Here is a 69,866-nt window from a genome sequence, read left to right as displayed (position 1 = left end):
AAATATATCACCACTCTTAGTCTCTTCTCCAGCCAAGATCTGAAAATTGACAATTCTCTAAAATCAGATTCATGAGATTTTCACTCAGTCCTGACCTTCCAGAGCTCCCTATTTTAGACAATAGCACTATCCAAACAAATGTGTAAGTTAGAATTCTAGAAGTCATCATTGACTCCTCTTCTTCTTCATGCCCCCCACCGAATCTCTCTCTGTCTCTCTCTCTCTCTCTCTCTCTGTCTCTCTCTGTCTCTGTCTCTGTCTCTCTCTCTCTCTCTCTCTCTCTCTCTCTCTCACACACACACACACACACATACACATCTCTAGGCTGACTTTCACAGGAGGATTCTAACAAGCCTTCAAAGGTGGCTTTAAATATTCCAGATCATTAAAACAAACTCAAATTTCTGCATGAAGTCAAGAAATTACTTTCAGAACCTGAAAGAAAAAGTAAAAACTCACAGAATCTCAATAAAGAGTATCCATACAAACCCTAATTATGACATTAGTCTGCTTAATCCATATTACTCTTTAAAAGAGTAATATACCATGGGCAAAAGCAAATTAGTTCAGGAATGCAAGTCTGCTTCCTCTGAATCTACTGGCCCAGAATGTTATCATATAAGAAAGTTAGAAGAGACTGACAAGTTTAACTTGCTAAAACCCTGTATTGAAGTTACTCATTAGCTTAATCTATTCTCAAAAAAATTTTCTAAATATTTTTTCCTGTGTTTTTTTTTTCAGGAATATTTATATGCTACTTGGCTCTGGACACCATGTTTTTCCCTTTTTTAAATACACTAATGGTTTTTTGAAGCCTTAATCTATTGAAATGTCTGTCCACAGAGCCTCTTGCCAATATATATACAGAAAACTCCCTTAGTGCCAACATTTAATGGAAGTGGCCAGTTGTATAATAGTCAAAAACAACCTTTCCCACATATGAATTTATTTGAAAGCCAGTAATGCACTTACTGGAAAAAATTTCCTAAAAAACTTCCTTTAGGTCTGAATTTCCGCCCAACTCAATGTCACTGCTATGATAATCTATTGCTGTGTGACAAAACTTCCCCCAAATAAAAAAGCAATTTATTATTATCTTTCATGATCCCATGAGTTGAATGGGCTCAGCTGGTTCATTCTCCCATTGGGTTTCTCTTGTGATTGCAGTTGGTTGATAGCTGATCTATACTGATCTAAAATCTTGCTGGGTTGCAGATCCAAGATGGGTCACTCAAGTAGCTGGCAAATGATGCAGTCTATTGGCAAGAATATGTGAGGGATTGTCGACCAGGACACTTTGCAGCAACTCAGATGGCCAATGCTGTCAGAGTTGTAAGCCCAGGGACATTAACAGGCATAGCAGCCAACCTCTGGCTGGAGCAGCCCACTTCTACAGAAAACTCATGGAAGGATCCTATGACATAGAAGTCTGGTTCTCAGTCCTGTGTAGAGGCCTCTGGAACACCACTTCTAACATTCTTGAAAGCTCTTCAAGCACTTGGCTTTCAGTTGGACAAACTTGGGTTTCCATTGAGTAAATTTGGCAACTTTCTAAACCACTTCTTTAAAATGGAGACAGCATCACCCAAAATTTGCAAAATTGTGGTGATATTTAAAAATGTTAGTAATGAGGTGTCTGGGTGGCTCAATTGCTTAAGCATCCAACTCTCAGTTTCGCCTCAGCTCATGATCTCATGGTTCATGGGCTTGAGCCCCACATGGGGCTCTGAGCTGACAATGCAGAGCCTGGTTGGGATTCTCTCTCCCTCTCTCTCTCTCTCTCTCTCTCTCTCTCTTTCTGCCCCTGCCCTCTCTCTCTTTCTCTCAAAATAAATAAATAAACTTTTTAAAAAAGGTTAATACAGTGGGAAGTACTTTGTACACGGACTTGTATATGGTAGGGAGTTGGTTAATGAAAATTTGGGAAAAAAGGAAATGATTTTCATATTTTGAGCATTAGCCTAAAATGCCATATTATGCCCTTTCTGATTTTACCATGGGTTCCACTTTCATATAAAAGTCAAATGAGACTACTCAATCTACATTCTCTCATTTTGTTTCTTGTCTGAACATATTTTCATTCTATGTATGGATAAAAAGAAAGTGTGTGTGTGTGTGTGTGTGTGTGTGTGTGTGTGTGTAAGCACTGGGAATGTGGGTTGGGAGAATATACATACCAAATGTTAAAACTGATCATCTTTGGGTGATAAGATTCGTCACACCTTTATAATTTCCCAATTCCAAATGTTTATAATAACCATTGCTCTTAAACTCCAAAGGAAAAATAAGAGTACAGTGTTTTTCCATGTATGTCAGATTGGTTGGCCATATCATAAAACAGAAAAAAATACTTTTTTTTTTTTTTTTTGCTGCCCTGCAGAACCTATAAACAATGGAAACTATCATGTCTGTGGCAGAAATGGCTGTTCATTTATTCACCCTCCTTTCTTCAGTCAGTAAGCAGTCATCGAGAACTGTCATGGGCACTCTAACAGACTCTAGAGATACTTACATGAAATGAGACCCTTATCTCTCTTTATAAACACCACTCATTCCTGATGCCTCCTGTCTGTCAACTTCCTACCTGCTGCCACCTTGCCCTCCAGCCTTCCCTCCAGGTCTTTCCTTCTTTGACGCCCCCACAGTTTGGTCACGCCTCTTCCATAGCTCTCACTACAGCTTGACTTGTGTCAAAGGAACCCGGGCCTGAGCTTTTGCCCACAGTGGACCATGTGCTCCTTGGAAGTCTGGACTCACCCCTCTCTGGTGAGGGTCTCTCTTCACCCTCATTCATCCACTCGCCCTAGTAGATGCCAAATTGTTGTGTTTTGAACTGATTGTTGCCCAAATCCCTCATTTTATAGTTAAAGTAACTCTAATCAAGGGAAGTTTGTGAATCATACAGTAAAGCCAGAGCTAGAATCTCTGATGCCCTCCCCAGCAAGTACCACTGTGTTCTAGCAGCCAATGCTATAGCCAGCTGAGACATCGGAAAGTGGAACATGAGGAACCAGGTACACTTCTGTCCATGGGATGACAGACAAGTTCTCCAAGGACCCTTCTCCACAATTTCCTTTCCCACCAGAAACTCTGCCCCATGGTTTGACCCCCTGGGGGAAAGCCTAGCCTAATTAGATGAGGTAGTTTCTCAGCTTCCTAATATAGCTTGGAAATAGAGCAGAAAAGTGTCGGGCTCTGAGTTAAGCAGGCCTGGGTTTGCATTGTATTTCTTCTGCTTACCAGCTTTTTGATCTTGGGTAAATCACTTCCCTACTAAGCCTCAGGTTCTTCATCTGTTAAATGGGAGTTATAGTGTCTACTGGAAAGGCACAAAGTAGGTGACCAGTGAAAGAGAGCTGTATGTATTATTGTTTTGACAATGACACAGTGCCCTGCTTGTCCACAAATTCAAGTTCCCTCTTAGCAAATATCTGCCCACAATTTCTTCTCTCACCCTCTGCCCTCTGCATGAGTCTCTCGGGCCTCATCTCCATGCTGCCTGGCTGGACAATGGCTTTTCCTGGAGTTCCTAAGAACTCAACTTTGGAGAGGCTCTAGGTGTCTATGGGGGATTCTTCACTACTTTAGGAGTATCTGGCTACTTGGGTCCCCCAAACGCTCTCTCTGCCTCTTCCCTAGAATCCCTGTCTGCTACATTATTTGCTTGAAGAAGCCATTCAAGCAAAACAGTCTATTGAAAGACAGTGTACTAATCAGAGTCTTCATTTTTACTTGCTTTAGGTGCCCAGAGGAAAGAACAACTAGTATGATTTAGAAGTGTTCAGAGTCTCCTGAAGGAGGTGATATCAGGACTGTACTTAGAGGGGGGGTATAACTAGGATCAAACTCGTACACATAACCCTCGACATGGATGGGATTCAGCATAGATGCTACAGAAAAATAGCATGATGTTGTATAAAGAGTAGGTGTGGGGATAGTTAAATGCTCTTAAATTGCAATGACAGCCCCAGTTCTCCCCTCTACCCTGTACTGGCCCTCTCTGCAGTTCAGTTTTGCAGTGCTGTCTCACTCTGAGCTAACCGGGACATGCTTATGTGGTGACAACGGAGGAGGAGAGAGCAAAGCACTGCAAGCAGAGCCATTTCAAGACACTACGTGTAGGGGCGCTTGGCTGGCTCAGTCGGTTGGGCATCCGACTTCAGCTCAGGTCACGATCTCGCAGTCCGTGAGTTCGAGCCCCGTGTCGGACTCTGGCTGATGGCTCAGAGCCTAGAGCTTGCTTCCGGTTCTGTGTCTCCCTCTCTCTCTGCCCCTCCCCCGTTCATGCTCTGTCACTCTCTGTCTCAAAAATAAATAAACGTTAAAAAAATTAAAAAAAAAAAAAAGACACTACGTGTATCAGGTCTGCTTAACCACCCAAAACAAGTCACACAGATAAGGCAACTGTCAAAGGGCCAGGAAGAAAAGAGGAATGGTTATAATTGACTCTAAGAGCCAGAAGACTTGAACGCAATGGCCCAGAGAAGAAGGGATAGGAAGTGTGGCCCATCAGTTCTTCCTGCCCAGCCAACTTCTACCTTGTCTGCACACTAGAAATTAAGGAAAGGAAATGGGAGAGGATGCCCGAGAACTGGGTGGGAGTCCCAGTTCTCTCTCATTCACTGTGACTTGAAAAGACCCTTGCATCTTGCTTGGCCTCCTCCAGTTTTCTTGAGTTGGGGGGAGTAGAGATGCAAATTCTTGCTCTCAATTCTTCCCATGTTTTTGTTGTTGTTGCTTGTGATTTGTTGTGTTTTGTTTTGTTTAAGAAAATCTTATTAAGGACACTCAACAAAGACTCTCTGTGGTTCCCCATGGCCTGCCAATAAATTCCAAACTCCTTAGCTACACATTCAAAGGCCCTTCTTGATCTGAGCACTTTCTTACCCCTGAGCTATCTACATTCTGCTTTGTGCTGGGTCTATTTCTGCAGGAAACTTATCTTGACTACTCAATTGTGGGCTTCTTCCAGACAGGGGTTGGGAGTTAAACAACATATATCAGAAAGCCTGGCTAATAGCAGTCATCTAATATGTTTTTTACTCTGGGTTAACATAAAATGTTAAGTCAGTTATCATAATTGAACTTAATTAAACAACTCCAAGACATGGTTAACTCCTGTAGTGGAAAGAGCACTGGATATAGAGTCAGGAGATCTAGGTATTGACTCTATTTTTTTTTTTTTTTTTTTTGCCACTGGGTGACCTTGGAACCATTGCTCATTCTCCTCAAGTTATAATTTTCTTATCTGGTAGGTAGATGCGATAACATTAGCTTCCTTGGTTATTCAAGGGGGTGCAGGGAGTGAAATTGCAAATATAAAGAAAAAGAATACAGTATGACCTAGAAAGAAATGTCACTAGAATCATTATTGAATTATTATTACTCAAAAGCCTTTGAGGAACCCAAGTTTGTGACTACCAGACCTATGACAACGTACAGTTCAACGGGGTATTTTTCTCCCTCTGAAGTCAATTAAGTAAGTGTTCTTCTGCAAAACTGAAGTCAAATTTTATTTGAACAAATTGTAGACCTGAAAACCAGGGGTAACATCACTGACTTGAAGACTTTACATGAGATAAATGAATGGTTTTGTTAGTAGTAAAATGTAAGAGGTAATAAGGCATCATTATACACATTTTACATCAAGACCACCATGTAGCATGGACACCAAACAATTTGCACAAGCTAACAAGTTGTGAATCAAATACTATACAAAATACCTCAGACAAATCAGTTACAAAGACCATGGGAACACTTTCTATAACTGTTCCAGGCTGTCAGGATATGGATCTCTCCGAGAATAGTGTTGAAGTAAAGGGAGCTTGCTTGTTTGCTTGCTTGCTTGCTTGTTTGTTTTAATTTTATTTCTTTTTTTATTTTTATGAAATTTATTGTCAAATTGGTTTCCATACAACACCCACTGCTCATCCCAACAGGTGCCCTCCTCAATGGCCATCACCCACTTTCCCCTCCCTCCCCACCCCCCATCAACCCTCAGTTGATTCTCAGTATTCAAGAGCAGCTTTCACAAAGGGCAAAAACAGAATTTCCCTTGTGAGACCTAATCTGAAAACAATACAATTTGGTTCCATTGCAAAAATAAAGATTGTTGTCTTTTTCTATCACAAAATTAGGCTCACCAGCAGTCCAAAGCTGTTTCTCCACTAGGGACACAGAGCTCAGTTGGCTCCACAATGGAAAAATCATCGTCTCACCAAATAAGCCTTTTATTGCTCTGGGAGAGGTTTCAGGTGCTGAGAAAGGAGGAGGAACCTGAGTGCAATAGGAAGCTCCACCTTCTACCCTGGGGGGTTTTCCCATTCAGGTTTTGCAGGTATCTTGTTGGAAGTTATTCCATTTCCTTAAGTAGCCTCCTTTTAACTGCCCCTGAAATCCATGCCAGAAAAAGAGAAGGTGGTCCTAAAAAGTCTAGTTATAAAACTTAAACTAAAACTTAATTCCCAGCCATTGTAAACTTAGGTTGCAGTCACACTTGCCAGGGGGCAAAAGAAAGGGCTGGCTCCATGGGAACAAGTGGAGACTTGAACAGATCCTTCAGTTAGGAAGCATTGCTCTTTGACTTGAGTCTGCCTGAAATTCTTTCATTCAGTATTTACAATTTTGGTCTGGCTTCCTCTGAAAATCCCACAAAAGAGTATCTTTGGGGGGAGATTCCCATAGGCCACCACTAAGGAATCGTTAGAAGGCATCTGATCAGCCACTTCACTCTGAAAGTAGGAATGCAGAGGCCCAGAATGGTTAAGGAATCTGCCCAAGATAACCCAGCAAGTTAGCAGCAGAGTAAACGTAAAACCAAGTTCTTACCACCCTTACTCCACCCACTTTCAACTGGATCATATTCAACTCCTCAGCTGATTAGTAACACCCCAGCAAAGATTGTTGTATCTCATAAGCCACCTCCCTGACTGTGACACTAAAAGGAAAAAAAAGTGAATAGGAAGCCATTTACTCCCTGAATGTTCTTGCAGTCTAGACAGACAGATGCAGTCATAAAACAAAGACAAAAGTAATTCAGTGGAATAGTACTTCACCTGAGGTTTGCACACAGTACAAGGGGAAAACAGAAGAGAAGAAACCCCCTCTGGGAGACAGGATTGGAAAGGCCTCTCCAAAAAGATGACAGTTGAGCTGACTCTGAAAGAGAGAATGTGATGTGGGCAGAAATGAAGGAACACATGCCACACCTAAGGTCATATCACAAGAACTCTGAAAAGGGTCTAGAGAACAGAATGGTGGGAGATGCTAGAAAACAGGTCAGAACTGGATCCTGGATGACCCTGTACATCATGATAAGGAACAGAGATTTTACCTAGTAGGCAACGAAAAGTCTACTGTTTTGCTAGGGCTGCTGTAACAATGTACCACAAACCAGTGGCTTAAACAACAGAAATTTCTTGTCTCACAGTTCTGAAGGCTGGAAGTCTGAGATCCAGGTTTCTGTAGGGTTGGTTCCTTCTGAGGATTGTGAGGCAGAATCTGTGCCATTTCTCTTGCCTACCTCTTGGTAGTTTGATGGCAATCCAAGTGGAGATTTTGAGTAGGCAGTTGGAAGTACAAGAAATAATGGGGTTTTATTGCCACAACTATTGGAAAAGACCTAATATGTGGGTGGCAGTCTGCTAGAGTTTGAGATACAAATGTGAATTATAGCAGACATTCCTGGTTGTATAGTTAAACCCCAACTCTGTTTCCTTCATTTTTAATGGAGAATCTCTGATTTTTTCATGTTAATCTTCTTTCTTTTTGATGTTTATTTTTTGAGAGAGAGAGAGAGAGTGCTTAAGAGCAGGGGAGGGGCAGAGAGAGAGGGGACAGAGGATATGAAGCAGACTCTGCACTAACAGCAGAGAGCCCCACGCAGAGCTTGAACTCCAAACTGGGAGATCACTACCTGGGCGGAAGTTGGGCACTTAACCAACTGAGCCACTCAGGTGCCCTTCATGTTAATCTTATGTTCTCAAGGAAGATGGCTCCAGGCTAGGCCCAAGAAATGAATATTAATCAGTTCAAGCCAACAGAGGCAATTCTATTCCTTTTGACAAGCTTGATTTAAGCAAGGCCATGTGATGCAACCCTGGCCAATGAGGCAAGAAAAAGGAAAATCCATTGGAAGTTTCTATACAAAGTTTTGCTTTCTTTTAAAAAGAGATAGGTGATGGGGCACCTGGGTGGCTCAGTTAAGCATCCAACTTCAGCTCCGGTCATGATCTCGTGGTTTGTGAGTTTGAGCCCAACATTGGGCTCTCTGATGTCAGCCCAGAGCCTGCTTTGGATCCTCTGTCCCTCTCTCTATCTGCCCCTCCCCTGCTCATGCTATCTCTCTCTCAAAAATAAATAAACATTAAAAAAAATTAAGAGATAGGTGAGAAGAAACTTGTTTTCTTCTGGACAAACTTGTGTGAGAAGTGGGGGGCTAGCATTACAGCAGCCATCTTGATATCATGAGGGGACATGTCTTGGATGAATGCCAACAGGCTGCAGATGGCAAAGGGAAGTGATGGGAACATCTATGTTCCTGTTGATGACACCTTGCACCATTGGAATAGCTAAACTGGAAACCCCTACCTTCTAACTCTTCTTTATGATGTATTATAAAGCTTTATCAATGTTTAAACTACTCTAATTTGATTTTTGTTTACTTTATAGCTGAAAGTATCTTAATTCATACACGATTATGAAGCACTGTTTCCTTAAAGAGGAATATAACACACTGCACATACAGGAGAAGAGAATACAAGGATAAAATGATGTTGCAGTAGAAGTAAAGAGGATGAACTGAGCATTCTAAGCAGATATAAGATGAAGCATCTTACTCTAGTAGTGAAGATCCAGAAGGTTTCATTATATAATATTTAATAGTATAACTGACATTTCTTTAAGGTTTTATATACAGCATTATCTCATGTATTCCTCATGCCTATCCCACAGAGAAGGTGCTATTATTATCCCTACTCATTAGATGAAGAAACTAAGGTTCCTGAGGATAAAGTCACAAGACAGCCAGTGGCAGAGCCAGGACTCTAAAAATGTCTCTTTAGCCCTCAAGACACTTCAGCTCTAGGCTACACACTGTTTCCAATCATGTCCTCCCAAATGAACAGAGAATGAATGGAGATTAAGAAATGGTTCTCTTGTTCTTCTGTATTATTTTTGGCAATAGCACAATATTCTTCTCATATGATGGATTGATGGAGAAAGGAAATTTTAAAAAGAAGGGAGGAAGTAAGAAAGGAAGAATAAAGGGTAACAAAATGGGGTACCTGTGTGGCTCAGTCGGTTAAGTGTCCGACTCTTGATATGGGCTCAGGTCATGATCTCACAGTTCATGGGATCGTGCCCTGCATCAGGGTCTAGCTGACAGCACAGAGTCTGCTTTGGATTCCCTCTCTCTGCCTTTCCCTGGCTTGTACTCTCTTCTCTCTCTCTCTCTCTCTCTCTCTCTCTCTCTCTCTCTCAAAATAAATAAACATTTTTTAAAAGGTAGAAAAACATAGAGAGAGGGAGAGATGGAAGAAAGAGAATAGGAAGAAAGGAGGAAGAGAAGAAGGAAGAGAGGGAAGGCAAAAAGGAAGGAATGGAAGAGGAAAAGAAGGATGAAAAATATGGGTAAAGGGGTGGAGAGAAGATAAGAAGTAGGACAAGAGAACAGAAAAGGAGAGGAAACATGAAACAAGAAAAAGAAAACTTAATCCAGAGACTCTTTAACCTATGAAGTCAATGCAATCTCAAGTGCATCTTACTTCAGCATCTCAAGTGCATCACACTTCAGAGGGGTCAGGTATTATTAGGCCTATTTTAAAATTTCATGTTTAGAATTAACACCAAGAAAACATTTTCATTCCATCTTTTTCTTTAGACATTCTCTTGACCTATCCTTCCTTCTCTTTCTCTCCTGTGTTGCTCTTCACAATTTATAAACATTCAAGAGTTCTCTTTTTTTCACTTGGCCTCACTTCTTTGCTCTTTGCATCTACTCTCTCTTCCTGTCTTCCTTGTCCCTCTTTCATTCTTCCCTATGCCACTTTTTTCTATACTTCTTCTGTCCCCATGGTTTAAAATATTAAATACCCCTTAATGGAGAGTTCAGGGAAAAAAGTTTAAAAACCACCAGGTGTGATGTATGCATTTGGTGGAAATATTTGACCACATATTTGACTACAAAGAGATGGTTAGGCAAAGTTGAATCAAGTTTCAGTCACTATTTACTAATGAAGAGGCCACAAGTTTGGGTTAGAAAACACGTGGAACTCCCGTCAGCTCTCTGACCATTTCCTCATGCTGACATTACTAATCAATCATGGTATTCCATGTCCATTTGGCACTATAGGCAGCCTTGAGATCCTTCTCTCCACAGTCCTGTAAGTAACCACTAATAACCAATATGTTATATCGGAATGAAGTCTAATTGACCATTCTGAACCCAAAGCCTGGGGTAGGTTCAAGCTGCAAATGGTATGCATTAATAGGAGAGTCAACAACTGGGTTGAGATGATAAAGGGATTGTCCATCTAATTATACACTTGCTTATCCATCCTACAAATTTTTGTTAAATATTCTGTGTTAGATACTGTCATGAATAAGACAGTCTTTCTAGGAACATGTGGGCTTGTTATCAAGGTATATAAGTTAACAAACAATCGCAATCCAGAATTATAAATCTTTTGCTAGAGCTAACCCATGGGGGCTGTGGAAGCACCCAATGGACACCACAAACCCAGCCTTCATAGAGTACCTTCTAGTGTAAGGCAATCCAGAAACTCTGACTTGTGGTCCTGCACTGGTCCATGTTATAAAAAGGTACTGAGTGACTGTCTACTTCTGTCTGCCACTATTGGTGACACACTACCTACGGGTTCTTTGTCCATCTTGTGCACATTTCATTGTATGAGCTCCATTAGTTTCTTTTGTACCTGTTATTCATTCAGTAATTCAACCATTCAGTTAATCATTCTGAAATACTTATTGAGCTTCCGTTAGGTGTCAGATACTGTGATGGGCACTGAGAGTTTCTTGCTGAACATGACAAGGCCTCTGGTATCATGGCATTTATATTTTATTAAGGGGAGACAAATGACAACCAAATAAATCAACAAGAAAAGTATCACATTGTGATGAGTTCTGGGGTGTGAGTAAAACAGAGTGATGCGAGAGATAGTGAGCTTGCAAAGCTGAGAGGTTAGCAAAGTCCGCTCTGAGGAGATAACATTTTGGGAAAGGCCTGAAGGATGAGAAAGAGCCAGAAATGTAAAGGCCTGGAAGAAGAGTGTCCCAAGCAACAGAAACAATAAACACAAGAGCCCTGAGTCCTTTCTGTGCAGCTTCTACATCTAGTCTTAAGGTTGTACTGTCTCCTTCGTCAACCTGTTTAGAAGGACAGACCTCAGACTACCCAGTGATTTCAAGAACAGTACCAAGGTCACTTTGTGTATTAGGGTTCTACAGAGAAACAGAACAAATAGGATTTATATGTACAGGAAGATATTTATTACAGGAATTGATGCATGTGATAATGAAGTCCCGAGATCTGCCATCTGCAAGCTGGAGACCCAGGAAACACAGAGGTGTCATTCTAGTCCAAGTCCAAAGCCCTGAGAATCAGAGAAGTCAATGGTATTAATCCCAGTCTGAGTGCAGGAGAAAACTGATATCCCAGCTCACGTAGGCAGACAAAGGGGCAAATTCCTTCTTCCTCTGCCTTTTTTGTTCTATTCAGGACCTCAGTGGATTGGATGATGCCCAGCCACACTGGGGAGGGCAATCTACTTTACTGAGTCCACTGATCTAAATGCTACTGTCATCTAGAAACACCCTCACAGACACACCCATAAATAACGTTTAATCTGGGCACCCCTTGGCCCAATAAAGTTGACACATAAAATGAGTCATCACACCTATCTTCTTTGTCATACATTCTCCATCACATGGCATTTTAGTCATATTATGAGGACTAATATAGCAACACTGGCCATGGATGCATTAGTCTCACGACCTTCACCTTTCCAAGGTCATACTTACTTATCTCTTGCTCTTAGTCCTAGTTGCTCTCTCAGCTATTCAATAGGTGGAAATTTTTATCTTTCCCTGGGGTTTTGGTTGAAAGAGAAGCTAGCATCCTGGCAGTTTTCCTCTAAGAAGATCAACCTATCAATATAACAAGGCCTCGTTTTCCTCATTGCTTGACTTCCCACCTCTTCTTGGATACTGAATGTTAGCCAAGCGTCAAAATCATGCTTTAATGAAGAACCACTAATCATCTCAGTCTCTGATGTGGAAATAAGGGTAAGAGAATTTTCAGCTCTTTATCGCAGTTTGCCCACTAGGTAAGGCTTCTATTCTCCCTGTGGTCCATGGTACCCTATATTAAGCTATGGACAGGAGAGCATGTTTGAGGCATGGATTTTCCAACATGTTATCTGGTTGTGTTGCACAAGGTGTCAATAAGTGTTCTAAACAAAAATAAGAAAAGTAGAAATGAGGAGTTTCTATTGTGCATTGTTCTATACACTTGGAAAATCTTCCACAGGTTTCTTTACTTCCATATTTACTTGCCTCTAGATATACCAGTGACTCTAATAAGACAGTAATATGTCAACATATGTAAAAAACTATGAAAGGTATCTACCTCGTTAAATGTTATCGATTTTATCAGTAAGGATCAGATTATGCTTCTGCAACAAACAAGCCCAAAATCTCAATGGCTTAGAATAATGAAAAATTACTTTGTGTTTATTCTACACGTCCATCATAAGTTGGTGTTGGAATAGGGAGTCATCTTCATTGAGGGAATGTCATAAAGACAGGGAGAAAAGTAAATTGTGGAAGTGAGCACTAGCAACTACACATGTCACCGCTACTCACATTTCATTGGCCCAAGCAAGTCACGTGTCTGCACTTAACTTCAATAGCAGGAGATATTCATTCTTTCAGTACACCCAGAAGTAAAGGAAGATGGGGGGATTGGTGAGTAGTAATAAGGCTTATGGCAGGAATCATCTATATGTCTATTGTTTATTACTATCATCATTATTTTTATTATTTCTACCAATATATATAATAACATTACATATTTTCGAAGCTACTCAACAAAACAACCGTTTTCTCTTAGAACACCAATTGATAAGGAACATACCTTGGAAAATGCTTTTCTCTGTAATCATTCAAAATTCCTTTCACACTACTCTACCCCTCCAATGTTTTGCTTATACTTATCTCACTCACTTGGCCCTGAATCCTTTGTTCTGTGCCCTGACTTTAGACCTCTAATTTAGAAGTCGCCTAGTCTCCTCTTGGTACCCTGAGTCTTTGTCCACCCATCGATTTCCAACCTCTCCTTTTGTTCCACCTCAGCACTCATCCTGCTCTCTGGTCCCACTGCCATCTCCCGTGTGCACCCCTCAGACACCCCACACATGCATCCCCACATTGACGGGCCCTGTGTCCAACTTCAATGAAAGAAAAAAGAACAATTTGGATGACCAGCGAGCAGCAAAGCTTTTGTTGCTACGTGTACCAATTGAGGATCACACAAAGAGAATCCAATGTATCTTCAAAAATCTTTCAGCTTCCTGCGATTTCCTGAAATAATAATTGGTTCTCCAGGGGGTGGGAGAAGGGAGAATTTGTGGCCCTCATTACCCCCTCTGCGGTTGGCTATTCTGGGTGGAAAAGTTGGAGGAAACGACTATAACGACACGATGCTGGCCCACTTAAAACTTCTATTATGAAACTGAGTTGCATAAGCTGTAAGGAAATAAGTTATATTCTCAGGAACAAATTCTAGTGAATCAGCTCATTTTAGCCTCACATCTTCATCTGTCTCTGAAGAGGCTTATTTAAATTTTAATAGAAAACGTTCAATGTGGGGCTCAAATGGAGGGAATGAAAATAACACTGTTTATCCCCAAGATAAAATTGTGTCGGGAGTTAAAAAAAAAAAAAAAGAGAGAAAAATACAATGCTAATTTCTTGAAAACAAACCTCCTATGTCCCACTTTGTAGGGACTGGACAAAGCAATATAAAGTCTATTGTACTGAACAAAAGCAACGATGGTACATTTAGAGACTCACTGTCCCTTTCTATTTGGCTTTTTAAAAAATCATTCAAAGAAGAAAAGTGCCCTTGGGGGAAAGTGAGAAAAGCTTTCAAAACAAAGTTTTGCTACCATCCTGGAGTAGTTGCCGAGGGCAAGGGAAGAGAAACAGCATGGGTAACAGGAAAATATTTAATGGGCTTGGAAGTAAAAGATCTGAGTTCAAATACTGTCTTTGCCATTTCCCAGCTGTATGGCACCGGATAAGTGAATTAAAATTAACAGTGCCAAAGTGTAGATTATTTTCTCTAATGAGGAGAATAACAGCAGATACTTCATGGTGCTTCATGAAAAGGAAATGAAATGATGTAAGAAATTATTTGGGGCACCTGGGTGTCTCAGTGGGTTAAGCGTCCAACTTAAGCTCAGGTCATGATCTCATGGCTTGTGGGTTTGAGCCCTATGACGGTTTCTATGCTGATAGCTCAGAGCCTGGAGCCTGCTTCGGATTCAGTGTCTCCCTCTCTCTCTGCCCATCCCCCCTCCTCTCTTTCTCAAAAATAAAAAAAATAAGCATAAAAGAAAAAGAAATTATTTGTCTTGTCCATTCTCTTCCGGCGTACCACATCTCAGTGACCTTCACACCCTTTGGACCAGGAGTTGATTAACCATGGCCACAGGCTAACTCTGGCCTGCTTCCTGTGTTTAAATAAGGTCTCATGGAAACAGAGCCATGGCCATTTGCTTATGGTTGCTTTTGGAGAACAATATGAGTAGTTGCAAGAGACCATATAGTCCACAAATCCTGGAATATTTACTATCTGGCCTTTTGCTGAGAAAGTTTGCCAACCGTTGCTCCAGTCATGAAATTTTGGAGTCATCTCAGGCAGATCTGTTTTCTTCAGTCCCCACAATCAATCAGTCATCGTATCATATGGAATCTATCTCCAAAATGTCTCTTGTATCTTCGTACCTCTCCATCTCCACAGCTACCACCCAAATTCAAGCCACCATCACGACTTCATTATTCTCCCAAGAGGGCTCCCAGCAGCCACTCTTGCTCTCCTTTCCTGCCCATGCCACCACGCAAGCGCGCGCACACACACACACACACACACACACACACTATTCTTCAAATAGTAGCCTGAGTTTTGGAAAATATATTTCATGCCAACTCTCTGCTTAGAACCATTCAGAGGATCCCCATTTCCCATTATCCTTAGGATAAAATTCAAAATCCTGAGAGGCCCTGCAAGTAACCACCTCCTCACCACCTTTGACCTGAGGGATACTCTTCTAACACTGTCCTAACCAGACTTCTTTCTGCTTATCTATGAATAAGAGACTTACTCCTTTTTGCCTTAAGACTTACACAAAGGATGATTCCTAGTGCAAGAACAGACTTCCCCTCACATCTTCCATCTCTTTACCTGAACAATTCCTGCTCATCCTACAGGCCGCAGAACAACAGTCACCTGCTCATGTATACCTGTCCTGACCTTCAGTGCCATTCCCACTCCAGACTATGTCAGAGCCCCCTGATTTATACTTAACTTTGTACCTAGTGATGTTCGTTTAAGACCTCTTCCAAGAATGTATGCTCTTGAGAACAGAGTAAAATCAGGCCCATGGCCACCTCTCTATTTCTGGCATGTGACATACCCCTGTGCATATAGCAGTATAGTGTCATGGTTAAGAGCAGACATCACTGCTAGGCTACCTGATTTGAAATCCCTCCACTGCTTACCAGCTGTGTGAACAACCATTTAACCTCTTTATGTCATCATCTGTGTATATGTAAAATGGAAATGACCAGGTATAGTAGGGCAGTATATCCAGTGTGTTGTGAGGATGAGATTATTTAATACATGAAGAACACTTAGAACAGAACCAAGTACATGTTAAGCCTTCTACGAGTGTTTTCTATTCTGACTAGAGAAGGCTGTCATTATAAACAGAATGGAGGAATAGCTAATTTTTCTGGGGGAGAATGTGTTTAGAGTTTGTTATTTAATTTCAAGTTCACATTCCTGCTCCAATAACCCCAGATACTTGACTTTCCCAAATGCCATCTGTATCGCACCCCCATATGCTTTTGCACATGCTCTTCTCTCATATCCCCAGTCTGTTCCCCATTGATTACAGTTCTTTGCAAACCCTACATTCACCCTAATCCAATTGTTCCTCCCACTCCCAGATCAAGAGACATTAACCTCCTTTTCCTCTGTGGTATAATGAGATAGATGGATGGATAGATGGATGATGGATGGATAGATAGATAGATAGATAGATGTCAGATAGATAGATTTTAGATAGATACATAGATACATAGATAGATGATAGATATATAGATGATAGATAGATAGATAGATAGATAGATAGATGTCAGATAGATAGATAGATAGATAGATGATAGAATGATACATTGCTCTTCTTCACAGCTTATATATATGAGATCTTTGGCTCCCCTTCCATTTTTATGTCGTTCTCGTGCTATGTACATTCTAGATTCTCTGTTTTTCTCCAGTAGAGAAACCCCAAGGAGAACTGATCAGTGTTTGCAGATATCAAACCACAACATACAAAAATCTTGATAGAGAAACTGTTGAATTATACTGATGATATTACTGAAGGAATGCCCAAGAAGTGGTGTATTAAGGTCAGATTACTTACAACACCCAGGAAATCAATCCAAAAACAAAGACCTGATTCACTAAGATGAGACTTTTTTTTTTTTAATTTTACATCTATTAAATCCTAGTACTACTCCCACTAGTTATTGATTTGAGGGAGTGAAGATTTGGGGGAGCCCTGGCAGTGTCTGCTCAGCATGTGAACACCCTCCCTTTCCTAAGAATACCAAGAGGAGTAAGATCAGGGCAGCGTCTCCAGGAACAGAAGCCAAAGGAAGACAGATACTCCCGCCATTCTTTAGTACGGAGGGCACCAGTATAAGACCGCTTACATGTGACCAGATGGATGCTCACAGCCTCCACCTTCTAAGACGCTGAACCTCAGAGTGATTTAGAGGCACAGGGGCCACTGAAAATTATTTGTCAAATAGGCTGATTAAAGAACCCAGTGGTGAGGTGGGAAGTGTCCATTTCAGAGATGTTAGAGTGAGCATCCTAGCCCAATGGGTCTGTGGTGGGCTGGTGGCTGGGCATTGCCTCCTTTGGCCCCTGCTCATTCTCCAAAGCTTCACATCACAAGTAGTCTTCCATAGTGCTCGCTTCGGCAGCACATATACAAGTAGTCTTCCATTGAGTTTATTTTCTAATTAAATAAGCCAGAAATTCTTTTTGTTCTTTGCAAACCAGGAACACGAAAAAGAAATAAGTTCCTGCAATGTACAATTAAGTATATTAACTGCTATGTACCTGCTATGTACAATTAGCTGTATTAACTGTATTTCCAATAGAAATATTCTATTTGTTAGAACAACTCTATTGTTTAGATGCGTATGGATTCTAAATGTTAGAAGCATCTAAACAATAAAGTTGTTCTAACAAATAGGATTTGTAATGATCATCCATTTATTAAATCATTTCTAATAATGCATGAGTTTGCCATGGGTCATCATGCATGGGAATAATGTGATTCAATGGGCTGAAATAATGTGAGCCCAATGGGCTGTCTGATGTATGAGTGGCATCCTGTGTGCACACCATTAGGGTTCCTGGTCACTTATGTGTTTTGGGACAGATAAAATCTATTCTGAGGCTTTGAATTATAGTTGTGTAATACACACCCAATTTCTAAATCTCCATGATAATAGAATTTTTAAAAAGCCAAGAAAAAGTCCCAACAGAATGTACCCAGAAAATATTGAGGCTGGATCAAGCCAATCTCTCTCTCTGTTATTATCTACTCTTTTAGGGTTGACAAACCTATACTTCAGAATCAGTCCTATAATGAAATGCACCAAATCCCAGACAATCTGGATAAATGGCCTCCTTCATTTCTACTTTACATCTGAGGAACCTGAGGATAAGATGGTTTGTATAAATTATGTTTGAGACACTACACTACACCAGTAAATTTGAGACATGGTGCTCCCATTTATGTTTCCTATCTCTTTGTCTCTCTAAAGATAATTTGTCTAACTTCTAATTCACTCCCTTTCTCTTTGTGTGTATTTGCAAAGCGCTTAGAAGAACACTGAGCATACAACAAGTAATATATACCTCTCAACTGTCAGATCATCATTGTGACACATCCCTTTTTTAACCCATCCATTGGATTTTAATCTCAATCATTGCATTTTTCTCGCCAGCTTTCATTCTTTTACCAAACCTGCTTGGTCATGATTGATAGTCTCTTTTTTCCTTGCTATCTTTATTACATATTTTACTTCTTCAAACATGATATTCTTAGGTAGTATATCTTCTGTATCTGAGGATTCCAATATCTGAAGACCTCTAGAGTCAAAACCTGCTGGTAATTGTTTCTGCTGAGTACTATTTATGATGGCCTGCTTCCATGCATATCTGGTCATTTTCAATAAGAGCTTTTGTATTTGGCTGAAGTTAACCTGCAGGCATCCTGAAGGCTCTGACATGAAGATGCCAACCCCTTAAGAGAATTTGCATGTGGTGTTTCTGGACACCAGGGACTGCTGTCAAGAAAGGACCACTTTAATTTCTTGGTTTTATTTTCCCTGATGCCATGGATGGTGCAAAATAACCCTAAGTTCACATGAGAAGATGCCTGGATCAGATCTAACCATCTCCAGACAGGCATGGTCATTAATTGAATTCTATCCAGAGTCACAGCAGAAACAAACATAGTTTCTTGTCAGTTGCAGAAAGATACCTTCTTATACCAGCTATTCGCTAATCATACAGATGCTTTGAGAGTCATGGTTTGTGACGTCTTAAGCCCAGTATCTTCCCTGTTGCATACACCCCAGATCCATTTCTCATAGTCTGTGTGATCAATAATCCTCAAAACTTCGGGTACCTGGTTGGGTCATTTTACCCACGGTTATTCTGTTTTATGATTACTCATCTCTCTGGTTTCAGTTCATGGTGTGTTGGCTTTAAGAAATTCCTTAGTGCTTGTGGGCTCAGTCACACACTGGCAAGTGTGTATTTGTATTCTTTTGTTCTTTCTTTCTTTCTTTTGTAATTTATTCAACACATATGCATCCCATGGCAGAAAAGCTCTTCAGGCCATCTTGTCCACACATAGCGGGAGGAGGAAATTCACGCAAAACACAGGGATGACTGCAGAGATAACGACTGTGTTCTAGCCAAAAGCAGCCTGGGAGAAAGAGGACCATACACAGAATTTCATCCCTCTTGCTCCCACCCCTTTCAAATGCACCCACAGGAGTCCTGCCAGGCCCTAGGAGGGTGTCTCCTAAGCACTCTGTGAATTACCTGACTTTTAGCTTTTTCTCTTGTCCTCTCTGGATCATGATGCTGCTATTACCAGTCACAAAAGACACCAAAGTGGCCACTCTGCCCCTTCCCTTGTCAAACGAGGGGCCTTTTGCTCCTGCTGCTCCTGCCGAAAGCCAGGACACCGACTTCAGGACCAAGAATGTGAATGCCAAGGGTCACAACACCATCCCACTCACCCAAGCGGGTTCACCCCTGTGACCAAGGCTACCATGTCAAGGCTATTGGCATCTTGGTCCTCAACCCCTACAGTAATCATAGAAAGATCACTTAAATAATTTTTTTAGCAGTGAGGATCAGAGTCAAAGTATTCATTATCCTTGGGAGTAGCATCTGCTGAGCACACTAGGCCCTGTGTTATTCCTCTGTATACATTATCTCATTCATTCCATGGCAATCTTACTGTCTCCAAACAGGATCTGCCGATCCAACCAAGTGTCTCCTACTTCTTTCAAATGAGCGTCTAATCCACATCATAACTAAGAACGCTGGCTTTGGAGCCTCACTGTGTAGGTTTGAATTCCTGTTCTGCCACTTGCTAGATGTGTGTCTTTGAACACACTGTGTCACCTCTCTCACGGGCTCAGTCTTCCTATCTGTGAAATGGAGTGGATCAGAGGGCATGCCCCCATAAAGCTGCCATAAGAATAAGAAAATCGCCATAAATGTTTGACTCCGTGCCCGGCACATCCTAAGTGCCAGATGCACGTTAGCCATTTTTTTAAATGTTTATTTATTCTTTGAGAGAGAGCACGCAAGCAGGGGAGGGGCAGAGAGAGAGGGGGACGGAGGATCCGAAGCTCTGCGCTGAGGGCAGAGAGCCCGATGTGGGGCTCAAACCCATAAACCGTGAGACACAAAACATGAGATCACAACCTGAGCTGAAGTCAGATGCTCAACCAACTGAGCCACCCAGGAACCCCCTACACCTTAACCATTTTTAATGCCTTGTTATCATTGTGTACATCAACATAAGAGTTAGTGAACTCAGGATAAATTTTGCTCTTTGTGACTTTTTCATTGAATGGATACTAAAAGTATAGGTAATGTGATAATTTTAGCACTATAAGAGGGGCCACGGATTCAAAAGGACTATAAACTCCCAGCCTAAGGAGACCCATTCCTACCACACAGGGCTGTGGTAAGAATTAACAGAAAATGGAACTGGGTTATGGTAGATAGGGAGGGGTCATACCCACCTGTGCCCTCGATGAGAGCAAAGCCTCACCGGGGGTGAGTGGGTTGGGCTCTGGAATAAGAGCAGGTTCCGTGACAGAGATGGGTCAGGGACTATGCAAAATCCCTTTCCACATTCCTGATCAGAGATTCGAGAAACCCCACCTGTGTGTTAGCATTCTAAAACTGTCGGGAGAGGTTATAACACCCAAAGTCAAATTTTCTAAGCCCAGGATCTCACAGTGGGTGACAGGAAAATGGATTCAGGAATCTCTTACTGTCTGATGATTTTTTAAAGGATATGTATGAAAATAACACAGAAGAGAAGAACAAAGGAAAGTCAAATGAATGGCTCAGACTTGAAGATACAACAGGGATGTTATATTTATATCTACATTGATACCCACATCTACACCCTATCTATATTTATATCTGTGCTTTTATCACCAATCTCATCTTCCTCATGCAATTAGGAGTCATCTTCTGCCGACTTGGCAAGCAACATGAGATTCAAGGATGGCCCAGAAATATAAAAACCCACAGCGATAATTGCTTATTTTCCATCTCTCTCTCTGTGCATGCTGCTTGGCTTTTCTCTTTCTTGGGACACGGAGTCCTCATTTATACTCATTAAAATGTGTTAATGAGAACTTTGCAGAGTGAAAAATGAGGAAAGTAAGAAGGGGAAAGAGAAAAAAAAGACACATCGAGGGATTTTAGCTTCTAGTTAATAAGCAAGACAGAGCAAAGTCGAACAAACCCAAAGTTGTATTTTTGGCCATGAGCATACTGTTTGCTCAGTAAAGATGCTTATTACTCCTCCCCTAGTTTTTATGAATCCATGGAACACTCTTCAGTGGCACGAACTGGTTTTCAATTCAGCAAACCTATTTTGAATACCTACTGGGCAGAAGGCACACAGCTGGATGAGTTGGAAAACCCAAAGCTCAAAAACATGTCTCTTTCCTTTATACTCATGTCTACTCAGGTCAACCATAATCACCCTCCAAGGCTCCCATGGGCATCCTCTGATACACAGGGCTTGCCATATGGTAGCTATTCAATCAATGTTTGCTTAGTGAATAAATAAATTGGTCTACCTGGATACCCGAACACAATCAAGGCACACCACAGTCCCAGCGGGCAGGGCCACGACTCTTTCTTTAAAAAGAGCTCACGCCAACCCACACATGACTGTTCACACGAAAACTTGTGTCTCCTTCCTTTGAAATACCATCATTTGGGGATTTCTCTTACCTCAACCCTCTTGGTAGCTGTTTATCCCCACCTCAGCCCCCCACTCCAGTTCTGGTCCCTTCCACCACTGCATGCTATTAGCACAGCTCTTCAAACCACTGTCAATTGATTCTAACCTTGCCGTAGTATTTCCCGTCAGATCTTTTGGCCTGGGGCTGAGGTGAGCTGTCAGCTGTTCGGAAAGGAACCTCGGGCACATGCGAGGTTTTGGTCCCACTCAGGCCTGCCTTTCCGCTGGACCCCTTTCAGTTTTCAAAGGCGGTGTTGACGTGGTCAGAGCTGTGTGCTTCGGGGAGAATTACCCCAAAGGAAGTGGGGGATTAAAGGGAAATTAGACTGGAGGCTGAAAGTTAAGAATCGATCCAGTCTTCCAAGTGAGAAGAAATGAATGTCTGAACTAAGGTGGTGATGGCAGAGGGTGATGGGACAAGGAGGACATCAGAGCTACATTAGGGGAGGCAAATGGCCCAGAAAAGTGATTGGAGCAGCCTATGGTGAACTGGTGATTGTGAAGCATGTGCTGTATCAGAGAAAACAGCCTTCGTGGGTACAAGCTGTCTGGGAAGGTGCCTCAGAAATGACGAAATGGGAGCGGAGTCCTCAATGACAAAGAATTTACACAGCAGCACAGGAGTGAGGAGGATGGGACAAATGGCCTTGGACCCTGCAGTGTCCTTAGCACTAAGACTAACCCGTAATAAAGGTACCGTGGACAGCTGTTGTTGTTGGCCCACTACTCGTGGAGCGCAACGTCACCGTGAATCAGGGATAGTTGACCACCCCCTCCCTCTGACTACCAAGCGAACAAATAACTCAGACCTACCTAATAGGAGGATTCTATCACCCCGGTCTCGGTGGTTTGTTCAAGTTTGGACCACTGACCACAAAAGATCCAATAAGAATTACTCAAAAGATTAAGATGACATATTCTGGGGCATCAGGATTAATTAAGGTTTCTTTTTTCTATCTCGAGTGTGAATGTACTCTACTTTTAGCACTCCTCCACCCCACACGCCCACTGCGGCCGGCACAGTGATCTTTCAGTGGCATGTAATAAAAGCCCAATGCCAACTAGCTTAAGAGCTTAAGCCAAAAAAAAAAAAAAAAAGTATATATACACATATATATATTAAAAAAGTATATATATACACACTGTATATATATATATATATATATATATATATATACTGTATATATATATATAGATATATATGAACACACAGTACTTGGCATATGGTAGCTATTCAAGTATATATATAATTATCCTGGTTCCCAGGCTAATTTTCCTTCCACTCTACCCTACTATCTTCATTACCCTTGTAGAGACTCGGGCAGAGTTGTGTAATGGAAACATTTATCCCTTCTGAGAAAAGAGATTTGTTCTAATTACACAACTGTCCTCTCAACATTTCTGCTGTTACCTCTTCACACCATTTTTTAAAGATAGGATAAAAGATAGTGTTACTTTACAGTATACACACATACACCCATGCCTTTGAAAAGTGCTACTAGCTTTTATATGTGGCTGTGTGGCTGTTTTTACCATTCTTGTTCTTTTCCCGTGCTGGGCTTCTGGAGGCAAATTCAACTTAGAACTGGGCAGAGGTCAGGGATGAACCAGTAGAGCATCGAGTAAATACCCATGTTTTCTGCACTAAAGACACGGAGCTGTGCTAGACCCCCGAGTTTACAGAATGACTGAGAATTGGTCCGTACCTACTAGGTACTTTTAAAGACCTAAGCCTGTCTTGCTCAGTTGAGATCCTGGACATTTTTTCTAATATGACCTCTAAGTTTAGCAGAAGGTATGTCTGTTGTTGAACACCTTTCATGAGGCAAATGGATAGATCTGGTGTTCACACAGCCAATACAAACCCATTTCAAGGGAGTGGGTTTTTGTAGGTTTTTAGAGAAGCACATTTAGAAACTGCGTGGAGTGATTTGAATAGGAATATTTAAATAAGCCCAAATTTTAAAAACTCTATTAAAAAATTGCTACTAAACTTTTAGGGGGAAATCAGAAAACTCACAAGAAAATTTGCTACATCCAGGAATTAACCTTAGAAACTAAAATTTAAAAAGTCCAGGCTAATCACACAAACAATTACTTATATATTTTCTAGGCTTTTTGCAGAGATTTCAGTCACAGGCTCTTATTTGAGTCAAAGAGAACACGCACTATTATTTTTATCCCCTTTTGGCAGCTGCTAAAATTGAGGCAAGGAACGGTTAAGCAAATTTCCAAAGGTCATACATCTAATAAATGGAAAAGATATGACTCAAAAAGCACTCTACCTTTATGTCCAGGAGGCAGCAGGAAAGAAGACGAGATCTAAAATCTGGGCTCCCCAGACACTGACTAACTCTGTGACGTTGGTCCAGTTACTTAATCATTTTAACATTTTAATTGACCTCCTCATTCATGAAATATGGATAACACTTACCTGGAAGTTTTACTTTGGGGACTGGATAAGACAATGTAAGTTAGACACCCAACCCATAGTATATAGTCAGTGTTGGCTCCCTTCTTCCTTCTTCTAGAGAACGTTGTAAATTCAATAGATACCACCACAGTAATTCCAAAGCCATGTGCCATATGCAGATGCTCACGTATTCAGAATAAAAACCACAGGAGAGGATGTGGAGAAACGGGAACCCTCTTGCACTGTTGGTGGGAATGCAAACTGGTGCAGTCGCTCTGGAAAACAGTGTGGAGGTTCCTCAGAAAATTAAAAATAGACCTACCCTATGACCCAGCAATAGCACTGCTAGGAATTTACCCAAGGGATACAGGAGTACTGATGCATAGGGGCACTCGTACCCCAATGTTTATAGTAGCACTCTCGACAATAGCCAAATTATGGAAAGAGCCTCAATGTCCATCAGCTGATGAATGGGTACAGAAATTGTGGTTTATATACACAATGGAGTACTACATGGCAATGAGAAAGAACGAAATATGGCCCTTTGTAGCAATGTGGATGGAACTGGAGAGTGTGATGCTAAGTGAAAAAAGCCATACAGAGAAAGACAGATACCATATGTTTTCACTCTTAGGTGGATCCTGAGAAACTTAACAGAAACCCATGGGGGAGGGGAAGGAAAAAAAAAAAAACAGAGGTTAGAGTGGGAGAGAGCCAAAGCATAAGAGACTCTTAAAAACTGAGAACAAACTGAGGGTTGATGGGGGGTGGGAGGGAGGGGAGGGTGGGTGATGGGTATTGAGGAGGGCACCTTTTGGGATGAGCACTGGGTGTTGTATGGAAACCAATTTGACAATAAATATCATATATTGGAAAAAAAAAAAACAACACAGGAGGTCCTCACCCATCAGTAGTCTCTGTCTCCAACCCCATCCCTGCCACTACTCCAAAGTGTGTGCCTCCTTCATTTCGTGTACCAGCCAGTGACACTACCATTAGGTTCTCCAAACCTGAAACCTACAAGGCAGCCATGCCCCTCCTTCCTCTTGCCCTTGACATCCCACTGGCCACTGAATCCTACTCATGTCCCATGTAAAAATGTTTGCTAAATGTGTTTTCTCCTCTCCATCACCACCGCCAGTGTTCTAACATCATCCCAATCTGTTTCTGTATCAACCCCCTCTTTTCTGTCCTCCAGGGCACTCTCCACTGTACATCCGTAAGAGACTGGTCTGATCATGCAATCGGCCTGTACCAGCTTACCCCACCTCTCCAACTGCCTGAGGACTCCATGGTCTCTAGCTTGGTACATAAGACCCACCATCAGCTGGTCTTTACTTTGATCTTCTGTCATATTTCCCATCCCTCTTCCAGGAACCCCCAGGACCACATCTAACTATTATAATTCCCTAAAGGTGCTTTGTCCTTTCTCACCCTCCTTGGTTGATCTCTCTTCTTGGAAAACTCTCCCCACTTTATTTGCTGGAAAAATATCTTCATCGTTGAAACTCGGCCCACTATCATCATCTCCTCTAGGATACCTTCGCTAATACGCCCCAAGAGCTGGGTTACGTGTACCCTGATGTACTCCTAAAGCATCTTATGTTTGCCTCATGCTCTCAAAGCACCGTTCAGAGCATACTGTGACTTGTAGCGTTTAGATCTCGATGAAGACAGTTATGAGGTACAACATTCTATTAAGGTTGAAGGCAAGCTCTAAAGCTGCCTGGGTTAGTCTCCTGCAATGTCACTTACCAACTATGGGATCTGAGGTAAGTTTAAATGACCCTTCTGTGCCTCATTTTGTACTTGTAAAAAAATATATATGTGTGTGTGTGTTCATTTCTGATGACTGCTGTGACAAATTACCACGAACTTGGTGGCTTAAAGATGAAAATGTTATGTTCTCACAGTTCTGAAGACCCAAAGTCTGACCTCAAGGTGTCAGCCCCTTCTGAAAGTTGTAGGAGACAATCTATTCCCTGCCTCCTCCAGATCTTTGGCTCACAGCCACATCACTGCAATCTCTCCCCCCCAGAGATTGGATTTTATAAGGACATCTGTCATTGGATTTATGGCCCATCTTGAAAACCCAGATGATGTTCTATCTCAAGATCTTTAGCGTAATTACATCTGCAAAGATGTTTCTCCAAAGAAGATCACATTCATTCACATTCATAAGTTCCAAGGATTAGAACACGGACATCTTTTGAGGAAGCCACCCTTCAACCCACTACAAGGTGCATTTAGCCTGGCTTTTATATTTCTTAGCGATATTTTAAGAGATTATGCATACAAAGCTCTCAGGTCAGTATCTGGCAGAGAAGAAACGTTCAATAAATAATAGCCAATATTATTGTTATTCTTCTTATTATTATTCAGTGACAGTCATGTGTATAGTCTTTAATGGTTACTTCCCTATTTTTAAAAGTTGCGTTTCTTAGGCCAAAAAAGTTAACTAGAATACTTGAGACATATTGCAAACAGCAAGGGTTTAAGTGAGTTTCACCAGTTAATCTTCCCTTTAACAGGAAAACTCAATCAACCAGAATTCTCATCCCCTATGTCACATATGAACTTTGACAGTGCTTCCAGCAAAGGAAACTTATCTATGCCAAGGGCATGGAGTTCTTTTCCCTGTGCCAGTACCCAAATAATGAATGACTTTATCTGAAATAATTTGGAGAGGTTATGTGTAAGGGATTACAGACTTGGAAAAGCTAGGGAAGCAACCACCAAATAACCACCCTGCAAGATTAGAGATGTGAGAATGGATCAAGGTTGGCAACGAAATGTTTTTCTTCAGGTCGCTCCTTGAGTCGGTGACAAAGCAGAGACCAGAACCCAGGTCTCTGGATTCATCCCAGCCTTATTCCCACTAGCGATCTGTCTCATCTTATTGATAACAGACAGTACAAAAAGTTAATAGAAATAATAATGTCAGCTGTTTAAAAGAATCGAGAGGGTATGGAACCAATTTATGGGACTTAGCACCATGTTAATATCAGAAGTTTTGCAAATTCTATTCCAATAGACCCATGTCATGATATTGATATACCCTTCACAAACATACTTTGCTTCCATTTTGTAACAGCAACAGAGTAAAGCACTGTGGTATATACCAATCACCTTATTTTGACACACAAGACCCTCTACAGTGTTCCTTGATAATAATGATCACCTTGTCCTTCCCTTCACATACCTTTTGCTCCAATGAAATGAAGTGTCACTGACTCCATATTTATTCCATGCTTCCTCCAATCCACATTTTTCTTCCGTTCTGATTCTCTGTATCTTGAATACTTCCCCCCTTCCCTGTTTCTATAATTCCGAAGTCCTGCCATCCTTAAAGGTTCAGTCCAAATTCTATGTAATCCAAAAGCCTTTCTGGTTTGCTTCCACCTGGAAATGGCATTATCTCTGAACTCCCCCTGCTTATTTTTTACACTTCTCTTGTATCATCAGTCATTTTCTAATTTTTACTCATTTATCTTCATTTTGTGTCTTTCCTCTTCATGTATTAAAGCCTCAGAGACATCCATGAAATGATAGTTAAATAATATTTATGTTAGGGAGCTTATTATGAACCAGGAAGCCCACATGTCACAGGACTTTTTAAAACAGATTAAACATCTGAGCCCAATACCTTGGTCACATGTATGTGGACCAAGTTGGAAATCCAGTTCAAGATCAGCTGATCCCTAAACTGACCAGAAACTATGCAGTGGCACACAGGGGTGACCGTGATATCCTGGAGCTGACTCATACTGGTTCTCAGTTCCATTTTCAGGATTTGAGGAGTCAGGTGACATCATGTTGATAGCTGAAATCAACCACAGTGGGATTATTTGCACCATGGAAATCGGCAAACATTACAAATCAAGGCTTTCCCCCCACCCAGTCCTCCCACAGACAGCCCATTATTGAACATTAACCAGCACAATACTGCTGCTGACCAACTAAATCTTCTCCCTTGGCAGTTTGAGTGTGAGACCCACGGAAAGAGCCGGTGGTCTTTAACAGAGACAAAAGCAGAAAAACTCAGAAGAGAAGGCAGTGAGCAAGGAGGCACGAGGTGGCAAAAGCCTCAAGGCAGAGAGACAGGAATAGAAAGAAGTTAATCAGTGGGGCACCTGGGTGGCTCAGTCCGTTACGCGTCTAAGCTCAGCTCAGGTCATGATCTCACAGTTGGTGAGTTCAAGCCCCACGTCGGGCTCTGTGCTGACAGCTCAGAGCCTGGAGCCGGCTTCGGATTCTGTGTCTCCCTCTTTCTCTGCCCCTCCCCACTTGTGCTCTGTCTCTCTCTGTCTTTCAAAAAAGGAATGAATGTTAAAACATCTGTATAAAAAAAGAACTAAGTTAATCAGTAATGGCAGGTTTGGTAGAAGCAGAAGGTGGTGAGGTTGTTTCCATGACGAATTCCTGGAGTAGGAAAAAGCCAGATGCCTCCGCCTTGGGATGGTGACTAACTCCGGAGTCTGGAGTCATGCTGGATCCCATGTGACCTTTTCTGACTCCTGCTCTTCTGGGATTCTGGCTCTGCGGCGGTTCCTGTTTTTCTTACTTTGTTGTCTCCGCTGAAAGATAAATCCCCATCACAGAGGCCCCAGAGGAGAGGCAGAGTGATATGCACAACCTTTCTCATGGGTAACGCTCACAGAGGGGGTGCATAGGCCACCGACTCTGGTGAGCACCAACCTGTGCAAGATGAGCAAGCTGAGGCTCAGAGGACCTGCGGGACTTGCCCAATAACGTGCAGCCAGCAAACAGCAGGGCCAAGGGAGAACCCCCAGGCGGCCGGCGTCAAGATCACGAGCTTCCTCCACTTTGGGCCTGGGTGATCTGTGAGAGCCACGTAGGATGCACACCGGTCTGACGCTCTGCCCACCCAGGTCCCAGTCTGTGTATGACAAGCAGGGCTGGGCAACAATCAGAAGGAGCAGAGAGGCTGAGAGGTAGAAACACTGAAAGAGAAGGAGAAAGGGAGGAAATGTGGTTTAAAAGTTTGAGTGTTATGTACAGGTAAGACGTATACGGGTATATACACATATATACACGTATGTGGTATCACGTAGATTATATTTCATGTATATGACATGGCATCAAACACACCTCAGTTAAAGTCTCAGCTTTGAGGCATCTGGGTGGCTCAGTCTGTTGAGCTTCTGGCTTGGGCTCAGATCATGATCTCACGGTCCGTGGGTTCGAGCCCGGCATCAGGCTCTGTGCTGACAGCTCAGAGCCTGGAGCCTGCTTTGGATTCTGTGTCTCCCTCTCTGCCCTTTCCCTGCTTTCTCTCTCTCTCTCTCTCTCAAAAATAAATGCACATTAAAAAAAAAAAATTTTTTTTTTAAGTCTCAGCTTCCTACTGATTGGACACGAGAACTTGTACAAGTCATTACCCCTCCAAGACTTCACCCATAAAATGGGTATTAACTTCTCTGTCTACCTCCTAAGATTCTGGTAAGGCTTGGTTAGAGAATGTATATAAACCACTTGGCCTAAAGCCTGCCATGGAGTAAGTATTTTATATATTTGGTGTATAGTTTCTATTATTTTAAGTAAAATAAGAAAAAAAATCATGAATAGCTATAACTTTAATCTGATTTGCTCCTATCTGACCACCCATAAAAGGATTACTACACGTAAATTGATGGTATTCTATACATGCACACAGGCTGCTCTGAAAAAAAATTTAAAAAAAAAGAAAGAAAAATTGGAAACATGCAAGGCTCAAAATTAAATGTCTTTAAATAAAACATAAAGCAAAACCAGCTGCTGTTGGAACTTGGTCCCTAGGCAGATTTGATTTTTGAAAATGACAAAGATGCCAAATTGTGCTTCGATCCCTGGGCTGCATGAGCGTAGCAAACGTGATTGCCTCCTTGCACTGATTGCCTGTGCGAGGGAAAGATACAGATGCTTAAACAAAGGATATTGTCTGCTGGACACACAGCTCTCTGGGACCCCCAGCCAGCAGGGGATTCTGCAGCCATATCGCAAACAGCGTTGCCGAATTTCCTTCCACTTTCTGAAATGGCAACACCATGAATGAAACACCCTAATGGGTGCCATAAAAAAAGGAAAAGAGCAAATTCGTTAGGCTGATACAGGATAACACTTCTTGCCATTACAGAGAAATCACCTATATTTCTACAGACCTCAGTATGGGGCCTTATGATTTACTAACAGAGCCTCTGCTAATACAGTACAGGCCAAGACTAATGCCACCTGGGAGATGGGTTTCTCGTGCTGTGACCTAGAAATGAGACCCAAGCTATCTTTTTTTAATATAATTCAAATACAATTCTTTTTAAATATAATTTTAAAGTTGGTAAAACAAAACCAAAGAAAATGCATAACGTAGAGGCAAGAATAAAATCCGCCATCAAACACATCACCCGGACAGTTACTGCTTTTTGCATACACGCTTTCCAGGCTTTTTGTCCCCACACCACACGGTCGCTTTTACAGAGTATCCGCTGATTCTGCAACGTGAATTTTCAATCGCTAGGCTGGCGTTCTGTAAGGTGGGGTAGGATAATAGCAGGGGACCCCACCCACCTACCAGGGTACCAGGAAGTACCCCTTAGAGGAAAATCATTTCTTTCGGAGGAAAGGATTACTGATCCAGGCGCTTCCTTCCTGCGCCCGTGGGAATACACCAGGACTGAAAATGAGAAATTCTCCTTCTCCGTGGCCCCAGCTTACCTTTCCTGAATCCCCATATCACGTCCTCCAGCATGCCCCGTGTTCCTGGCACAGGAACGGATTCACAGTGAACTGGACCACCTCTCAAGGTGTCCACTCTGCCTGAAACTCTCCAGGGTACAGCGAATTCCTTTTGACCACTCGGGCCTCATATGACACGCCCCTCCTCTAGGAAGCCTTTGCCGAACCCGACCTGACCCACCACCGCGGACAGAGGTGATTCGGCACACCACAGCTACCTCTTCAGGGCACTCATTACACTACTTTATTTTTGGTTTTTAACCTCTTTCCCAAGGGAGGGAGACATGAAGTTACATTCAGAAGGGAAGTTAAGGACCAGGAACTGGGCTTGTGCCACCACCTGCAGTGTGCATGTAGGCCATGGTCTTATGTTTATGAGCAGCAGGAGCCTTTGCCCAAGAGTGAAGCGTGAGCTATTCGTTCCAGGGGAAAAGCCACTCTGGAGACTTCAGGTATGTCCATCTGAGGCTATCCCCGTGGTTCCAGACTAAGCTCCGTCCTTAAAAGGCTCACACCTGAAGAAAAGGAATCTTCAACAACTAGGAGGAAAACCGTCATGATCAAATGGCTAAGGCTCACAGAAAGGATAAGGAGTCAACGTGAGTCCTTGCTGTCACACGCACGATTGTAGGGAAGATTGAGAGGGGGAGGAGAATGGCACCCCCAGTGGAGTCTCTCCTAGGAGACAGGAAGCCCTCTCTCTTAGGCAGGAAGCCCTGCCCTGTGGAGACAAAGAAAAAGCCAGAATGAATACAAGGCTATGAGTTTCAGAGCTGAGCCTCTACAGAAAATAAATAGGTTAGAATTGCCACCTTCAGTCCTCAAGGGTAGATAGTTTCTCTGGGTGACAGACTTCCCAAATAGTTTATCTTGTACACTTGTGTGACCTGCCCTAATAGCACCCAGAGCAAGAACTGGTAAGTGGAAGGCACTGCATAGATATTTGATGGATGGAGGGATGGAGAGATGGAGGGAGGGAGGGAGGGAGGGAGGGAGGGGTGGAGGGAGGGATGATAGTGCAATGCTACTCCAGGGTTACTCAGACGTAACTGTGTCTTAGAAAGTAATACGAGGGGCGCCTGGGTGGCTCAGTCGGTTAAGCGTCCGACTTCGGCTCAGGTCATATCTCACGGTTTGTGAGTTTGAGCCCTGCATCCGGCTCTAGGCTGACAGCTCAGAGCCTGGAGTCTGTTTCAAATTCTGTGTCTCCCTCTCTCTCTGCCCCTCCCCCTGCTCATGTTCTGTCTCTCTGTCTTTCTCAAAAACAAATAAACATTAAAAAATTTTTTTAAAAAAAGACAGTAACGTGAAAACAGTTCACTTAGAGAGTGGTCACCTCAGCCAGGGTCTGGAAGGACAAATTCAAAAGCAATGCAGGACAGTTCCAGAAGCACAGAGGAAGGTAGAGGGACAAGTACCCCAAAGGAAGCCTCACGGGCTGTGATCCCATTCTACAGATGCCCCCTGCTTCTTGAATAGGTCCTACCTTAGGGAATACTCAGGGCAGGGTTCCAGCATCCTTGTGTTCAAATGAAGAACACTGTGGAATTTTCGAATCCTAAAGAGTCCTGAAAAGAAACTATTGTAGTCCCTAAACTAGTTCAATAGTTCAGATATCCATAGAGGAAATGAACATTGTCTAAATTAGTTTGGCATGGATAACCTCAGTGCCGTCTTCCACAATGGCTGCACCAGTTTGCATTCCCACCAACAGTGCACGAGGGTTAGGCCAAACATGCTGGGAGTCACAAAAGTGTAAATGAGCTAAACTCCTCTATTAAGGGACAGAGTCTGAGATTTTTTAAAATACAGCTTAATGTATCATAATGCACACTCCTAAAACAAAAACATCAGTGAAAAATAAAAGGTTAGAAAATAATATGATAGGCAAAAGTTGACAAAAAGAGAACCAGGTATAACAATATTAATATGTCGTTCACTTACTTTAAGTCTAAAATTGCCTCTTTCCTAATGATCAGGATTTTATGAACACAATGAAGTGTTAAGACTGGTCATCTCCTGCTGACTAGCTAGCTATTCTCATTGGCATTCGAGTCTCTGATGTACCTAAATCGAAGTTAAATAAATTAATACATGTACCACTATCACTTTGCAAATATAAAATAAACTAACAAAACCAATATAAACTAATAAAAAGCAAATTTTTATTTACTTTATTTTCTATATCCCTCGATATATTTGGTGAATAAAATCTTTCAAGACATAGGTTCTGTGTGGCAAAAGTAAATAAAAGGGGAGGTGTTCTGCAGAGAAAAGTATGGACACTCCAACTTAGTCCAAAGTTCTCAAAGGATGGCACTGAGGCTCGTAGAATTTCTGGAATCTGCCCACAGGCATACCACGGGACTCTTTGACTCCATCGCTCATATTCTTTCGCACTCAATCAGTTGCGTCCTGCAAAATGAAAATCCTGTTGCAAAAAGCTGAGCGGCTAAAAATCCTGCAGCCTTTCTGCGTAGCCCAGCTTGACACTCGGCTGGACACTCAGCGGACCATGGGGTCTCCCTTCCAAGCCGGTAGTCAACTACCAGATGCCCCTCCAATGCCACTTGAATCCAAAGTCTGGAAAATCGAGCAGGATTTCTATGTTGTAGTCAGGAGGCAGAATTTCTTCTTTGGGAAAACTCAGTCTTTGCTCTGAAGGCAACTTAAGAGCATGGTCAGGCTCTAGCCAAGTTGACCCATAAAATTAACCATCACGGCCACACTTACACCAGCATCCAGAAGGCTTCTGCAGCAGAAGAAAAAGGGCTGTTGGCTTTGAAAATGCCAACTTCTTCGGCAACTTCTTTGGCCTCCTTTCCAGATTCGGTAAGGTGGAAATAATACACTGGAGGGGAGAGAATTACCAGTTTTTTAAAATACTGACAAGGTGTAAATGGTCTTCTAACTGGATGGTTAGTGCACAAGGCAGAGCTACCCGGGCACCACCCTTCTCGGAGCACTCCTGCACCCCAGGCACAATCCACCTGCCCTGGAACCCTGCACCTTGTGGGGCCCGGGGAAGACCTAACCACGTACAATGAAAAGGAGTTATTTTATCGTTAGATGGAACTCTTGCCCCAACTTGTCACGTGGAGCTGGACTGGGCCAAATGGATTCCATTTCCAGGTTGTCATAAATGTCTTTTCCAGCCCTGAGCCCCATGTCCTTTCTGCTTAGCTGCATTTTACTGTCATGGGAAAGCAGTCGCACACCCCTTCCCTCTGTGGGCCAAAGAGAAGCACCCAGAACAGGCTGTGGGAAACTCTGGTTTAGATGTCCACATCTCTAGGGCCTGGCACAGGCTGAGGCACAGAAGACCTCGCCGGTTTGACTCGTTGACTCAATCATGCCCCGACCTGAGAAACCAAGCCTTTCCTTTTATTGCCTTTTTTTGAAAATAAAGGCATCCATTGCCTCCAGATGTGACACCCCCTTCTGCTCTCTGCTCTCCTGCACCCCTATAACAGAGTTGGCGGCAGGCTCGATGCAGCCTACTTTATCTTTCAGTCCCTCACCTGGAAAGCAGGAAGGATAGCACCTATCCAGAGTCCGTGGGAAGACTACACAAGATCCTGGGTTCTGAGCGCCTGACATCACCGTGCACGAACAAAATCCCTTTCCTCTTCCCCGTGTTCAGTGCCGTGCTCCACGTGTTTCCCCCCGTGGCTCACACGTTCCCCTAAGCCAGGCTCGGGTTCCCATCGGCTGGCAGAAGTGCCAACGGGGGGTCGGTCTGCCATCCTTCTGGCTTCGGGGTGAACCAAAGGAGGACGTGCCGTGTGCCTGCACGCAGCCGTTAGCGTACTCAGGCCTTTTGCTTCACAACGGATGGGACACCGGGGCAGACAGGTGTCTGAGAAGGTGACAGCAAGCAACCAAGACCGACAGGCGAGAGCAAGCCGCGGGGCCACCGCGAGCAAGTCCCAGGACGCAAAGAGGGCGGCAGAAGAGGAAGAGGGCGGGCCGTGCAGGGCCAGGCACAGGGCGGGTGTGTGGGAAGTAGCAGAGGGGGGCAGGGGGAGCAGAAGGAATGAGAATCTCAGCCACACAGGCGGAGTGGGGGAAAGGAAAGTCCACCTTGTGCGGGAGAAAGCCATTGCTTGAGGTTCTGTAAACACGTGTGAGAGGCTGGGCCACGCGGGGAGAAAGGCGACTCTTCCACTCCCTGGCTTTGTCGAAGCCACCATCTAGCTTGTCTAGCTTGGAATGCTGCAACAGCCTTTCAGCTGGTCTCCTTGCTTCCGACCCGGCCCCTTTAGCCCTGGCCTCTGAACAGCGATCGGAGAAAGCCCGTGAAGCTTGAGTCAACTTATGTCACTCCTTTGCTCCAACCCTGCAGTGGCTACTATCTCAGAGCAAAACCAAAGTCCCACAAAGTTCTGCAACGATCTTCATGGTCTCCTATGATCTACTCTCCATCCCTCAGCATTCCTGCTACCTCCCACGTGTGTTTGGCCCAGCCAGAACAGCCACCTTGTCTGTCCTCACGTACACCAGACCTATATCCATGGCCTGAGGGCTTTCATTTAGCTGTTCCTCTACCTGAATGTTATTTTCCCAAAGATCTGCTTGGGTAACCCCAGCACTCCTGTGTCACACTCGGCCCTGCTCGAATCTTGTATTTTCAACAAGGCCTCCCCTGCACATCTTTTCTCGTGCTACGGATTGCCCCCAGACCCTACAGTCTCCGTTTCCTTTCCCTTCTCTTCTTTCTCATTTGTGTCCACACAGGTCGTTAAGATTCTGTCTACTCTGTATTATCAGTATTGCATCACTAGAATGTCAGCCACACAAAGGCTACAATCATTGTCTGTTTGTTCCTGATTATATTCTAAGGTCTGAGAATGGTCCCTGACAACAGTAGCAGGTGCTCCATAAACATAAGTTGAATGAATGAATGAATGAATGAAATAAAAGGGACTTTGGAGCCAGATGAACTCAAAGCTTGAATCTACCTCCATGCTTCTCCTCTTGGGCAAGTAGATTGAGCTTTCTGAGACTCAGTTCCCTCATTTGTAAAATGGGAATTAGAGTTGGTACCTCCTAAGGTTGCTATGGGAATTAACTAAGAGAACTTTATAGAAAATACCTGTCACAAAAAGGCTCCCATTAAACATGAATTTTCTTAAAACATTTCCAGAGACAGCAGTTTCTAGAATGAGAGGTTGCTTATCTTGATATTCTGGGCTGAAAGAACTGGTAAACGTTTGTGAACATGAACTCTCTGCCAGGCTCTATTCCAGGCAAGTGAGTAATAACAGAGAAGAAAGTAACTGTGCCCTCAGGGAGCACAGAGTCCTTCTGAAAAGCAGATACCCCAATCCTAACTTCTATCGGAAACATTCAGAAGGTGTTAAAAGGAGGGGGGGAAACAGCAGAAACGAACTAAAAATTTCTTAGTTTGAAATAACGTTAGACTTAAAATAAAAGCTAAATAATGCCGAGCATTTCCATGTCTCCCTCCCCAGCTTCTTCCAATGGTAACATCTTAGGTAACCAGAGCGCCTCATCAAAAGCAAGAAATTGACATTGGTCAGTTTCTACTACAGATCTTATTCAGATCTCACCAGTTTTTACCTGCTTTCTGGGTTTGTCTGTATATAATACTATGAGGTACTATCACATGTATAAAGACGAACTATTAAAATCAGAAAGGATTTCACAAAAGTAATAAATACCTTGCTTATTTCTCGTTACATTCCGAATTCCGGGATTTAGCATTTCCATTTAATAGATAATATGGTGCTCAGAAAAGCTCAGCGACTTGCCTAGTGTGGCACAGTTCATCAGTGACAGAGCTGGTACCTGCAGTTTTCTGACACTCAACATGTGCTGATATGAAAAACCTTAAGGGCAGAGGCTCAGGTGTGACAGTATTAGAAGGAGTTATCAGGGCTCTGGCTCCAGACTTAACCTGCCATGGACAAGTTTGCTGCTACACAACGGCTGTTTTGTAGGGACCACATTGCTCTTTCCTTTGACACTGCTCCACTCTCTGGCTCTGGAATATCTTTCATAAAATGCAGGGTGGGGGAAAGGCCCATGACATATCAGTATTTTCTGGGGGAAGGATTCCCCCCAAATTTTACCCCTACTCTCCTGATACTTCCCAGCCAGAGTCACCTCTGGGGCTGTCAGCTGGAATCCTGCAGAGCAAAGAAAGCAGAAAGGTTTAAAATCAAGGGACACGGAGAGAAGCTTAAACAGCTTGGGAGGAATCCTGCAGAAAGAAAGTGACTGTTGTCCTTCCTTCTGAAGCTCTTTTTTGTTGCCCAGTCTGGCTGAAAGCAGCAGGGTCTGAACCTCAGCCAAGGGACAAAGGGCTTTTTTGGCTAAGAGAACTAATTGTGGTCACGATGGGCCAAAACAGGAGGGAAGTATTTTATGTGGTAAAAGGGCCTACCAAATGTCAGAATCGGTGCCTGCAGGATGTAATTTAATTCTGCAAGCATTTCTAAGCACCTGCTTTGTTCCAGGCATACTCACGGGACGGAGACAACCCTACCCCTCCATGAACTCCCAGACTGGTAGAGAAGTCATTCATTCTGTTCGTTCGTTCATTCGTTCATTCATTCATTCATTTAATCTCTCACTCCTTTGGCCATATAATTTAGTCATTAAGAACATAGCCTCTAAATAAGAGAAACAAATTCATTCATTCCTTTAAGAAATACTTGTTCGGTGCCTGCTAAGTGTCCAGCACTGCTGAAGGCACTAGGGAAACAAAAGTAAAAAAAAATAGAGGTCTCTACTCTCAAGGACATTGATTGGCTTGAGGCTGGAGAGACAATGAACAATAAACATAACAAGTAAATTATATAGTCTACTAGAAGAGAAGGTGGTAAGTGTTGTGGGAAAAAGAAAACACGGAACGGGGCAAGGGGCCTGGGGAATATGGGGCCAGAGAGTTTCACCTGCAGTGTTCAATCAGGTTGTCCAGCCATGCTTTAGTAGCCATGTGCATATGGGGTGGGGAGGGGACATAGTGCAGGTAGGGGAACAGCTAGAGACCAAACTCTAATGTGGGGCCACATCTGCTCAGTCCAGGAACAGTCAGGAAGCCCATGAGGTTAATCACAGAGAGGGAAGGGAGAAGAGGAAGAGAGTTAAGACTGGAGGTATACTGCACAGGGCCATGGTAGCATTTCTGCCTTTGTTGAGTGAAGTGTGTGGCCATGGCAAGGTCCTAGTAGAGGATTATCATGATGTAGCTCATGTTGCAGTGGGAGCATTTCAGCTGCCATGGTGGGAACAGACCTTATGTGTACAAAGCTAGAGGCAGGGAGATCAGCCAGGAGACAATTTCACCCAGAGAGAACTAGTTGTGATGAGCACCGGGTGTTGCATGGAAATGATGAATCACTATATTCTACGCCTGAAACTAATATTACACTGTATGTTAACTAACTGGAATGTAAATAAAAGCATTTTTAAAAGGTGAACAGAATAATAAAAACAACCATCGGAAGGAGAGTATGGCAAACAAATTTTATAAATTGGATAAATTAATAGTTGGCTTGAAAGCCTGAAAATTGGTTTATCTCATGCAGGGGAAGTCAAGGTAAAGCCAAAATTCAATTCTTGTTGTGGAAGATACTTTCAACTTCAAAAGTTGGAGAGGTAGGATTTCTACATTCCTGGCTTCTCCGTAATGATCAATTAGACTAAATGTGTCTTTTTCTTTTAATATTATGAGAATGCCTGAAAATCTTCAACTTCAATCACTTTTGCCTTCTCTAATAGAATTTCTATAAGAATTTTCTTTACCTTTTCTTTCTCTACCTTCTCCTGACTTAGATATCTGTGCATGATGGCTTATACATTTGTTTTCCCCTAAAACCATATGCTGAAACCCTAACCTCCAATGTGATCGTATTTGGAGAGGAAGCCTTTGGAGGCAATTAGATCATAATAGTGGAACCTTCAAGAATGAAATTAATGTCCTTATAAAAAGGAACACAGAGAGCTTCTCTCTCTCTCCTCTCTCTCTCTCTCTATCTCTCTCTCTACCATGTGAGAACACAACGAGAAGGCAACCACCCACAACCCAGGGAGAGAGCTCTCCCCAGAAATCAAATCAGCTGGCATCTTGATCCTAAACTTCTGGCCCTCAGAAGTGGAAATAAATCTGTTTAAGCCATGCTTCAGTCTGTGGTACTTTATCATGGCAACCTGAGTGGACTTAAGACAATGTGTCTCCAGTCTGTTAACTTACCAATCAATCTCTGACTTCTCCATTCAAGTCATCTTTGTAAATCCACCTCTTATAAGCAACACTGCTGATTTGGCTAATGCTCTCACCTTGACACTAGTCCAAAAACAAGAACTATCTGTCGGTCAACATCAACAGTCTATTCCACTCGGATATCCTATCACTAATGTCCAAAATAAAATTAACCACCCCCCATTTCCTCCTCCATACTATCCTCCCTTCCTCACTTCTTCCCAGTCACCCAGGTTAACACACCTGAGACGATGCTTTTACATTTGTGGACTCTGCTCCACAAATCCAATCAGTTGACCATATATTAGTCCATAAACATCCTATATAATATCCTACCTTTGCTTACATCTCATCTACTCCATTTCCACCACCCTTTTCTAGCTCAATCCTGGTGACCTCTCCCCTGGACTACCACGTTAGTCTTTTAATTTACTCCTCTGGCTTCAGTCACTCTTTTTAAGACCATCTTTCACAAGACATCCTGATAAGTCATCTGCAAGTGCAAATCTCATCATATTCTTCCTCTACTCAAAAACTAACAGCAGTTCTCCCTGCTGGTGGAAAAAAGTCGGACACTTGTTTCTCACCAGCTCCTCCTGAAAATGTGGATTTTGTCTGCCTTACGATCTTTAATTCTCACTATTCCCCTCTATGCACTTTATATGCCAGTTTGTAGGAGAGATTCACTATGCACTGAACACTGTCCTCACTTGCTCTGGCTTCTGTTCTGCCTGCAATGCCTCCCCCAGCTTTGCTGCATGTCCAAATCCTTAAGATCCAGACAAAATCCTTTCCTCTGATGTTATCCCTTCTGGTCTGCATTCACTCTCCTTTAAATACCCTCAATATTTGCACCAGACCTTTAAAATGCCCTAATTTTGATGGTACTCTAAATTTTACCCGCTTATGTTTCATCCCAGGAAACTTCAGCATTTCAAATACTTTGTTTGTTAGGATAATTCCAGCTGCTGTAACAAATTAGCCCCCAAATTTTGGTGGCCTAACACAATAATGATTTCTTTCTCAGGTAGGAATCTAATGTGGGAGTTCCTGCTCAGTAGGCAATTTTTCTCCATGTGGGAATTCAAGGGCCCAGATTCTTTCCTTCTGGTGGTTCTCCCATTTCTTAAGACCCCCCAGGCTCCCTGCTTCCAGCCAATAGAAGGGGGAAAAAGAGGGTAAGAAAAAACACATTTCCTAATCATCGTTACCTGGACATACACCACTTATGTTCATAGTCTGTTACAAGAACCGGCACTTGGCCCAAGGTCGGGAGAGATATAGTCCGTGCCTGGGCCAGACGCAGCTCTATTTGATAGAAGAGTGTGGAAGTTTTGGGTGGAAACTTAGTCTTCCCTGCCACACTCTGGCACACAGACGACATTTTACATCAAAAACATATAGTTGGAGCTAATAATACATAAAATGTTCACCTTTTAATGATCACTTACAATGGGCCCTTTTGTGCTAAGAATGATGTATTTATTATCTCCAACATAAAGAGCAACATTGCAATATAAAGATAACAATCATGCCTTTTGAGATGGTAAAACTTTGTTTCAGAGACGTAAAATGATCATAATCATAAGCATAATAATATTTAACGAAATTGATTTTAACATTAACTAAGAACTTTACATACAAGATGACTCAAGATGATAAGTTGTTGAGCAAGCTTTTGAACTCAGATATCTGAATGTAAAGACCACGTTCCATCCATTACTAGTTCAATCTCTCCTTTATGCTCCGCAGCTAAAATGTACCTAGTAATAGAAGTTGACATTTGTGGGGTGCTTCCTGTCATATACATTTATATATTTATATACTTAATTATATACTCAATTATATATACATTTAACATGTATTGAGGCACTGTAATATTTAACTTGCATTAATATATATTACAACATATTATGTTATTTTATAATTATATATGTATTTATAATCCCATTATATGCTAGTTATTATAAATATGTAATTAATATGTTACAATATGTTACATTATATATTATACATTGTGTTGCAAGCTAAATATTATAATACCTCAATACATGTTAAAGGTACATAATTGAGCCTGGCACACAGGAAGCATCATAAATGTCAACTTCCATTATATGTAGCAAAATATTATCATATGATATGAATACATGTATGTAGATACCATAATATATATTGCATGTACACTGTATGACATCACCGTCATGTCCTTCATACAGACGAGGAGACTGAAGCACGAAGTGGCTAAGTGACTTGTTCACAGTCTCACCGTGAACAATGGCCCCTGCAGGTGTGAACCTGGGCACCTGGGTGCCATAGCCAGAGCTCTAAGTATAAAGGTTGGCCACCTGTGCTAATCCTCTTGCTTCCCAGACCTGTTTGTTTTCCCAGACATCAGACCGTGAGGCCATGAAATACAGGCACTGTGCAGTATTCATCATTGCACTCCAGTACCTAACATTGCCTGGCACACTCCAATAAATATTTGTTGAACCCAATTGATCAAGTTCAGGGAACACTGCTACTGAGAGTAGGACCAGAGTTTAGAATCTGTGAGGTTAGGGGAGGAGCAGTAATTTCTGCCAGGAGAAGAGAATAACCTGGCATTTCAAGAGGCAAAGTCCAAGTGTTTCATGAACTTCTCACTATTTGTCTTTCTGGTGAACTTCTGCATTCTGGGCAGTAGGTCAGGACTGGAGAGCCCGTGCCATAAGAATTCCATCCTAGCTCACCCAGCCTGTCGAGAACACCCTTGTAACTCTCTACTTGCATGTTTCTGTGCCAAACACTACTCAAAAGCTCAAGAGACAGGAACATGTGTTTCTGTTTGCATTGGAAGTTTGGGAAATATGCCCGAGACAGAGAGAAATCCCAGGTCTGTACAAGTTTATCTTTTTGTCTGGGACATAAATAAAAATAAGGCCTGTGGTGTGAGAAAGGGCTTAGGATTTGCTACTCAGATGGCATGGCCACATAAATATAAAATAAATAATTAGGATTTGTGAGGGGACTTAGCTATCACAGAGCACAGTCATATATAGTGCCCTGCTTAGTCCTTCCAAACCACACCCAATCAAATCTTCCCACTTTTTACCAAGCAAAGGGAATGGTTTTTCATTTGGTTGTTGGCTTTGTGGCTGCTGTTCTGCTAATTTTTAATGAAGCAGTATTTAGACTTTCTGTGAAGAGAGTGTATGGAGTTCACACTGTGTTCCTCTGTTCCAAACAAGTAGAAGTGATAAGGAAAAAAAATGCACACACACATTCACCTACACACACCCCACATATGAAAGACATTGCCAGGAATAAATGGGAAAAGAGAAGATTACCTTTCTTGGATGAGGAAAGGAACAAAGATTAGTGAGAGAACTGTAGCCAGAAGCTTCCTGGGCTCTGAGTCTGAAACAGGGCTGTGGGTTCAGCTTCCACAGTGTGAATGAAATAAAAATGAAGCCACCGTCCAAGATGGGGAGCTAGGCCCATGATCCAGGACTAGGCCCATGACTCAAAGTCAGTGGATGGATACATAGGATTTTCCCATAGATGAAAAGGGGAAGGGCTGCCTACCCCTACCCAGAGCTATAGATTGTAGGAAGCTTCAGGCTTGAGAAAGCCCAGAGGACACAGGCACCATCTCTCAATAAGGAATGAAATCAAGAAACATGCTAACTTGGAGGCTGGATCTACAACATTCCCTTTATTGTCATATGTGGAACTGGTTTCCTTAAATGCTAAGGTAAGACATGGGGATCTATACATGGGCCTGGGAGCAAGAAGAAGACAACTATCAAATCATTAGGGAGGGTGGGATCAACAAAGATGGAGGGAGAGAGAGAAATATAATTCCTTTTTAATTCTAAGTCTGACTCCAGTTTTCCTTCCCAGCCTAACCCTGATGGAATAGAAACCAGGAATTGGAAATGCTGGATACGACTGTGGTTGGAGATACAGTGGAGCAAATACTAGAAAGAATAATTAAAAGTATATATATATATATATATATATATATATATGTTCTACACCCAAATATATATACACACCCAAAGTGTATGTGTGTGTTCTACATTCAAAATGACATAATTAATGTCCAATTCCACTCATCTCCAGGGCCACAAAAGACTGGAAGTATAACATTGGAGCTCTGAATGAAAAGGCTCTGGATTCAGGGACACTAGGCATAGCTGAGGGAAGGTGCAGAACTAAAAATGCTGAAAATAAAAGCCCAGCACCTATTTTCACTTAGCTCCTACAAAGCCATCTGCCAGGCTTGTGCCCACAGACAAGATACTGGAGGATACTAGAATTCCATAGAAGATGGATAATCCAAGTGAAAAGACTTACAGTTACTAAACAGAGATTCCACGAGGAAATAGTGATCTACTCAATTGGTCAGTAGTGAAGCCCACCACTCAACCAGTCCTGACTCCACAAGCTGGATTTCAATGAGCTTTTAAATGATTTTTTTTCAATATAAACGAATAGCAAAGAATCACTAGCTTCTTGAAAAATACTTATAATAAACAGACCAATACAACTATAAAAAAAATAAAACAAAGAAATGGATTAAGTACAGGAATCATGATATCATCTTTCAAAAGCATAAAAATTCTTATAAAGGTAAAAGATACTACAACTATGAAACAAGAATGAGTACTATTGAAAAAGGGACAGTCATAAAATAAACAAAGAAGGACTATTTTCAATTTTTAATTCAATATAATATTTGGGAGATATGCTAAGTCAATCTCCTGGAACCAAAGCTCAAAGAGCTAAATATAGGAAATTTTTTAAAAGAGAGGATCTGTTTAGGAGGGCCAACAGCTAAGTATTAGGAATTCGGGGGGTGAGGTGGGAAGGACAGTAGAGAAATACAGGGAAAGAAATAACCAAAGACATAGTACAAGAATTTCCCAGAATTGAAGAATATGAGCATAGAGATTGAAGGGCACCACTGAGTGCCCAGTGCAATAAATGAAAAAAGACTCACACTAATGCATTTTGTTTTAAAATTTTAGAACACCAAAGGTGAATAAAAGATCCTAAAAGCCTCTAGAGGGGGGAAAAAGAAAAAAATATAAATACTCATACATCAAAGTGGCACTGAAATTCTTTTTAGTAACACTGGATTTTAGAAAAAAATGGAAGACTATCTTCAAAATTTGGAAGGGGAGTGATTTTAAACTTAGAATTCTATACCAGCATAAACTATCAGTCAACTGTGGAGGTAAAGCAAAAAGTTTTCCAAGCCAGCAACATCCTCTCACCCGCCATGAATTCAGAAAGATAACAAGAGGTGTGTTGTGTTCTACCAAACAAGGTAGTAAACTTTAAAAAAGAAAACAGTGGATACAAAAATATAGGGACTTCAACCCAGGAAGGATGCAAAGGTAATTCTAATGATGATGATAAAAGAATATCCCAGTCAACAGCTGCTCTACAGGTCCATAGATCAGAGCAGATCAGTGCACAAAGATGTAAGCCTTCAGGGAAGACGCACCTGTCTTTTTCTGTTTGACCATTTTCTCTCTCTCTCTCTCTCTCTCTCTCTCTCTCTCTCTCTCTCCCTCCCTCTCTCTCTCACACACACCTGATATATTGCTTAAAGAGTATGAATATACTAAAAAGAGATTACATTACATTTTTGTGAGTCTTAAAATGAGTTAATAGTAGGTGTACAAAAAAACTAAGCAATAAAGAATGTATTAACTCTAGAGAAAACCATATATAAAGTATATATGTACACATATAAACAAGAAAGGAAAATCAATCCTAGTATCCTACATTGCTCAGTGGAGAATAATATTTATGCACCATAATATAAATATTCATTCAAGCAAAAAATATGATATAACTATATTGAAAGAGTGATAGATAGAAAGAAAATTATTCATTCTCCAAAATAACAAATAAATAGATAATACCTAAAGCTTAAAAGTAGCAATATGTTAATATCTAAAATTTAAAAACCAAGAAACAGCAATATATTAATATTATTTAGAAATATGGGGGTAAATACAGAGACACTGAAATATTTAAAAGAGGTTGCCCCTGGAGACCAATAAGCAGAAGTGGATTCTGCTACTATAGAACTGTTTGAGTTTTAATACATGTTCATAAGATACTCATAAATCAAATTAAGTTAAGAAGGGAAAATACAAAAATCCATGAATGTAATATACCATATTAAAATATTAATGACATTACTTTTTAATTAAAATTTTTTTCAAAACCTTAATAGATATAGGAAAAACATCTGAAATAACAGAAATCATTCAAGACAAAATGCTTAAGAAACTAGTAGTAAAATAAAATATATTTAACCTAAAATAACAGCAAATAGCATATTTAGTAAGTGTTGCTTTAAAAGCATTCAGGTTAAGTGAAGAAACAAGATGATGGTGTTCCCGTTCTCTGTTTCCATTTCACAATGTATTGGAGGCCCCAGACAATGCAATAAGATAAGGAAAAGAAATAACAGATATAAGTATTGGAAAGGATAAATTGTCCTTATTTCACACAGTAAAATTCTGTCACAAAACATCAAGAAAATTTATAAGACGGCCATTTAGAATTAAAAGGAAAGCACAGCAAGATTTCTGGATATTAGATCTACATATCAAAGTCAACAAGAAATTCTAGGATAAGTGCAGAAGAAAGACCTCTAAAAAAATGCTCACTAGATCCATGTTTATTTCAAGAAAATGTTAGAAACCACTAGGATTGCCTGGATGGCCCAGTGGGTTAAGCATCTGACTCTTGGTTTTAGCTCAGGTCATGATCTCATGGTTCATGGGTTTGAGTCCCACCTCAAGCTCCCTGCTGATAGCACATAGTCTGCTTAGGATTCTCTCTCCCACTTTCCCTGCCCCTCCCCCCTCTCTCTTTCTCTCTCCCAAAATAAATAAACTTAAAAAAAAAAAAAGAAACTGTTAGAAACCACTTATATTTATCACTAGGAAATCACTAAACAAATTATGTAATAAATTATAAACAACAATAACAAGTGTATAAAAATGGATAAATATCAAAAATGTAACTCCAAAGAAAAAATAAGTTGTAAAGTGTTAAGAATAGTATTCTAATATATTTAAATGTAAAAAATATATTCTTTATTGATATGCTATAGATTAAAGTTAGAGTAAACTGTTAGACACAAGGACTGAAGAAATAACAACAAGCATGACAGTCTATGTTTTTCCCATATAAAATATATCCGGAGAGATATACCATCCAAGCTTTATATGGCCAACCTCTGAAGTAATTAGATTCCCAGTCTTCTTCCAGCTGTTCCTCTGTCATCAGAGAATGTCTCTGATCCTTGGGGTTCAAGATGTGCATTGTAATTCTGACCGTCACATCCAACTTCCAGTAGCAGGAAGAAGAAAGGAACAAAGAAGATGTTTTTTTTCTTATTTTTAAGAAGGTTTCCAAATAGTTGACAAAACACTACTGCCTACTCTTTATTGGCCAATTCTTAGTACTAAGAGTACACCTATTGCAAGGGCAACTAGGCAACAAAATCTTCCTTGTAAAAATCGAGATTCATCTGTTCCAAGGACGAAAAGGAGAATGGATTATGGTAGGCAAGGAGGTAATAGCAAACATCCAGTTTACAATAACATTCTACTGGGTTTTAGAAGTTATCTCTAATTAATGAGGAAAGGAAATGGCATGTGAGCACATCATGCAGGGAGTTTGTTTCTGTGATGGTTATTTCTTTTTTCTTTTAAGTTTTTATTTCAATTCCAGTTACTTAACACACAATATTAGTTTCAAGTGTACAATAGAGATTCAACGTTCCCATGCAACACCCGGCATTCCTTACAATGTGATGGTTATTTTTTAAAAAACATTTGAAACAAATGTGTCAAATATGTAAACATTGACAAAGCTGGGTAGTAGGCTCATGGATATTGTCCTATCATTTCTTTTTCCTTTCTCTAAATATTCCACATAATTTTAAAAATCAAGTTAATTTTTAAAAGCTTAATTTATTCACCACAGTTCTATTTTAAAAAATTTTTTTTAACGTTTATTTATTTTTGAGACAGAGAGAGACAGAGCATGAATGGGGGAGGGTCAGAGAGAGAGGGAGACACAGAATCGGAAGCAGGCTCCAGGCTCTGAGCTGTCAGCACAGAGCCCGACGTGGGGCTCGAACTCACGGACCGTGAGATCATGACCTGAGCCGAAGTCAGACGCCTAACCAACCAAGCCACCCAGGCGCCCCACACCACAGTTCTATTAAAATCATTCTTTTTTTTAATGTTTTAAGTGTTTATTTTCGAGAGAGAGACAGACAGACAGACAGCACATGGGGGAGGGGCAGAGATAGAGGGAGACACAGAATCCGAAGCAGGCTCCAGGCTCTGAGCTGTCAGCACAGGGCCCAACACGGGGCTCGAACTCACAAACTGAGATCACGACCTGAGCTGAAGTCGGACGCTCAACCGACTGAGCCACCCAGACGCTCCTAAAAAAATCATAGTAAGTGCACACGCACACATACACAAACAACTTGAAAAATAATAATGGTATCTAAAAGACTCACACTTCACTACAAATTCTCTTCTACCTGGAGGTCCAGCTATTTTAATTTTTATAGTAAAATCTCTGATTCATCAAATTACTAAAGTTTTGGCTACCCCGATAAATCATCATTGCTGTTAACCAGCATTTGTTGAATTCCTACTACATGGAGGTAACAGTGTCAGGCTTTCTTCTAAACAACACATTATCGAACATGTGCCCAGTGTCAATTCACTTGTATTGGCTTGTGAATTATGAAGGATTCTCTAAATTTCTGATTCCCTGTGCAAAGACCAATGGACTCCCCTACTGATTCAAACAGTTGTTCTAGTGAGAAAAACGGACATGACACCTTTTTCAGAAGCATGCAGGCTGTGAGCACATCCTTTCACCCCTCTGCCAAAAATCTATTGAGCAGCTAAATTGAGCCCCTTGGCTGCACAGATCTCTGTTTAGCTGACAACTTCCACTGAGGAGCATTTTATGATACCACCACCCATTAGATGGACATTAAATTAGATGCCCCTTTCTTTGCTTGGTTATATCTTAGAATGCTTCCTTATCTCACCTCCTTCTCTATATTCTGAATGCCTGTTTACTTGTTTATCTGCCCCCAAAGACAGACCTCTCTATGGGAAGATGCACCATTTTAGTCACTGTGGTATTCCTAACACATGGCCCAGGGTACAATACAGAGTAGTTCAATATATATATATATTTTTTTTTTTTAATAAGTAAATGCCATTGACCTAAACACTGGTGTTGCTACTTGATCAGAACAAAGACATTTGGATTCTGAAGACTTCCTTTATTGCTTCTAATTTACAAAACTATAAAACACTGCCAAGTGCACAACTCACAGAAATTAATCTCTGAATATTAATTTTACAGTAAGTGCTCTTGGAATTTGCTTCAACTGAGGTATCAGAATTTAGAGAGTTCAATTACTGGGAAAATATTCCTACTACCAACAGAAGAATCACAAGGAACAATCTACAACTAGGCTGGCATACTGAAAGATTTAGTGTGAATAATGGATTTTCAGAATGTCTACATCATCAAGAGAAATAGCAAAGGAAAACAAAATCTCTGCCCAAATGTTTAGGTGCCTCATTCATTTCCTGTTTTTCCAGTAAATTCGCATTAGACACAACCCTTAACCTTTTCAGACCTTAGTTTATGTGGAGATATACGAGGCTTCCCAAAGCTTTACAAAATCAGTGCCTGAAGCCTCTTAGGACACACTGTTCCTTAATCTTTTCCAGCTAATGCCTCTCAAAAATCACACTGTTAAAAAATCTGGGTTCCATCCACTTTTTAAAAGAAGGCAATGACGTGCACACATGTCAGGAAACCATTATTCTATTTATCATCTGTAATTTTTTAAATTTTTTTGATATTTATTTTTGAGGGAGACAGAGGGAGTGGGAGCTGGGGAGGGGCAGAGAGAAAGGGAAACATGGAATCCGAAGCAGGCTCCAGGCTCTGAGCTGTCAGCACAGAGTCCAACGCGGAGTCCAACGCGGGGCTTGAACCCACGAACCATGAGATCATGACCTGAGCCAAAGTCAGATGCTCAACCGACTGACCCACCCAGGCTCCCCTATTTATCATGCGTATTAAGTTTAAGGACTTAAAAAGCACTACAGTAGTGTTGTTGACAATATTATTGCTGTTTGTAGTTGTTGACAATATTATTATTGCCGTTTGTAGTAGGTTATATAGCATTTCCCTGAAATTCACGTTCGCTCAGAATCTCACAATGTGTCCTTATTTGGAAACAGGGTCTTTGAAAATGTAATGAGTTAAGGATCCCAAGATGAAATCACACGGGATTTAGGGTTGGCCCTAAATCCAACAACTTCTATCTTTATGAAAGAAGGAATGAACTGAGAGACATTCAAAGAAGAGGCCACGAGAAAACATGGAGGCAGAGATTGGGGTTATACCTGCCATAGCCAGGGGCAGCCAGGGACTGTCAGAAGCCACCGGAAAGCCCAAACAGGCAAAGAAATATCCTCCCCTAGAGCCTCTGGAGGGAGTGAGGCCCTGATGACACCTGGATTTCAGATTTCTGGACTCCAGGGCTGTGAGAGAATAAATGTCTGTCATTCAAGCCCCCAGATCGTATCACTTTATCATGACAGCTTAGAAAACTAAAATACCATTGGCTTTGAAAACACCAAACCAATAATTGCATCACTGGTGAAACACAGTAAAATTATTATGCTATGGCAAAACACAATCAAAAGTAATTTTATTACTGGGAAAGGTATAAGGAAGCAGGAATTCTTAGGAAGCATTGGAAAAACTGGGCTCTACCTTGGCCACAGCCAGGCCCCATGATCTGCGATGAGTACAGAACAAAAAAGCGCTGATTGGGACAGTAATCAGTGTTCCTCTCAAATGCCCAATAAAAGTGGTCAATTACATACCATGTCAAACGCATTGTTTTTTCTTAACCGAAAAAGAAGTTGGAAATTGTAGAACTCCATAAATACAGTAAGACTTGAAATTGTTAGCACTTCTCAAAGTCTCATGTTTCAGACACTTCCCCAGTATTGGCTTGTCACCACCCTGTGCATTACGCTGACACCTGTTTTACAGATCGCACACAATGGGTTGGAAGCTCCGCGAATACAGGGAATTTCACCCATTTGTTTGCTGAACGTTGCTCGGCACATACCAGACACTCAACATATACTTGGTGAGTTAAGTGGACCTGAGACTTGCCCAAAGAAACACAGCTAGTGAGCAGTGAAACCAGGAATCCAGGGGTTGCACCTGGGTAATAACGGCTTTCGGAATCATATTCTTAACCAGCTCCCTCATCCTACCACTGACAATGCAAGTGGAGACTTAAATTTCAAAATCTTTATTTATTTTTTTTAACATGTATTTCTTTTTGAGAGAAAGAGAGACAGAGCACGAGCGGGGGAGGAGCAGAGAAAGAGGGAGACACAGAATCCGAAGCAGGCTCCAGGCTCTGAGCTGTCAACACAGAGCCCCACACAGAGCTAGAAACCACGGACCGTGAGATCATGACCTGAGCCAAAGTCGCACGTTTAACTGACCGAGCCACCCAGGCATCCCTCAAAATCTTTAAATAAACGAAGACAAACCATTCCAGAAAAATTGCAAAACAGTGAAAAGAAAATAATCAGCCAATAATCTACCACTTTGTTGGTGAGCATTAACATTCTGTTGATATTTCCTCCTGGGGCTTTGTTCTCTTTGTGTTATATATGTCTTATCCCAAATTTACGTTCAAACTTAAATACACATTCTGGTTTTTAAATTTGGCATTGTAGCAAACAATATCTCTACACCATTATAAACTCTTAATGGACAAAACATCATATATTCTATTGAGAGATTGTTACATAATTTACTTCAAGTATTCCCTATTTTTGGACATAGGTCATTTCCATTGTGTTTTTCACTACAAAGAGTTTTCCAGTAGATACCTTGGCTCATAAGCTTTTAACAGTATTTTTTTTTTTTTTTAATTTTTTTTTCAACATTTTTTTATTTATTTTTGGGACAGAGAGAGACAGAGCATGAACGGGGGAGGGGCAGAGAGAGAGGGAGACACAGAATCGGAAACAGGCTCCAGGCTCCGAGCCATCAGCCCAGAGCCTGACGCGGGGCTCGAACTCACGGACCGCGAGATCGTGACCTGGCTGAAGTCGGACGCTTAACCGACTGCGCCACCCAGGCGCCCCGCTTTTAACAGTATTTATGATTATTTCCTTAGGCTATGTTCTAAAAAAGGGTGCCTGGGTAGCTCAGTCGGTTGAGCTTCTGACTTCAGCTCAGGTCATGGTCTCACAGTTCATGGGTTCGAGCCTCATGTCTGGCTCTGTGCTGACAGCTCAGAGCTTGGAGCCTGCTTTGGATTCTGTGTTTCCCTCTATCTCTGCCCCTCCCCCACTCATGCGCTGTCTCTCTCTATCTCTCAAAAAAAAAAGTATAAGTTAAAAAATTTTTTAAATAAAAATAAAAAAAGGATATGTTCCAATAAATAAATAAATAAATAAATAAATAAAAGAAAAAGACTCCTAGGTCAAGGGGTATCAAAATTATAAAGGCCATTTTTACTATCTTCTGATAAAATACTTTCCAAAAGGGGCATACCAGTTTATATTCCCACCAGCAACATATGAATGTAAGAATGGAATGGAATGGCTACTTTATACACTAAAATATTTACTAATTTCATAAGCAATAAATGATACACTATTTTAATTTGAATTTCTTAGAGGCTCGAATATATACACGTCTATGCTATGACCCACCAATTCACTCCCAAAGAAATATTTAAGAGAAATGAGAAATGAGTGTGTATCTACCCTAGGAGTTCTGTTCATAATACCCAAACACTGGAAACAACACAAATGCCCACCATTGGTAGAATGGATAAATCAATTGCGTATTTTCATAAAATGAAATGCTACAAAGCAATTTATAAAGAATAAACTACTACATGCAACAAATGGGAGCCTCTCAAAGAAATTATGTTACATAAAAGAAGTCAGGCACAAAGAGAAAATACTTTACAACTGCATTTATATTGTGTTCAAGGACAGGCAAAACTAACCAAACATAATGTAAGTCAGGCTAGTGATGGGGGAAGATTGAGTGTGAGTATTGACTGGGAAAGGACATGATGAAGGCTTCTGGGTGCTGGAAAGTTTCTAAATCTTGATCTGCACGTGGTCACATGGGTGTATATGGGTGTAGAAATACATTAAGCTTAAAATCAGTTCAATTTATTATTACAAAGGTTATATACCTCTATGGAATGGAAAAAAATGTGAAGATAAAAACAAATAACAAAGCATGAATGTTGAAGGACCAAAGAAGTATACGAACCCTCTTGTGAAGGTCCTTTAAGGTAAATGGTTCATTGCTCCATTTTATGGGAGTGAGAATTGGTTTTTGGATGATATCATGCTTTGCTGTTCAGGGAGTTAGATAATGAACTTACTGAACTATTTACACATATGTTTGAAGGTTACAGAAAACTGGAATGGTGCCCAAAAGACTCAAAAAGTAAAGGAAGTCATTTTAGCAATTACCATCTGGCTAATATACCACTTCAATTATTATTTAAATTACTCTTTTAGGGACAAAAACTGATAAGCATAAAAAGAGAAGAAAAGCATATAAAAGTCTTCAATAACTGGGAGTGGAATGACACTAGGAGTGAGAAGAACTACATTCTCATCTGAAATTTTCAGTATCCAGAACACCACGGTTCCCTGGTTTTCTTCTACCTTCCTCTTTTTCTCGTTCTCCCTTAGGTGTCTAATAAATGTCTCAAATTTAAGATCTTGATTTTCCATACACCCCCGACTCCCCCAAACGACTGCCCTCCCAGCTTCTCCAGCTCAGGACAAAGTAACAACACATCGCTCAAAGATCAAAATCCACACACAGAGAAGGGTCATAACACGGGAAAGCCCTCTTCCTCATTTGCTTTCATTCATACCACTTATCACCACCTCCCATGTCATATATTAGTGTTATTAACTGTGCCTCGGAAAGAAGAATGAAAGGGGTTTTGGTTCATTACAGTCTCACCAGTGCCTGGAACAGCACTTGGCATGTTGTAAGGCACCTGGAATATGCTGGCTCAAGAATGAATCATATATTGTACATCATATAATCTGATTGAAATAAATTTGTAATAATAACAAAAAGGACCATCTTTTTTTTTTAATTTTTTTTTAATGTTTATTTATTTTTGAAGGAGAGAGAGAGAGACAGAGTGTGAGCAGGGGAGGGGAAGAGAGAGAGGGAGACACAGAATCGGAAGCAGGCTCCAGGCTCCGAGCCGTCAGCACAGAGCCCGACGCGGGGCTCGAACTCACAAACCGCGAGATCATGACCTGAGCCGAAGTCCGACGCTTAACCGACTGAGCCACCCAGGCACCCCAGGACTATCTTTAATAGTACTATCATTTACTCATTGGGTTACTGTAAGGTTTAAATGAGATAGATTACAGAAATTATCTTTTATTTTTTTTTTTGGGGGGGGGGCTTGGTCATAAAATTGCAGATTGCTCAGCTGGTCTCTGCAGGATGATGGCCTCACAACTCTGACCCAGGCATTTGTAGTTGGTAGTCAGAAAGTGTGTGTCCTGACTCCGTCCCTGATTATTAACTGGAGACCCTTAGGGTATATGTATAATCTCGCTGAGTCTAGTTACTCTCATCCATAAATTGAAGATAATTAAACTTGCCTCGCAAGGTTATAATGCAAATTAGTTTAAATGATGCAGTGTTTATGAGCGTGCCAAGCAAGTACAAGGTCCTCAAAAAAAAAAAAAAAATGACAAAAAACACGGGTGTCTGCATTTATGTGAATTATACCATTGAGCATTACACTTTCTTGAGGGACCAAGTATTACTCCTAAATAATATTTATTATCCTTTTTTCCTCATTATAAAGACATACTTACTGTAGAAATTGTGAATCCTCCATAGATATGACAGTTGCTTAGAATTCTACCTCCTTAAAGAACATGACTTATAAAAGCTGTATTTCTTTCTTTTGAGGTTTCATTGGTAGTATATAGAGCTGATTTACATGTTTATAATTAGAATAACACTGTTAATAAAATTTTTGTGATTATCTCCCTGAGTGAAATCCCCAGGTGGAATAACTGTATAAAAGGGAATGGAAACCATTGGAACTTTGAATGCACTTTGCCTAATTTTCTCAAAAAAAACATGGCATTAATTTATACTAAAGTCAGCAGTATGCATTTGTCTATTTTCCTCACATCCTCATGAACTAGTGAATTGAAGCATGGGGGAGAAGCACAAATACCATCGTGATACACAAACAAAAAATCTTACTATTATTTATTTTTATATTTAATACTATATTTGATTACCATTTTTGATAATGACATCATTACATTTGTAAAAATAAATATTATTTTTTTTCAACTCAAAATGTACAACCCCATCATCCAATAGTCGTGGTTTCCAACTCTTGCTGCTATGATTCCAGACATCTCTCTATGGATAGAAAGATATAAGGACAGGGAGGTATTTAGAGAACAAAGGAGAGAAGGAAGAAGGGTGAAAATAGGTGCTATTTCATTATTCCTGGATTCTGTGTTGGTGAATTTGTCTACAGGCTGTATTGTGGTGATCATTTTACAATATATATAAATATCTAACCACTATGGTTTACACCTGAAACTAACGTAATATGTCAATTATATCTCAATTAAAAGGATTTTTTACTAAAAATCTGTTGTAACCCCAAAATCAATACTTACTGCACTTACTTAAGTATTCACTGACGTGCACAAAGCAGCAAAAATGTTGACTCACACAACTTGAACGTTCCCAGCCGAGGTCAAACAAGCAATGCTCTGTCTTCCTGTTTCAGAGTAAATAAGTGTCCTTTGTGCAGTCCATTTAGGGCCAAAGTTCTTGCATTTTTGTGCTTTTTGTTAGTGATTTCACTGCTTAAAATGGCCCACAGGCACAGCAGTAAAGTGCCATCCTGTGCTCCTAAACTCAAGAGGGATATAATGTACCTTATGCTGGAAATCTGTATGTGAGATGAGCTTGTTGCAGCCTGACTTACAAAGCTGTCAGCCCTGAGTTTACTGTTAGTAAATCAACAACATATGTTAAATGTTTTTAAACGTTTAAACATTAATGTAATGATTGGTTGATGAGAAAATGCTGTGATCAGAGGCTTGTAGGAACCTAACCCTGTATTTCCCCTAGGAACAATGGTTCTATGTTTGTTAATTAAGTGTTTGCAATGACTTTACAGAACATACCTACCATGGATATTAAGAATTGACTGTACTTAAGAAAACTTAGAAGTAAGATTTTATAATCTTATACTATAAGTACTCCTATTAATAACAGTATTAAATTTGTTTTTACTTGACTCAATGGTAAAAGTATAAATCATGTAGAATTAAAGGAACTGCTGAAAAGTATTCAATTTTCTTCCCAACAAGAAATATCAATTCCTAAACAATCCCTCTATATTATTAAATCTACAGAGATTAGGGGCGCCTGGGTGGCTCAGTCAGTTAAGCGTCTGACTTCAGCTCAGGTCACGATCTCGCGGTCCATGAGTTCGAGCCCCGCGTCGGGCTCTGGGCTGATGGCTCAGAGCCTGGAGCCTGCTTCCGATTCTGTGTCTCCCTCTCTCTCTGCCCCTCCCCCGTTCATGCTCTGTCTCTCTCTGTCTCAAAAATAAATAAACTTTAAAAAAAAAATCTAAAGAGATGAAAATGATTTTGAACTTACTGAAAGGCTCGAGTCATTGTGTTTTTAAACTAGGCTTCAACTTGACCTTTCCTGGACTCTCTGATATGAGGCTATTGGAACACTTATAGCTCCCAACACACACGTCTTCCCTGTACCTCCCACCCTATATTTGTTAAATTATTATTGTGTCATTGTCAAAATCTGGGTCATTTGTGTTTGGAGCTGTGACCATAATAAATTCTAAAGTTTTTCAGACTTGATCCATTTATAATCTGATTTAATACTCTTCAACAATGCTTTGGAGTGTAGTTTCTCCAATCCTGGACCCTGACTTTGCAATCAAGTGGTTTGGTATTCTTGTTCCTATTATTCTTAACATCAGTTCTATTAGAATAGTACTGTGTTGTTATCCTTAAGACAGAGGGACATGCCTTTACAATGAGCACAGAGCACACACACACACACACACACACACACACACAGGCATACAGAATACCAAACCACACCATGCGTGACCAGAATCACCTCCTCCTGATTCTCCCCTACACCCCCTGAGCAGTCCCTCTCACAGGTCACAGCAGACCTGGCAGCAACAGCTACCAATGTCAGGGAAAGCCAGCCACCCTGGGAATAACCATTTTTGGATCCAGGAGCCACACTCCATGGCACACATTGGCAATCTGAAGCTTCCCTAGAAAGAAACAACTTCCTTGCTATATTTCACGGATTCTAAAATACATTTTTTTTCACATTTTCACATTTCTGAAAATGAAGTGATCATGAATTGATGCTATGTCAGAATTTAATTGGCAATGATTTTTGTTTGTTTTTTAGTGATACACAGAAACAGTGATGGCATCTTTAACACACTACTGTGGCACAGACCTGAAAGGTAGCCTGTGAAGAAGGGTGGGGGAACTGCGGGTGATCAACAGAGAGAGAAGGAGGTTTGGGTAATTGGGGCAGAAAATGGCAAAGGTGAGTGAGTAGGAAGATTCAGAGTCACGGATGGAGAATATTTTAGTTGAAACACCGTGCAAAGGTCACTTGTCCATGATCATCATCCTCAAATATTTGAAGGGCTGTCATGTGGAAAGAGAGAACACACCCGCTTTGTGCAACTCCTGAGGGCAGAATAAGCACCAACAAATGGAGTAAATGTTGCTGTTTGGGGCTCCAAAAAATAAGGATTTCCAAAGTTTTGTTTTGTAAACAAATTGGATGAACATCCACCTGAGAAAATGAGGTTTATTGGAAGGAGTCGGGAAGAGACATGTTGCTTTCCAAGACATCCCTGCCTTGCATTTGAGATTTGATGTAGCAACTTTTTTTCCAGTTTTAAGATTACAGAATTTTAAGAATTTATGCCCAGTTTAGCCTCCACTAGGGAATTATTTTATGTAAATAAATAATTTTACATAAAAAGAATAATGGAAACGTGTAGAAAAATATTAATTGTAAAGTAAGAAAGATTCCGTCAATATATCCATTCACTGGGATATGGTTAAATAAATCCAATGTGATAAAATATACAGCTGATTAGAATAACCACTACGAAAACCATGTACCAGCAAGGAAAACTATGTGGGAGAAAATCCTCAGTGGGTGAATAAATCACAACAATGCATCTTCACTGATTGTATGTAAAAGTATCATGTCTGCAAATGGACAAGGACTAGATAGGAATAGATCAATGAAACAAGCGATTTTATGAGGGGCAGAGTTCTAGGTTAGTCTTTTCCTCTTTTTAATTTTTAACCTCCTGTTGTGAGAAAGTTAATTCTTGTTCTGAGGGGCATAACCTGGGTCCTTTCTAATATGAAAACCTTCCACTGTATAAGCTCCTGGCATTCCTTCCCAAAGCACTTATATCTATAAAGGATAATCTCAAGCTGTTTGGACCTAATTAGGTAATAAACAGACCTGCTATTTCTTTTGGACTAGGGATCCCATAAAGAAATGACTGAGACAGTACGGGCAATGTGAACCAAGAGATTTGGGGGAACCTCTCACATAATCCCTGTGGACAAAAAGCTCATCATCTAGTGGCAAAAACTGGACCATAAATAATAAATAAAATAGCATAATAAATCATACAATGTAAATGAGCACAAAATAGGGGAGGGGGATTCAGCAGGGAGGAGACAGGAAGTAATTTAGACCTGATGGGAAACATCAAGAAAAAACTACACAGGAAGAATAATTGCTAAGGTTGTTGCTTTATTTCATCTAAATAATAAATGTCCCTGTTTAAAATCAAATACTGAAAAATGGTAATCTACTGCCCCACCCTCCATCAGATCCCCAGTCCTAGTCCCTAGAGCCAACCGCTTTCAAGTAGTTTGCCTACTTCTCCTGGCAATCATTTCCCTATCTCTAAATAAGATGCTTATACTGCTGTGTCTTGTTTTATAAATTTAAGACCTTGTATATTGAATTCCTATTATAGAAGTTAAGCATTTAGCTGTTTTACACCGTCCTCAACTTCTTAACTTTTATATATCAAACATACTTAATTATATATCAAATACTGTGGTTTCAAACCCTTTCTCATTGAACTTATAGCTTTTCCTAGAGTTAACTGACTTTTTAAAATGTGTTCATTTTTAATGTATTTATCACTACTTTTTAAATTGTTTTTATTTTAATTCCAATGTAGTTAATATACAATGTGACATTAGTTTCAGGTGCACAATATAGTGATTCAACACTTCCATACATCACCCAGTGCTCCTCACAAGTGCCCTCCTTAATCCCCATCACCTATTTCACCCATCCTTCCACTCACTTCCCATCTGGTGACCATCAGCTTGTTCTCTATAGTTAAGAGTCTCTTTCTTGTTCTCTCTCTCTCTCTCTCTCCCTCCCTCTCCTCTTCCTTTTGCTCGTTTGTTTTGTTTCTTAAATTCCAACTATGAATGAAATCATATGGTATTTGTCTTTCTCTGATTTGTTTCACTTAGCATTATACTTTAGCTCCATCCATGTTGTTGTGAATGGCAAGAGTTCATTCTTCTTTATGGCTGAATAATATTCCATATATATCACATATTTATCCACTCATCTATCGATGGACATGGGCTGTTTCCATAATTTGGCTATTGTAAACAATGATACTATAAACATAGGGGTGTATGTATCTTTTTGAGTTAGTGTTTTTGTATTTTGGGGGTAAATATCTAGTAGTGTGGTTGCTGGGCCATAGGGCAGATGTATTTTCAACTCCTTTTTTTTTTTTTAAAACGTTTATTTATTTTTGGGAGACAGAGCATGAGCAGGGAATGGGCAGAGAGAGACACAGAATCAAAAACAGGCTCCAGCCTCTGAGCTGTCAGCACTGAACCCGAAGTGGGGCTCGAACCCACGAACTGCAAGATCATGACCTGAGCCGATGCGGGAGGCTTAACCGACTAAGCCACACAGACACCCCTATTTGTAACTTCTTGAGGAACCTCCATACTGTTTTCCGCAGTTTGCATTCCCACCAGCAGTACATGAGGGTTCCTTTTTCTCCACATCCTTGCCAACCTTGTTCTTTTCTTGTCTTTTTATATTAGGCCACCACTTTTTTACCACCATCTTACCACCACTTTTTTCCCAATTACCCCAACACAAATGCTCAACCACAGTTTCAAATACTTCATCCATTTCTGCCACCTGCCCTCCCTTCTTCCACTCACCCATCCTGCATCCTCTTTCCCAGTACCCTCAGCCCTCTGTTCCTGTATGGACACATCCATCTCTAGGTCTCCCATACAGCTTTCATGCTTTGCCTTCCTTTTTCCACTCCTCTACCCCAGGTGTTAAACACCCCTGTTTTTTAAGCCCATGTCTTCCTCTTTCTTCACTGATTCCTCATTTTATAAAGCACATCCTTTAGTAGCTTCCTAAGAAAAGATGTGTAGTGGGTAAAATTTTTTAAGCCATTCATGTCAGAATATATCTATATGCCACCTTACACCCTCAATGAATAATTTGGTTGAATACAGAACACTATGTTGAATAGAATTATCCCTCTGAATTTTGAATATATTGCTCTTCTGTTCTAGCATCCAGTGTTGCTGTGGTTAAGTTTAAAGCCATTTTGAATCCTGAATCTTGTTTCTGTCTCTTTATCTCTGCCTTTGCCTCTTTTTTGTCTCTCTCTTTCTTCATCTTGGATTCATTCCAAATGTTCTAAAAATTTACCATAATATGCCTTGGCGTACAAGGGTTTTCTTGCATATAAGAAGGAGTCAAGGGGCCTATCAATGTGGAAGCTCACACACTTCCATTACCAAAGACATGCCTACATTATTCCTTTGATTGTTTCCTTCTTTTCATTTTTTTTTCTCTTTCTGAATCTCCTAATGTATCGATGTAGAAGTCCCTGGATTGAGCTTTTAAATTTCCTATCTTTTCTTTCTTCGTGTCCACAACTTTTCCTTTTGTTGGGCAACAAAGGTGTTTTCAATATTTTGGTGAACTTTTTAATTTGGGGGTGGGGGAGAGTATGGAATAAAAACATCATCTCTTATCCTCCAAGAGTTCTTTACTGTTCTGATGTTTTCTTTTCCAAAGCATCCTATTGAAATTTTCTCAATGCAACAAATCTTCTTACTTTTCTGAAGACACTACTTGCAGATTTTTTGAAGTCTTCCTCTGCTGCCAGAATTATCTCTATTTCACTGAGTTCCTTTTTCATTACTGTTTTGTCAGGTTATTTATTTCACTGGTTGGTTGGTTGGTTGGTTGGTGGCTTTTTGCTTCTATTTTTCTTTCCACCTGTCTTCATCACTTCCTGTCGAAGGCCTTCCTCAAATGCTTAGTTATCCTGGGTTGTCCATTAGCTTTTTAAGTGTAAATCACCAAAAGTTTTGTGTGAAGCACTATAAGCCCAGGCACAGACTTAATCTGGGGGTTTTATTTGGGGTAATGAAAGGGCATGCCATTCCTGTGAATGAAAAACTCCTTATGTCTGTACCTGGAAATATTTTCTCTGGAGCTACTTCGTTTCTCCACAAAATGATCTTCCAATCTGATGCTAGAGAGATTCAGGAACAGGATATATGCTTGGACGCTGGCCTTCCATGGCAATAAGGGAAGGCTGCTGAGGGTCTCATGGTTTGTTACATAGATCATCCTTAATCCTCTGCTCTGGCCCCATTCCAAACCACCTTGCTCTCCCCAGATCCTGGTGACCCTGAGACCAGAGTCTCACTAGTTTAATTCTCCAAAGGCAAGAAAGAAACTGTCTTTTGGCTCTGAAGGGTTATGGAAGGACCTCGGTGTCTGCCAGCCACCCAGTTTTCCCCCGTGCCCCCCAGACCTTCTGGTGCCCCTTGTGCTCTTCTTGCAGAGCCTCTTAGAGGCTCCATAGCAAGTCACCTGCAGGCACTTAAGTGGGAGCATCCCCTAGCCTTCCAAGTTCTTTGCCGTGTCTTCATCTGTCTTCTATCTTCAGAATAGTGGTTGAGCCATTCCATTCATTATTGCCTCCCCCCCCGGTTTTATTGTCCTTGCCATATCTACCCACTTCTACCACTATTTTAAGGGCTAAGCGAAGGAGAAGAGATCAACCTGTGGGGACAATGTGCTATGGTTTCCTAGAAGCCTGTGTCAATTTCAAGGGCACATTGGAGTTATCTAAAGTGGAGGGAGTAGAAGGAGCAGTCCAGGCCGATTTCTAAATGATGGTCTTCTAGAAGATATATAAAATAATCTACCCATGGATAAGATCTTCTGCCCACACTCAATTTTCAAGGTCAAGATCTGGAAGGATATACACGTCATCCCCAGTCTCTTACTGTGTAGCTGTGTACCTGTTGGGAAAATATCTGGATTTCCATTTCCTCATCTGTCAACCATGGAGAGTAACCGGACCGACTCATAATTTTGCTGAACCAATTAAAGGAAATGATGCCTTGTGAAGAGTTTAGCACCACATATAGCAAATAGTAAGCACCAAATAAACATCAACTACTGTCATTAACATCATCATCTAATCAAATACACAGGATCATCTACACAAATACACAGTAGTAAGGGAAATATGGCTAAAGAGACTGGCAAAAATAATTTAGATAGGCAGAACAGAAAATTGTATGAAGAGTCAATGATGGAGGTATATGAGAGCCTTACGTTGGATTCTGTTTCCTGACCGAACTAGAGTCATTTGAAAGGTTAAACTAAGCGTGAGTACTTGTGTAAGGTGTTATTTAGAAACTCTCACACAGGTACTTATTAAGTGGCAGCTATTTTGTTATCATTGTTAAATGTGGTAAGAGTGGGACAAAGAAGGCACCATCAAAGCTCAGAAGTGGGAAGCTGGGATTACCTTGCAAAGGAGATCGACTGTCAGGCTTAAAAGCTGGCCTAGAGGCACTCTGATCTGCCAGGCAATCCCCGGGAATAATGAGGAGCTCCACGGTGTCCCCTACAGGGCCTCGTACTTGCCTCAAAACCTCTCATTACCCGTTCATCTCTTTTCCTCGAGAGACTATAGTCGTGAGTGGGAAGCACCCAGTGGGTCTAATTCCCAGCTCCTACCACAGTATCCAGACACAATAGGTTTTGCTAATAAATACAAACTGCTCAAATTCCCTCCATAAACATTTTGAAGAAGAGCGTGAGGGGATAGGAAGGATAGAAAATAGCTGGTTTGACATGCTTTTCATTTCATGCTCATGCCCCTAAATAGTCCATGTCGAGACCTTTTTAAACAAAGTTTGTAATGCATAAACTAGGCACACTAAGCGTCACCTAAGTAAGCAACCCAATTTGACTCCAACTCTTTTCACACATCCCCGAGGCTGACAAATCCCACAGGAGCCTCCCTGGCAGCACTGATCTCCCACTGTACAAAAGAGTTGATAGCAAAGTGTTTCAGGAAAAGCCTGCAGTGCTGACTTACTCCTTTTTACCTCGTGCATTTAGCATTCTTTTCTTGTTAGCTAGACATTTTGTCACAGATTATTACAAAGAAACAATGTTTGTTAAAACAAATGAGGAAAGATGCTCTCTGTAATGTCTTGAATGTTACTCTTTATAGACTCACCAAATTGCAGGATTCAACAATGTTCCCTGTCACCAAAGGGAGCGAGTAACTTTTTGTGCATAGTACCCAGGGTTGAGAAGCAGCCTATGGTGGAACCTTAAGCTTTGAAGGTGCATTTATAGTTCTCCAAGTGCTATCATGTATTTATATCATTTGGTTCTAGCCAACTATCCGGTGGGAATAAGTTCCATTCCTGCAGTGGAAAAGCAAGGACTCAGCGAGGTTTGGGTGACTCAAGCCAAGGTCACACAAGGTATTGAGAGCACATAGCATGGCAGAAAAGTAGCTGGACGAGTAGCAGTCTGGGGAGAAGGAGACCTGAGTTCTCTTCCTGGCTGTGAATCTAATAACCTATGCAACCTTGGGAGAGGTACCTCATCGTTGTGGACCTCAGATTTCTTATTTGACAAATGAGAAGGGTAAGCTAAGAATTCTCCCAAACTTAATATACTGAAATTATAGGTTCCATGCTGGACTTTCTGAGCTCTTTCCAAAGTACAGGACCAGGTAGCTTATCCTGTGGGATTAAACCTCTTCTATTACTAAACAACCCAATGCATCTCTGCTCCTTGATTTCTGTTGCTTACCTTGGACAACGAACCACATACAAACCGTGTGAGCATCTGCTATTGGTCAGGCATTCTTCTACACAGTCATGATGCCAAGGTGAAGAAACTTTGTGCCTGCCATCGAGAAACTTACTGCCTAGAGGAGGCACATAAGTGCCATGAGCCATGTCAGGGAGGCAGTAATGAAGAGGTGATGGGCAAGGTGCTGAGGACGTATTTTAAAAAGCAAGCTCAGGTCTGTCTTCCTGAAGTAGTGATGTTTGGATTGACTCTCGTTAACCAGCAGGAAACAATGGAGAATAACAAGCGCACTGTCAAGAAGGTGTCAAGAATGCATTCAGAGAACAGCCAGTCCTAGAATTGGGACAAACGTGCAGAAAGAACAGAGATATATAACAAGAGATACCATTCACCCTTGTTTTAGGTATGTTCTGCCTTGCTCCCAAAAGGATTTGAAGTGGTTTAAGTAAGAATAGAGACAAAGCAGCAATAACAAACAACAATTCAGAATGGCTTAAATAATAAGGGACTATATCTGGTTCAGAAGAGATGGCAATGAGAAATAACAGAGTTAGATCTTTCTAATTTGTAGATTCTGGTACACACACACACACACACAGACACATCTAAAATTTTTGAAATAATAGTAACCTTTTCTAGATACCAACCCATCTTTAAAAACTCCAGTATGTTGATGAGACTCTGGAGTGGATATCTATTTTTAGTTTTATTTTGTGCCGAGCAGCAAAGGAGAGGCCTAGAGACCAGTGAGACCTCAGGATTCACTAACCGAGAGACTCTAGCTCAGCTTCTCTGCATTTTATGATCATCTTTTCCTTGGTGTTTTTACTTCCCTCCAACTCCAGTAGTTTCCTATGTGGAGATAGAAATGTCTAGCCCAAGAAACTAAACTACCCCTAGTCTCTCTGGCCTGAAATGGGTCACACAGCCATTTGTGGGTCAGCCCTCAAGTCCAGGGACCTGCCAGGTGCCGACTGTCTTAGGCCTGCATTCCTGAACCACTGTGCCAGCATTGGAGGGATTAGCCCTGGACTGTTCAGTCCATCTCTGGTGCTGAGGACAGAGCCAGCCTCCCTGAAACCGCGGGCTGGGATGGGAAAGGGTACATCAGTGAATGCACAGGGGGATAATGTACAAATGATGAAGAAAAGGACAGATACAAGATATATAAACAGCAATGTCCTCTGCACTTAGACTACATTAAAAAGCAAGGGGCGCCTGGGTGGCTCAGTCGGTTAAGCATCTGACTTCCGCTCAGGTCATGATCTTGCAGTTTGTGAATTCTAGCCCCATGTCAGGTTCTGTGCTAACAGCTCAGAGCCGGAGCCTCCTTCAGATTCTGTGTCTCCTCTTCTCTCTGCCCCTCCCATGCTCATGCTCATGCTCTGTCTCTCAATAAGAAATAAACGTTTAAAAAAATTTTTTTAAAGAATACGTTAAAAAATGATATAGACACTGTGATGCAATGCAATACTATTATATTATATGTAACCATATATACTATGTAACAATACACAATGGAATTATGTTATAAATAAAAAAATAAAGGTGAAAGGATAATAAAGATAAAATAGTAAGATGCAAACAATAAGATTGATACTAGACAGACTCCAAACAGTAAAAGTCCCATACAGATATTGAAGATTAAATGGCAATTTAGTTTTGAGCTTCCTGGCAAACAAAGCAAAGAAGGAAGAATGATCAGTTAAAAGGAGTCATGGTATACTTTGGAAGAGCAAAGCTATTTCTGGCCCCAAGACCTCAGAGAAATTCTGTTTTTCCCATGGGTTTTCAAAAAAGGCTCACTAAATGATATCATGGAGCTCTTAGTAACATCTCTACCGTGGACATAGTAGCACATTTTAAAACATCTATCAAGGCCAACTCAAATTTAATTTAGGCTGCTCTGAGGTTTGTAATCCACACCAAAGCAAATCCAAACTCTTGAATGCCTAGGATTAATCCAAGCATGAAGTCTAAACTTATCAGAGCCGTATTTTTCAAACGGGGATAAAATGAGCACCCCAGGGGATACAACAGGAGATGAAAATGGCATACATTCCTGGTGATATAGGTAGGAAACCATTTAGGCCTGGCTTTTTCTTGCCCATAAAGGATTTAGAACATTAACTGTTTATAAAAAAAAAACAAACACACATATATACAGAATAGAATATAAATGCACAAATGCTTTGAAAAGGGAAGCATGAAACCTCAGCAAAGGGAATATCTCTCATGTGTGAACAGCCCTTGGTTTACATGTCCTGACCCCCAGAGGGGGGCTATCATGCACTTTTCCCCCCCTTGTAGTTTGTGGAGGGGAAGACTTGAAACCACTTTCCCCTGCAACCCCTTCGCTGGCCACCTGCTAGTCACCTCTTGTACCTTCTGGTATTTCTCCCATTATGTCACTCCTCACATTTTATTGCGGTTACTTGTTTAATATCTCTCTTCCCTGATATTAAGTGAGGAATTGGCTGCCTTGACGCTTCAGTTCCCGGTACAGTGGCTGGTCTGGCATAAGGGGTCAATGGATTAATAAGTTAATGAACTAAAGATACCTGCTCACTCTGGGTTGAATTGTTTCCCCCCAAAATTCATAAAAAGTCCCAACCGCAGAATGTGACTTTATTTGGACATAGTCTTTACAGAGCTAACTGAGCTAAAATTAGGTCAATAGGGTGGGCCCTACCCTAATCCAGTATGACTGGTGTCCTTATAAAAAAAAGGGGGGAATTTGAAGAGACCTGCACAGAGGGAAGATGATGTGAAAGCAGAGCCAAGAAGAAAAGCCTGGAAAGGATTCTTCGCTCATGGCCCTCAGAAGGAACCAACCGTGTTGACAGATTGATCTGGGACTCCTGGTTTCAGAACTTTGAGACAATGACTTTCTGTTGTTGAAGCCACTCCATTTATAGTTCTTTATTACGGCAACCCTAGCCAAGGAACACAGTGAGCCCCAGATCCTTCAGATGACTGCCCCCTCCATGAATATGTTTCCTCCAAAAGGGCATGTGATGGAATCAAGTCCTTTGCAAAGACAGTGAGGATAGCATTGCCTTCCTCCGCAGCCATTGTTGTGGTGACAAGGCAAAGTCTGTTTGGGGAGATGGAGGTGTGCTCCAGGAACAAGGGCTTCCTTCTCCCCTCGTCCCCGTTCCAAGCCCTGTATCTGACGGATGCACATAGACCACCTCGTTCATATATGAGTTCTAATGTTAACTAGCTGTGTGACGTGGGGCCAGCTGATCAACCTCTCCCTGTCCCCTCATCCTAAGGAAGAAAAGATATGATATACCTAAATAAAAAACCAGAGTACAGCATGTAGAAACTCCTCATATGGTGCTCGATATGTAATAGAACTCCAGAAATGTAAGTCTCCTTCCTTGCTCTCTCGCTGACCTTGTAAATGGGATACATAGTTCCACACAGAAGGAATAAACAGACTTCTTAATACAATTTCAAGACACCTTTTTCTTTTAATATTATAAGCTGACTGCCTTCTACATTAGGCAGAAAATCAAGGAGATAGTTTGAGTAAAAAGGTTAACAAATAAGTGCCATTTTATTTTGGAAAGAACTAAATTATTATGAACTAAACATCCAAACTAGTATCTTAAAATTTTTCATTATAAAACAATCCTGGTCCATTGAGTTTCCTTATAAACTTTGGCTGAGGTTCACACTTCAAACAAATGTTTTTAATTTCATCATACACTACCAAACCAACCAAATCATTGCATGTGTAAACTCAACCTCCATATCTTGCAAATGTGATTTTTTCTAATGCCTTACTCTGTGTGATTTTCATTGTTCAATTTTTTTTTCTTTTATATTCTTCTCAGTAGCTGAGTGTTCCTTAAACCAAGCAGAGACCAAAAAGGAATAACATTCTCAATCATGGGTTTGAGGCTGTTTGATTCCAGTGATTACTTCCTAAAGGTTAAAGCCAAATAGAAACTCTTTTTCCAGAACTAGCAATAAATAGATGATTTGGGTACAAATTGGTTTGCCATGAAGGAATATATGAAATTCAGTACTATTATATATTCCAAGCCCTACACATCTTTGCAAGAATACCAAAAGCCCAGGTTAACATTCTGTTTCGCTTAGTATGATATTATTAACAATTATTCAGCAGGGCCAAACATGATGTAAAAATTAAAGAATTCTACTAATACATACTTAGCATCATCTATAAGAGCATTCAGTTACCTGACACAGATTTGAAATTCAGGTGTATATTGTAAAGTGTTCAACAAATTTAAAATCATTATTGCACTAAATGCTAACTAACTTCAATGCAAATTTAATTTTTTTTTTTTTTTTAAATAAGAGAAGGCAAGCCAGGGTCACTCAAGGCAGGAACATTTAGAGTAGAAGAAGTGTTAGTTGACATCCTTGCAACAAACAAGGGAGACAGGAAAACCACAGAACTTGGTCACAAGCCCATAAAACCCCAGCATTCATTTCTTATAGAGGCACAGAGGGCTAAATGTATCACAGGCCCCAGGACATGACTATGATACAACCCAATAGAAAAAAAAAAAAAAATAGGGCAGCTTCAGAGTTTCCTTGAAGGGCAGGGGTGAGGAACCATATACTCTGAAGGGCCCCTGATCAGCCAGGTCAATTGAGAATAGCCATATAATCTCTCAAAGGCCTTCTCTATCTCTAAAATGAAAATAGTGATTCTGTCACTGCTTACTGCACAAGCTTGTGGTGGAGATCAAAAGTAAGTGAGCCCTGTAGAGTCACTGACATGATTTCACACCTTGACCTGCCCTTTCTCTTCTCGGCTTCCAGGACCACAGACTGTCCTGTTTCCTTCACATTTGTTGGCTAGTCCTGCTCAGCCTTCCATGCTGGTTCCACTCTCTGATCTCTAAATTTTGGAGTACCCTAGAGTTCAGTCCTCATTCTTTTTCTCTTCCCTATCTGCAGTCTCTCCCTAGGTAATCTCCAAGCTTTAAGCATGACTCATTTTGCTGGTCATCTCCACATTTATGTTTCCAGTCCTAACTTCCCTTCTGAACTCCAGACTTCTAAACCCAACTACAGACTTGACATCTCCACTTGATGTCAAATAGGTATCTCAGACTTTAGCTGGCTAAAATAGACCTCTTGATTCTTCATCATCCTAGTCCTCCCTATTTTAGCCAATGCCATCCACTGAACTGCTCACACTAAGAATATCTAGGAGTTATCTTGAGTCCAGTCTTCCTGTCTTCTCTCTCATCCAATCCATCGGCAAGACCTAGCAACACTATCTCTGAAGCAGATCTCAAATCTGTCCACTTCTGTCTACAGCTTCCACCACTGCCCTGGTCCAGCTCACCATCTTTGCTCATCTGAATGTCTGTAATCAATTCTGAACTAGTTCCCCACTCTACCTATTGCCCTTTGCAATTTTTTTAACATTTATTATAACTTTTGTATGAATCTATGACTTATAAACAATGTATACAATAAAGACAGAATTTTAATGTAAATATCTACCAAACAGTAAAAATATGGTATGTATATAGAATCATAAAAACTGAAAGGCTTAGAAGGATACCCACAAAATCTATGTTGCATTTAACTTCTTAGACAGAAAGTAGGGTAGGAATGAAGGACAAAATGGACTTTACTTTTACACATAGTATTCCCTTTTTTTTATTAAAAACTGTAAGAACTTTAAATGAACACATAAGTATGTTAAAATGTCAATTCTCAGTTGGACATTTGGATATTATTCTCTGTAAATTTATCCTAATGTTCTCAATAAAAAGAACATAAACACATAGAAGGGAAGATAAAGAACAATAAGTTAAAAGGGAAAATATCCCTGAGCCCAAGAATGCATTAAAAATTTAAATATATTCTATGCATAAACAGCTGGCAAAATATTTCAACTTTATGAAAACAAAAAAGGAAAGTCTTGCTCTATTCCTGATTTTAATTGGAATGTTTCTATTTGCCTCCACATTGTACAAAATCTTGAAGATGTAAATCATATCATAACCTGTTTCAATCCTCCAATGGCTTCCCAGCATGTTTAGAGTCAAATTCAAATTCCTTCCTGTGACCCACAAAGTCCTACCTTATCTGGCTTTTGACCATCTCTCCAACCCTCCTCTGCTCTTTTAATTATCTCACAACCTCATCTAGGTCCTGGCCATGCTGCCCTTCTCTCTGT

The 69,866-nt window shown here is 41.0% G+C and overlaps 1 long non-coding RNA gene across 1 annotated transcript; it reads right to left on the bottom strand.

The window, feature by feature from the left end:
- Positions 1-33,791: 33,791 nt before the first annotated feature.
- LOC131507805 (uncharacterized) lies at positions 33,792-55,834 on the bottom strand. The gene is made up of 3 exons (XR_009259716.1): positions 55,111-55,834; positions 46,525-46,636; positions 33,792-33,898 (listed from the first exon to the last, which is right to left on the bottom strand). It is a non-coding gene; the product is annotated as an uncharacterized LOC131507805 (long non-coding RNA).
- Positions 55,835-69,866: the final 14,032 nt, after the last annotated feature.

The sequence above is a fragment of the Neofelis nebulosa genome, chromosome 3, assembly GCF_028018385.1.
Source record: "Neofelis nebulosa isolate mNeoNeb1 chromosome 3, mNeoNeb1.pri, whole genome shotgun sequence".
NCBI lineage: Eukaryota > Metazoa > Chordata > Mammalia > Carnivora > Felidae > Neofelis > Neofelis nebulosa.
This window is presented reverse-complemented; position numbering and strand designations above follow the sequence as displayed.